At 49.5% G+C, this 60,914-nt stretch overlaps 1 protein-coding gene across 1 annotated transcript; it reads left to right on the forward strand.

The window, feature by feature from the left end:
- Nucleotides 1-17,288: 17,288 nt before the first annotated feature.
- LRRC38 (leucine rich repeat containing 38) lies at nt 17,289-52,677 on the forward strand. The gene is made up of 2 exons (XM_004272569.4): nt 17,289-17,931; nt 50,789-52,677. Exons 1-2 carry the CDS (start codon nt 17,289-17,291, stop codon nt 51,040-51,042), a joined length of 897 nt encoding a protein of 298 aa, XP_004272617.2. The 3' UTR covers nt 51,043-52,677.
- Nucleotides 52,678-60,914: the final 8,237 nt, after the last annotated feature.

Raw genomic sequence — 60,914 nt, forward strand, 5'->3', positions numbered from 1 at the left:
CAAAAATGGCTTCTCCTCTGTCCACAAAGCTGTGTCTGGTTCTCTTTCTCCAGGGACCACGCCCTCCACACTATCTGTTTACAGAACCCCAGGAAGGGATGTTAGGCATCATCTAGCCTAAGAGTGTCATTTCAGAGATGAGACGGAGGACAAGAGAGCTTCATGACTTGCTTAAGATAACAGTGCGGAAGAGGCTGCACTGACCCCAGAACACAGATCTGATGGCTCAAAGTTCAGAACTCTGTCTCCTGTCCAGAGCTAGGTGGAGAATGATAACCGGTGCCCCCCCCGGAACCAGCTCCTGCCTGCTCCCAAGAGCCAATCACCAAATGATCAGGAATTTTGCAAGCTGGTGGTAAACACAGCCATTATTAAAAATTAAATGCCATAAACTTACAATTAAATAAATTACATCAAAAATGAAGGCAATTGCAACTGTTCACAGCAGCACTATTCACAATAGCCAAAAGGCAGAAACAACCCATCCACAGATGCCCATCCCCAGATGAATGGGTATGTGAAATGTGGTCTATCCACACATGGAATGGAATATTATTCAGCCATGAAAAGGAATGAAGTAGTGACATACGATACCATATGGAAGAACTTTGAAAACATTATCCTGAGGGAAAGAAGCCAGACACAGAAGGCCACATATTGTATGATTCCCTTTATATGAAGTATCCAGGGCAAGAAAATCCAGAGAGACAGAAAGCAGATTAGCGGTTGCTGCAGTCTGGGGGTGGAGGTGGGGGAGTGGTGATGGGAAGTCCTGCCTGATGGGTGTGGGTTTTCAGTTGGGGTCCTGAAAACTTCTGGAACTAAATAGTGGTGATGGTGGCATAACACTGTGAATGTACTTCATGCTACTGAATTGAACACATTAAAATGATTTTTTTTAAAGGCAATAAATACTCAACACATCATTTTCTAATTATTTAACTACATTTTACTATTATCTATGCTTGGGAGGTTATTTCTCTCTCAGATGTCTGCATGGCAGAAAGTTTATTAAACAGTGTTCTACTTACTGTACATTTCTCCGCAGCTCCATGCTCAGTAATGTCATGCTGGTTGCTAGATGTTACCATGATTGGAGTATTTGCACCACAGAAATTGGAAAACACTTACAAATCAGGGCTTACTTGCCTGGGCTTTTGAAAAATGCATAGACTTAAGAAATTGATGGGAAAACACTAATAACGCAGATTCAACTGAAAAGGGTTTTGTGTCTATGGTTATGATATGGAGACCAGCCAGAAAAATTAAGGAAATATTCCAGTTTAGGAAAACAGTTACCTGATTCAGCAAAGAAGTTGCTCACATGATCGATGAAGTCTCAACATATACCTTCATGGTTTAACTTTTATTTTGGTTATTAATGCAAATGAAGAGATCAATGAATATCCATGCTAGAACTATAGCCAACAACCAACTACAGGAGTGACTGCTTTGCTGAGTCAGATAGTGATCAGGAAGTTATTTGTAGTCTGATTTTGCCAAATTATGGTTGAATTGCGACCAGAGGTTTGCTACAGCTCAAGAGTTCTATAAAAATCAGTGAAAACATGGGCTTCCCTGGTGGCACAGTGGTTGGGAGTCCGCCTGCCGATGCAGGGGATGCGGGTTCGTGCCCCGGTCCGGGAGGATCCCACATGCTGCGGAGCGGCTGGGCCCATGAGCCATGGCTGCTGAGCTTGCGCGTCCGGAGCCTGTGCTCCGCAACGGGAGAGGCCGCAGCAGTGGGAGGCCCGTGTACCGCAAAAAAAATTCTGTGAGAATTAGTTGGGTGTATGGAATTTACAAGAAAATGTATTGCATAATTTATTATTGGTTGTAAATTGTGTGCTCTACATCCTTTATGTCAGCAAAATTTTAACTTGTTTATGCATAAGTATATTTGGAATATATTTTTTCTGGAGAGGCAGATGGTTAAACACTTACCAACACATCACTGGCTACAGCACCTTTCTAACACGATAAGGCTCAATTTAAATGGGTTAAGCGCTTCAAAGAGTCCTTCAAATGTGATAATCCCATTAGAGCTATCATTAGTTATCATCAAGACCCAGAAACAGAATGTTGGCAGCGCTGAGAATAAGGGGGACTGGTATTTCTTGGAAAAAGTAGGATAAATTGAGTAAGAGACTTCTTGTTCAGAATTCGTTCCATTTATTTCCACCTGCCAGTTGAAATATCATTTTCTCCACTCAGAGAACCAATCTGCAGTATATTCTTTCAACCTTGCCTCCCAGAATTCAACTGGGAAACCAAGTTGTTTGATGTTTAAATGAATAAGCAAAATGACATTTGTTTAGAGTATGTTGCAAAAAATTTAGAACAAAATATTTTGGTATCCCCCAAACCTATGGGTTCCTTGTATGCTTGTCAAGAGAAATACACAGTCTTCTAGGTACGTAAGCTGGTAGGATTCCCACCAAAGGACCAGTACAAAGTGCTCCAAAGGACTCAGAACGCATCTGGTTTATCATGCCATCCAAGGAAGGGAACATTTTCGGTGAAAAACAGGTTTGTCCGACTTTTCTGCTCTTTCATACTTGAATGAACGATGGATGGATCACAGTTTCCAGGGGCTCAGGAAAGAGAGGACTCAATATTTGTGAAGCTTTTTAGAATCAATCAGGAGCTTCACAAATGTTACCCCGTCTAATCCTTGTGGCAAACTTGAAAGGGGGGTATTATTGAGATACTGCATGTGAGGTGAGAAAACTGGGGCTCAGAGAGAGGAAACTAATGGTCTAGCCTCAAACAACTTTAGGAAAAATCAGATTTGAGCTCAGCCAGGAGACAAGCAAGGCCCATCGGATAAAAAGGAGAGAGAAATAGCACTATGGATTTTCTATTGATTACTGATGCCTAGAGATGAAGAGGGTTGCTCTGGGCAGGAGTGGTTAAAACTAACTCCTGTATAGCTTAGAAAAGAAAGTAAGAAAACGTAGTCTGCACTGATTGGGCTGCTGGGAACAGATGGAAGGCTGAGCAGGGAGGTGGTGAGGTTCAGAGGGTCTTGATAAATACCATCCCTTGTCCCTACCTGAGTTCTATATCAACTGAGAAACGAGAGAGCTGTCAGTGGACAGAGGTCTGGAACATTCTCTTTATTACTAACTTTGGAGAAGGTGGCTTAAATCTGAGAGCAAGTGGACATCCCACAGTGGAAACAGGCAGACGAAGGTGCCACGTATACGCAGAGCTGGGCCAGTTTCGTGCTGCCTCTGTAAAGCCCCAGCTTGGAGGCGCACAGATCCCAGGGGAGAGCAAGGGGAGGGGCTGGGTTAGCCAGACTCAGTTTCTCCAAGCTGCTCTTCTTCCTCTGTGAGGGATGGGTGAACCCACTGAGGACAGCTCCCTCCAGGTCGCAGGAGACATTGCCCACCATCAGCCACCGAGGGCTGTGGCCACTATGGCCTTGGCTGGTCTGCGTGTTGCATGGCCCCTTTCTTAGCCAGCCATGAATCTGTGGCTCACCTGTCACGTGACAATGTGCATTCCAGCAGCTGGAACTGGAAAGGAGAAAGTCCCTTCCCACCTGCACAGCCCAGGAGCCGAGGAATGATTGTGTATTCACCTTCTCAGCACTTCCTCTCCATCTGCTTGGGAGGGTTCTGTCCTTTCTGTCTTTTCTGGGCTTTTGAGATATCAAATTGGGACCATGAGTAGAGAAAAGCAAGAGACAGGACGGGAAAGGACAGGAAAAGCGAGCGGGCCGAGGCTTCAGAGTGCGTGGAGAGTGAGGGATTTGGAGGGTGGAGCGTTCTGCAACAGCTGTGCGGATTTTTGCTTATATGTGGAATCTAAAAAAAAAAATGGTACAAGTGAACCTATTTACAAAACAGAAATAGAGTCACAGATGTAGAAAAGAAACTTATGGTTACCAAGGGGGAAAGGGGGGGAGGGGATAAATTGGGAGATTGGGATTGACCTATATACACTACTATATATAAAATAGTTAACTAATAAGAACCTACTGTATAGCACAGGGAAGTCTACTCAATACTATGTATTGACCTACATGGGAAAAGAATATAAAAAAGAGTGGATATATGTATATGTATAACTGATTCAACTTGCTGTACAGCAGAAACTAATACAACATTGTAAATCAACTATACTCCAATAAAAATTATTTTAAAAAAAAAAGAGAGAGAGAGTTGGGGAGAAGAGAACCAGGGAGAGTTTTCTAAAGAGTTGTCCTGGCTTGTTACTTAGATCCCCTTAGTGTCACTGGAGAAGCAGCAGCAAGGACTGAACCTGTACTGTAATTACTTTCAGGGACAGGATGGTGCTTCTTTGAATTTGACACCATAGAGACTCTTTACACGTATTCCTGGCTTATAACTAGGGTGCTCTAGATAGTAAAACGACAGGCCTCTACGTGCCAGGAGCTGATGGTTAGGATGAGTCTTGGAATCTCTCCTTACAAAGCTCATGGTTTCATGCGAGAGACAGACAGGTGAGCAAATAATAATTGTAACTCAGTGAGGCTAGAGTTGCATCTGAGGATTTACCAAGGACCAGGAGGACACAGGTGAGGGAAGGAGCCGTTCTATCCTGGGGAGCAGTGCAGGTCGAAGGGGGCCCTAGGAAGGAGGTGATACAGAGCAGGGAAGAGCATTCCGCATGGAGACAATAGCGGGATAGAGGCACAGAGGGCCAGTGACCAGTGTGTTTAGAAGCAGGAGGGAGGGTGGCTGGAGATTAGGGTGGAAAGACCCCCCAGGATGAGGTCACATCTGAACACTGAAAGCCTCGACATGTGCTCAGACTTTCTCTAAAGACAAATGTAAGCCATCAAAATTTTTATTTTGATTTCAATACCCTTTTCCTCATTATAAAATGCCAGTTAGAGATAAATGGTTTTATTTTATTCTTTTTTCTCTGTGTGCATGTCTGTAAAACAAAATTGGGACATAACGTTTTGTAAACTGCTATGTTCACTTAATATTTTCCATGTCACTGAACAGTCTTCTAAAATAAGATTTCTAAGAGCTGCATAGCATTTCGTTAGGTGGACATTTATGTAATGAATCTTCTATTGTTGGATATTTGCCATGGTCTGAATGGTTCCCCATCAAATCATATGTTGAAATCCTAATCTCCAAGGAGATGGCCTTAGGGAGTGGGACCACTGGGAGGTGATTGGGTCATGAGGGTGGAGCCCTCGTGAATAGGATTAGTGCCCTTATAAATTGTCCCACAGAGCTCCCAGCCGCTTCCACCATGTGAGGACATAGCGAGAAGAATGCCATTTATGAACCGGGAAGCTGGTCCTCCCCAGCTATGGAACTTGACCCTGTGGGCACCCTCATCTCAGACATTTCCTCCAGAAATGTGAGAAATAACTTTTGTTGTTTATAACACCGCCCTCCCACTGCCCACTGCCCCGGTCTCTTGTATTTTGTTATAGCATCCCAAATGGACTAAGACAATATTTCAGGTTGTTTCTAAAAAAATTATGTCATTATAAATAACAATGTAATGAACGTCTTTGTGCATATCTCTTGTCACCAGAATGCTATAGGCAAAAGTCAGCTCTCTTTTGAAAGATCACAGCGATAGGAATGTCAAGTGTGATTTAGGTTGTGGCAAAGCCTGGAGACAAGAAACCAGTTAGAAGAAGAAATGTTTTCCAACCACCGAGAATGTGAGGGCAACATTCCCAGACCAGGACTGTGGTCAGCTGGGAAGCAAAAGGATACAAGGAAAATATGAAGCAAATCTCCAGGACTTGGTGTTAATGGACATGGGATTGAGGGAGAAGCAGCAGCAGTCAGGGATATAATAGTGAAAATGGTGGAGACAATAATAATAATAATAGAACTCATACTTATCAAGGGTTGCTCTAAGCTTATGTTATTTCTTTCCATCCTCACACAACCCTCTGAGGGAGGTACTACGATTCCCATTTTACAAATGAGGAGAACGAGGCACAGACTGTTTAAATAATGAGCCAAGATCACACAGTTAGTTATCGACAGCCTGGGACTCAAATGCAGGCAGGGTGACCGCACAATCTACCAACCTAGCCCTGTGCTCACTGTCCCCACCCGGCCGTCCCAGCCTGGACCACACATGATGGAAGTGGTCCGGCTAGCACGAGAGAGGAGGCATGGGGAAGAGCAGGCCTGCAGGCATTTTACCCCAAAATGGAGCACAAAGTCTCCGTGGCCCTGAACCAGCTTATAAGATACCTGTTCACCCCACCAAGGGCAGAGCCTAGTACCTGGTTTGCAGAGCAGGTATTAGGTAAAGATTTTTCTGACGAGTGCATGGCCAAGTGACCAATGATGGGCTCTGCCCAGAAACCACGTGTTGCTGGAAGAAGACAACTCCTGACTGGGACCAGCTGGGCTGCGGGCTGGGTCTGCAGGGGTCCAAGTGTATCTGCAGAACCACATTCACAGAGCGCCACGGGACCAGAAGACTCAGGATGCAGCGGTGGGCAGCTGCCCCAGGGCTGTGGCTCTCACCGTGACGGCGGCCGGGATGAGATGCTGCAGATGGAAAATGCCATCAGCCAACAGTTGACAGGTAACTTCCAGCATCTCCCTGCATCTTTGTCTTCCTTTCCTGCCCCTACCTCCTGCCGGGGAGCGGGGGTCAGCCATAGGTACAGGTGAAGTAGGCAGTCACTGGAAATGCAGTGACCTCCAGGGACACCCAGGAGCTTCCAGTCCCCAATCCCCCCACCCCCTCATCACTGTTCCATCTTCATCTTCCACTGGCTCAGATTCTGCTCTTTCCAACTCCACTGGGCAGCTAGAGGACTGCTTCCCAAAGTTCCTGCTGTCCTTACCAGTGTCAATATTGGCCATTTCCTTCTATGTGCTTAACCGTTTTCCTTACGTAAACTCACAATTTTAAACCCGATTACCGACTTCTGCTTTGTGGTAAACAGTAAGATCTGTGAAATGCCTAACTTGCTTAACTAAGTTGTGGCGTGTGGGTTTTCTCTCTCTAGTTGTGGCGCGTGGGCTTAGTTGTCCCGCAGCATGTGGGATCTTAGTTCCCCGACCAGGGATCGAACCCGTGTGCCCTGCATTGGAAAGCGATTCTTTACCATTGGACCACCAGGGAAGTCCCCCCGTTTGCCTTTTTATCCCAGTTCCTTGGCACAAAGGAGTTCAATGTAGTATATTTTCTAACTGAACTCATCATTCTCAAGTCTCAATCTCCCCCATTGTCAAAGGGGGATGACAGTACCTGCTCTAAGTACCTTAAAGGCCTTTTAAAAAGAGAGTAAGATGACTGATAAAAAAAAAATACCTCAGTAAAAGGCATGAGGGACTCTATGAAGGTCAAATCCAGTCACCTCTTGCTTAGCCAGAGCCCCTGGTTTCTCAGCTGGACGTGAATTGACCTTGTTTGGTTCAGGGAGTGCTTGGAGCTCTCCTAAGCCTAACCCTCACTGCGAGCACGGGTGTTTGTTAGGGAGAGTGATGAAGAGCTCATGACGGTCTAAAAACATGACCCTCCATCCCCTTCCCCTGCTTTGTTTTTCTTCACTGTGCTCATCACTCTGTGACATTATCCGGTAGAGTCCTTTGCTTGGTGGGTGTGGTTCCGCGACAAAGGCGGACGGTTGCCCACCCAGATGCATCCTCTCCTCCTCCTTGGTCCCTGGCCAGACCCTGATCCCTAGCCCCTCTTGAAGTTGGATGTGGCCAGGGGCTAGGCTTTCACTCCCAGAGAGGAAACGGGAGCGATGGTTACCGTCCCCTCCCCCACCCCCAGCCTGGGCTTTAGCTGGGGTGGCCCCTGCACGTTCCCTTCCACCCTCCTTGACAGCTACACAGACGTGGCAGCAGCCCAGCTCCACTCAAGCAGGAGAGGACAGCATCGTAGGTGCTTGGCAGAGCAAGGACTTGGAAGGAACCTGGGCTCTCCCCAGTGACCAGGTGGAGCAGGGCTGCCCACCAGCCTGGGACACACATCTTAAATTACTACCGCTTGAGAGAGATTTACTTCTTTGTTCTTTAATTTTTTTCTTTTTTTAACTTTTTGGCTTGCAGGATCTTAGTTTCCCGGCCAGGAATTGAACCCAGGCCCCAGCAGTGAAAGCACCGAGTCCCAACCACTGGACTGCCAGGGAATTCCCTCTTTGTTCTTTAATTTAACGAACGTTGGGGTCTCTTTGTTCCGCAATCCAACCTCACCCTAACTAACATATCCTGATGCTTTCTAACAGCTGGGCTTTGTCTTCTTTGTTCACTGCAGTGTTCCCAGTGCCTAGAATAATACCTGGCTCGTAGGAGGTGCTCAAACTAGTATTTGCTACAGAAAGGAACGGAGCCAGACTGCCTGTGTTTGAGTCACTAACAAGACATTTGACCTTAACCCTATGGAATTCAGTCTCCTCACCTGTAAAATGGGGATAGTTATTGGACCTTTTTGATTACTGAGATTAATATATTTAGAGCTCATAGAGCCGTGCTTCAGACACAGTAAGCACTCAGTACGTGTTAGATATTGTTAGCATGATTATTGCATAAATGTTGTGTTTTCCTTTGAGGTCTTCAGTAATTCTGAAAACAACTTCATGTTAAATTAGAAGAAACTTCAGGGATAAAGAAGCCATGGCAGCTTGGATAGTAGATGTGTCCACATCTGCCATTGGCTGGCACAGATGAAGTGGATTTACCCATTAATTGTTCGTTTCATGAACTCCGTGTGATGGCTTTGGGAGATGCATGCAGGTATGTATGCAAATTACATGCAAATCCACATAAAAGTAGCCTGCTTTGTGCCTCTGCATTTACTAGCAAGAACGCTGGTGGCTTTATACTCTGTTCGGGTTATGTCACGTTCCGTTCCTCATGTGCACTCTCAGGAAGACACACATGGCTGGAAGGAGGGAGGCGTGTGCAGGTGGATGTATGCCTGTGGGGCTGTGTGCACGTCTGTGGGATGGAGGGCAGAGGTGGCTAGTGAGGGCAGCTGAAATACTGCTCTGCAATCAGATATATGTGGCTGGTCCAAACTAAACGTTAAAATGCCAGGCTCTGAGGCCCTGTATCCAATCAGTCAGCAGCCATCCTATCACCACCCATTATTATTAAACAGCTCCCTTTAGACCACAAGAGCTGCAAAAGGAGCACAGGAAACTTGTTCCCGGAGCGGGAATGTCAAATATCCTTGGAGTTCCCCAGCCGTGCAAGCTGAGTAATCAGTGAGCCATCTGAGGCTCGGTTTCTGTAAAATGGACACAATGACGCACGGCCTGCGTACCTGACAATTGCTTTGAGGATCAGCTGGGATTATGGGTGTAAAGGGGCTTTGCAGTCCTGTGAATGGTTAATGAGAGGGCTTGGGGTCACCATCATTGTTACTGGGGAAGGGGGAGGATTTGCAAGGAGCAGCTGCCACGGGGCCACAGAACAGCGTTTAGTATTTGTGGGGCTGAATGAACGGTTCTGTAGTATAATTCCAGAGACTCATACCTCTTGAGCTTTCCAAAGCAATTCAGACTTCAAACAGTCTTCGCCCGCTTATCATTCCACACGGCAGAGTCATTCATTCATACAGGCATGTACTCATTTGTTCATCTAGCAAAGACATTGAGCATCTGCCCTGGGCAGAGTCCTGTGCTGGGTTCCAAGATTAAAAGATGGAAAAGACACGATCTTTGCTCACAAGGACATTTTCCTGCTGTCCTTGCTCCTAAGGACCTTTTTTCTTACACCAGAGCTCACGAACCATCCAGCAGGGGAGACAAACATGTCATCGATAAATGCCACACCACATGCAAGGGACAGTGACAAAAGCCTGGGGAGCAAGAGAGGTGAAGGGGGCTGCACTTCAGAAGGTCAAGGCCACCTGGAGAAATGCATGGTGTCTTGAAGGGCAATCAGGCGCCTGCCAGGTGGACCAGCGGAGGGAACGCTGCATATGCCAGGGTACAGAGCATGAAGCCACATGGCCACATGCTCCGAAATCAGATTTGGAAAATATGGTTCATGGTGTCAAGAGGTACCTTTTCCAGTCACACCAGTCCAGGCATCCCTGACTCCTCCAAATGCCTGTGACATTTATAAACTCCTAAGTCTTGTTGGCAGTCATCGTACACAGTGAGTCCTTGAATTGTCTGCCCTCTGCTGCTGCTGTGTGTCCCATCTCTACAGAGAGATTGTGAGTCAGCTGACAATGAGACTTTCTATTCTATCTTTAGCTCCCAAGAACCCAGGTCAATGCCTTTCTTGTGAATATTAAGCAGGCAAAAGATGTTTGTTGCAGGAGGCAGCCGAACGGATGACAGCACCAGGATGCTGCTAGTTTTGAGCACCCACCTGGATGCTGTGCTACATGCTAATTTGTACACTATCTCATTTAATCCTCACAGTAACCCTAAGAGGTGGATACTATGAGTGTCTATTTTACAGATGAAGCAACTGAGGCTGTGAGAGATTACTTGCAGAAGAGATGCCGTCTAGAAGTGATGGAAGTAGGATTTGAATGCAGGCTGACTGGCCCAAGGGCTGATGCTTTTAGCTCTGACTCTAGCCAAATTTACTGCCCCTATTTCAGTGTGCTTAATAAAGCAGCGTGAATTGGAGTTTTCAGGCTGACGGGTAAGTCCTGAGCTCTAACCAAATTGGGATTACCTCTTCCTATGGCTGCCTCCTAAGCCAGGCGCTCCTTGAGCATGGGGCTGTGCTTGCTTCATCCTTGTACCCCCATACCTAGCATAGCACCTATTCTCCTGGGATGGATAATAAGGGGACCAGGAATTTGTTCAGAGCAACTCTGGAAGGCTCCCTGGAGGAGGCCAAGTTTCCTTGAGCCAAACTTGGAACATAGTGAGAGGCAAGCTGGAAAGAGAGTGCGTGTGAAGGCATGAAGGTGGATGTGTTAAAGCGATTTATGGGGTGCTGTGGGCTTTGATGGAGTAGAGAGAAGCTAGAAATATGTTGGTGGGAGCCCCAAACACCCAAGCTACTTCAAGGGTACAGCTGGCACACCTTGTCCTCCACACATGAATCCCTCCCCCTCCATGGGCCCAGAGCCAAGACCACCTTTGGAGGGATGAAGTTCCTTGCTCCCCCTAGGAGGTAGGTAGGCATCTCCAGGTGAGATACCACTGGAAGCTGTTGGGAAACTGGTGGCCTAGTTGAGAAGCATCATTTGTAGGCGGCAATTAATTAATTAAACATTTTTCAAATGCCTATTATATTTTTGGGGTGATTCTAGCAACTGGGACAATGTAATGGTTCTCACAGAAGTTCTATTTTAGTGCCAGGAAGTAAAGCAAGTAAGTAAACTAACAAGCAAGCTAGATAATATCAGGTGGTAACAAATGTTCTGAAGAAAATAAAACAAGGCGGTAGCACAGAAGTGATGGCAGGGAGAGGGAGGTCAGTGGAGGCCAGTCAGAGGAGGTGACATTTGGGCTGAGAAGACCCGAATGACCAAATGGCACCAACCATGCCAAAAACTGGGGGAGGTGGGGGCGGGAAGTATTCCAGCCAGAGGGCACAGCACAGGCAAAGGTCCTGGGGTTGGCACAAACGTGGTGAATTACATGTATGAAAAGACCAGAGCGGCTGGAGGGTGGTGAGCCAAGGGGAGAGGGGTCCAAAATGGGGTGAGAGAAGCATGTGGGGCCAGAGGGTGCAGGGTCTGGTGGGATGATTTTATTCCAAGTGCCGAGGTGTATTAGCTAGCTGTTGCTACGTAACAAATTCGCCAGAAATTTAGCAGCTTAAACAAAACACATTTTCAATCTCACAGTTTCTGTGGGCCAGGGGTCTGACTGGCCTTTGCTGGGTCCTCTGCTTAGGGTCTCTCACAGGTTGCAACCAAAATGTTTGCTGGTCTTATGTGGTTGTTGGCAGGACACAGTTTCTCATGGGCTATAGATTGGAGGCCACCTTCAGTTCCTCACCACGCAGGCCACTCCAACACGGCGGCTTGCTTCATCGAAGAACACAAGCCAAAGAGGCAGCAGAGTGAGTCTGATAGCAAGATGGAAGTCACCGTCTCTTGTAACCTAATCATAGAAATGGCATCTGTCACCTTCGCTAAATATGTTAGAAGCAAGTTATGGGTCCTGCCCTCACTCAGGGAATACCAAGAGGTGGGGATCATTGGGGGTCATCTTAGAAGTCTGCCTACCACTCACAGGAAGCCACTGGGGGTGTCTGAACTGGGAGGTAACATATTTTCAAAGGCTCACTTTGGCTTTCTTGAGTGTTGGGAGCGTGAGTGGGGAGCATGAGTGTTCCCTTGTTGGGAACAAGGCTGGAAGCAGGAAGGCCAGTGGGACTTCTGTAAAGGACGATGCCAGTTTGGACTAAGGAGATCCCAGTGGAGGCAGAGACATAGTACCAAAGGGCCTTGCTAGTGAACAGGAGGTGGGTGTGAGGGAAGAGGAAGCGGGGATGAGTCCCGAACTCGCTGGAGATCATGTGCCTCCTGCCTGTGGGATGGTGGTGCCCTTGACTGTTGGGACGTGTGCTCTGCGTTTTTCTCCTGGGAGAGACGGGGTGGCAGTATCCCCATCCTCCTTACCCAAGGTCACTCATTTGCTGGCTGGCTGGCCAGCACTAGGAGCACCGGCTGTGAGCAGAGAACAGATGTCTCCTTGTGCCAGGCTGAGGGACTGACCCCATGTCCTTGGTCTCATTGGTCTGCCCACGCTCAGGCCAACCAAGCCAGGATGCTGGAAGCTGTGCTCACAAAGTCAGCCAGAGCTGGAGGGGGCTAAAGGGGTGGGGATGTGTGTGTGTGTGTGTGTCTGAGAAATGCTACATTTAGAATAAGGTTCAGGGCAGAGAGAGTTACTAAACCCAATCCTAGAATGTAGGCCATCCCTAGAAAATACATTCCAGATAAACACTTTAATTATTTACCTAAAGAATACCACTTCCATTAAATATTTACCTGCTATATGTGAAAAAACAAAGAAATAAATAATTATGATGTCAAGACTCACTGCCAAGCACTTGATAGATCTCATTTAATCCTCATAACAACCCAGTGAAATAGGCACTAGTATTATCCCATTTCATTGATGGGAAAACTGAGGCTTAGAGAAATTAAGCAACTTGCTCAAGGTGACAGAGCCAAGGAACAAGAGAACCAGGTTTGTCCCAGGTCTGTCCGACTCCAAACCCATGTTCTTAAGCACGACTACCACCCTGCCTCCATTGAGGCTGGTTAAGGATTCGTTTCCTAGTACCAGGAGTGAAACAGGGGCAGGAGCTTTTCTTCTAAAAAGTGGGTCCAGCCTTGCCAGAGGAGAGCAAAACAAAAGCAAGTTTTATGGGAGGAGACAGAGCTGCTGCCTTGAGAGAGGAAGGGTTCAGCTCGCACCAGTACAAGCGGCGGATGGTGCCCCCTGGTGGTGGTGGTGGAGAAGGGCAGTGGGTGGGAACAAATTGGAGCTTGGGGTTTGCCAGTTAGTGAGGGGACAGATACAGAGCAGTGTCGTCCTCGGAGCAGAGAGCTGGTTCCACTGAGTCAGCCTGCCCCCAGGCAAAGGGCCAGAGCACGTCTCCCTTCCTGGGGCCCACGGGGTGCCAGGTCAGCCAGGCACTCATCACAGTTGACACAGGCCAGTAACCCAAATGACATCACCAAACGCCATCCACAGTCTTATCCTTCAAACCTAGCCTCTGCACCTAAATTCAGATTCCTGCACATACCATACTGGCATCATCTTGTTTACAATTTAGGGCCTAGGATTTGGGCTAATTTAGAGGCAACCAAAGGGGAAGCCCTCACGCCCGGTTTGCTTTTGCTTAGGGACCAGCCACCACATGGGGGATTTCCTGCGGACCCCAACCACGTAGCTCCCCAAGGCCCAACCTCAGGGGGAGTCAGACAGGGGCCACTTCCAAGATAAGATAGGAAGTGCTCTGTAGCTCGGGGAGCATAGAAGAGGGGTGAGGGATTCTGCTTGGTGATTTGGGGAAGGTTCTGAAAACATCAGGATACCTCCGGTATTTGTCCCACCCCTGTTTTGAACCTCTTGATCAGGCATCACAAAGTGTGTTGACTCTGGGAATAAATACAGAAATGGAGCCGATAAACTGAGTCTCTGAAGGTGTCTCTCCACATCACCTGCAGTGTTTTTCCTCAATCTGTAAGAGGCCCCCTTCCCAGGGAGGCAGCAGGGCGAGTGGGGCGGCAGGGGAGTCAGGATGCCTGCGTTCTATTTCCAGCAGCTACCACTGACTCACGGTGTGACCTTGCTGAGGTCACAGCTATGTTTTCCTTGCTGGGGGAAAATCAGAGGTGGCAAAGCTTGCATTTTCCCAAGGCATGGGAGTCTTGGAATATGGGGGGCCTGTCTGCTCCCCATGAGCCCCAGCCATGTCTGCTCCTTCTGCTATTCACGAAAAAAGCCTTTCGATTTGGATTCAAGGCACTTTGGGGGACACAAAACAAGAAGCAAGGCGTTCCTGCCATAGCAAGACTTACCGCCACTTTTACATGCAGTGTCTCTCCAAACACTTTTCAGCTCACGTTCCAAACCAATATTTCCCCACGTTGCCTTCACAGTGGCTGTGGAAGGGGAGAGGGAAGGTATTTTCCCTCTAGTTTCAGGATGAGGCAGTCAAGGCCCAGAGTGTCATTTCTCAACATTTTCATTACCGGGGACCCTTTGATTCTTTGACAACCGTGCAACCCCCTGTTTTGCAGGCCCTTGCTAAATGCTCTGAACTTATTAGGTAGAAATTCGTCTGTTTCCATGAATCAAAGTCACCAGTTTCTGCTCAACACAGAAGAACTAGGGCTATCACTGAGTTCATTGCCAAGAACTGCGGCATTTGCTCTGGGTGACCTCCTTACAGGAAAAGGCCCAATTTTCACCAGAGTTTTTGAAATTCTGAAAAGAGTTGATCCTCAGGGGGCCCAAGGATCCCCGACTGGGAAGTATTTCCCTAGAGAGGTCGAGTGGCCTGTGAAAGGTTCTGTGGCTCAGGGTAGGGCCTGGACCAGGTCCAGGGGCCTGACACTCCGGCCAGGGCTCCAGCCTACCAGACCACTTGGCAGGCAGGTAGGTGCTCTCAGACACACAGGCCCAGGGGGGCACGTGTGTAGGATGGCAGCCCAGCCAAACGCAGATGCCCCGAGCAACGATGTCAGGGGCTCAGACGGGTAAGGAATAGGTTCCCCTCAGTACTGGAGTGAGGGACCAGAGCCAAGCCTGAGGCTGGAGGGGTGGAGGGTGTAACCGATTGTTCCAGGGTGTTCCTGGAGAGTTGTAATGGGGGGACCCGTTTGTTCTGCCACCTGCCTTTGCCTTGACACGGCAATAATGCATTATTTATGCAGCCTGGGGTGTTCACCCACTCTGGGACAATTCAGACGTTTCCCCCAGACCTGCCTCATCAAAGGGATGAGACCAGAATGGGGGCTGAGCCCTTGCAGCGGGGGATGACCAAGACAAACTGGGGACCCTGGGAGAGTGGGGACACAGACAGGAGACTCAGGAGGTCTGGTGTGGAGGCCTGGGGTGTAGGCAGGCCCCCAAGTGCCTCAGAGCTTCCCTCAGGGCTCTGTACCCCTCCTCACCCAGGGCTCTGTTGAGCCCGTGGCTGTGTCCCAGAGGCTGAGGCTTTGATCCATCGGAAGGCGTCAAGCTGCGTGTACCTTTGGAGAAAGGCCAGGGCTTAGCTTTGTGGCTTCAGAATTCAAGGCTCCATCAGTCTGCATGGGGCCAGGGGCCAGGGCACGGGCTCTGGGGGCCTGCTGCCCAACAGCTGTTCCTGGGTTATTTTGGTCCAGGGGGAGCTTATCAATTCCAGGACACTTGGACCAAAATAGCCAACAGCAGGACAATCTCTTGGTGGCTCTGTGGGGACTTCTTAGAAAAGTTTCTAAATGGGGTTGGGAAGGGAAAGGAGTTTGACTTGGGGGCTGGTGAAGGCTCTGAGGCTACACATGCCATTCCTTGCTGTCCTTCCAGCCTTGGCACCGCCCTGACCACCTTCCTTGGGGACCAAAGCAGGGGGCTGGTTGAGGATGGAGTAGAAATTAAGAGGGAAAATATCATTTTTATTTCTTTTTTATTATTTATTTTTTTGCGGTACGCGGGCCTCTCACTGTTGTGGCCTCTCCCGTTGCGGAGCACAGGCTCCGGATGCGCACTCCCAACGGCCAAGGCTCACGGGCCCAGCCGCTCCGCGGCACGGGGGATATTCCCGGACCAGGGCACGAACCCGCGTCCCCCGCATCGGCAGGCGGATTCTCAACCACTGCGCCACCAGGGAAGCCCGAAAAGATCATTTTTAAACTCTGTTTCTTGACTCTGTGTTCCTCCCCCAAAGCTGGTGTCATGCATATTACCTTTTCCCATCTTACAGATGGGGCACATGGGGTCCAGAGTGTGGAAGCACTGGAACTGAGGCCACACAGCTGGGAACCCTGGCCTCTGAGGCCTCTGAGGGAGCCTCTCGGCTGGGCCTTGGTTAGATCAGCAGCAGATCCGCGCCCGGGTGGCTGCCAGTTCCCCGACAAACTCAGGGCCAGCGTGGAAACCGCTGACTGGCCCTTGGCTTTCCTTCGGGCCACAGCGGGGGCCCTGGCAGCGCCCACTGGTTGACCCCGCCTGTCTCACTGAGATGGGTTAAGTGCCGGTGGAGGAAAGGTGAAAGGAGGACCAGCCACCCTGGAGCTCCCTGGAGCCCTCTGGAGCCCCGCCCAACCCCGGATCAACAGCCCCTGGCGCGGCCCGCGAGAGCCCACCGGGAATGCCCTGGCGCAGAGCCAGAGGGACACAGGTCGCGCTCCCTTTTGCAAGGGGTGGCGCGCGGGGAGCGCGCTTTGGCACCAGGCGGGCGCGGGGGTGCGGGGCGCACGACCGTGACACGCCCTCTGAAATCCACTGGGGCTGGGGGCGCTTGGTCACTGAACTTGGTCGTCGAGTGTTCCGCCCCAAGTCCGCAAGACAGGTCTTATTGCCCGGTGTCGGAAATAAGCTGCCCGGGCGGGGCCGCGTTTGGGACGGCCACTCCGCCACCCCTGCCGCTCCCGCCTCTCTCCCGGGATTTTCCAGCGGGTTAATTTCCTGTTCGGGTAAATCTTTCGCGAGTCCCTCGGCCCTCCCTCCCCGGAGCTGCCCCCTCCGCCCGAGCCTCCCGGGCTCCCCTGGTCGGTCCGCGCTGCGCTCCATCGCCCCGCGCGCCCGGGCGCAAGCCCTCCCCGCCCCGGCAGCCCTCCGGCTCCCAGCGTCTGGCCGCCGGAACCCCGCGTGCCGCCCCGCGCCAGGGCTCGGCCCCAGAGCCGCGTCCGCGTCGCCGCCGCTCGCGCGGGTCCCGGCTATGCGCCCCCGCGCCGCGCCCCGCGCCCCCGCCGGCGCCGGCGCCGCGCTGGGGCTCTGCAGCCTCCTGCTGCTGCTCCCGCCAGGACCCGCGTGCCCCGCGGGCTGCGCCTGCACCGATCCGCACACCGTGGACTGCCGCGACCGCGGGCTGCCCAGCGTGCCCGACCCCTTCCCCCTGGACGTGCGCAAGCTTCTGGTGGCCGGTAACCGCATCCAGCACATCCCCGAGGGCTTCTTCATCTTCTACGGCGACCTGGTCTACCTGGACTTCAGGAACAACTCTCTGCGCTCTCTGGAGGAGGGCACGTTCAGCGGCTCGGCCAAGCTCGCCTTCCTCGACCTCAGCTACAACAACCTGACCCAGCTGGGCGCCGGCGCCTTCCGCTCGGCCGGGAGGCTGGTCAAGCTGAGCCTGGCCAACAACAACCTGGCAGGCGTGCACGAGGCCGCCTTCGAAACCCTGGAGTCGCTGCAGGTGCTGGAGCTCAACGACAACAACCTGCGCAGCCTCAACGTGGCCGCCCTGGCCGCGCTGCCTGCGCTGCGCACCCTGCGCCTGGACGGGAACCCCTGGCTCTGCGACTGCGACTTCGCCCACCTCTTCTCCTGGATCCAGGAGAACGTGTCCAAGCTGCCCAAAGGTGAGCCTGCCGGCCGGACCGGGAGGCGGGAAGGAGTGAGGCAGAGCGCGCGGGGAGAGCCTAGGGCAGCGGCCTCGCGTTGAGCCTGGAAGGGGAGGCCTGGGCGCCCACGGCCACTGTCCTGGATGAGAGTTGCTCCCGGTGTAACCCTCCCAGGTTCCCAGAACTTTCCCTGGGACTCTGCTAGGGAAGGGGAGTGGGGAGGGACACATCTGGGATTCTCTGGAGATTCTGGGCCCGGTTGCCCTGCTTTCCCCCCTGTTTCTCCAGTAGTGTTTGGGACCTGGATTTCCGAGATCATCCTGTGGAGCTTTGGGTCCTAGTACTGGTGGGTGTGGGTTATTTCTGGGCCCCTCCTAAGTGGAAGACACCCTACTCCGTGGGTAGCATTTCAGCACCCATCTCACTACACTGAACATGGGGAGGGAGCCCACCAGTTCTAAGAGCTCTCCAAGGGCTTCTGTAACCTGAGTAGGTCTTTGTTTCTCAGCTCCCAGTTTGCTCTTCTGTCTAAAAGGAGTGAGGAATATTCCTGGTGAGGAAAAGCAGCAGCTTGCTAAGAGCCAGTCATGCAGTAAAGATTGGCCGTTCAGTAGCTTTTCAGCCCAGACGTGAAATTGCTGAACAGTCTTGTGGGCTGGGGCACCCTTTGCTTGCCTCGTGCACTTTTCTGGCAGTGACACGGACATACGTCCCCACCTGGCAGACAGGAACATAAGGGCACAGCAGGTAAGAGAGCCTGTGAAGGCCAGTGGGAAGGAAGCAAAGGCAGAGCTGAGGAGAGGGGACCCCAGCATACATAAGAATGAGCCCCATGACAGGGAGCGGGTGAAATGCCCTTCTTTTCAGTGGATTCCAGGCTTCCCCTGGTGAGCATGTGAGCAGCGACCTCTCAGAGCCAGTCTCCACCTCCCACCTTGACCCCGAGGGTTTGTCAGAACAGGAACCAGAGCTGAAAGACCCACAGTATACAAGGTGACATAGATGTGGATTTATCATGGGTAAATATATATTTTTTCCATTTATTGAGAATTCAAAAATGCTGCTCATCTCTGTCCGGAATTCCTGTGCTCGCTTATTTATTCTGTACTGTCACTAGCACAAATCCCAGGTGTTAGGGGCCGTCACTTCTCTGCAGACACGGGCCCCTGAGCTGGAACTTTAAGCCCAGGCTGGCTCTCCCACATGAGCAAGTCCTAAAAAGATCTGACCTGCAAGGTACAGAGTCGCCCAACTTTAAACTTTGCCTTCACTCACTCCCCAGACCCTCCCCACCAGAAGACAGGAAGGTCCAGATGCAGACGTCACTGTTGAACGGCGGTTCCCCTTGGTTCTCATGGCATCTGCCTTTGCTTCTTGGTAGAGTTGGCATCATGAACCCCAGCTGTCAGTTGAGGTGCTGTCATTGGCTCCCACCATCATTCACTCGAGGGCTAGGGGTGATGGGTCAGGAGGTGTGGATTTCAGTCTCATTTGTGCCGTGGCTGGCTGTGACCTTGACCAGGACAGGTATCCTGTCTGGGCTTCGGTTTCGTCATCTTTACAGTACTTTGGTTGCCCTCTGAGGCCTCTACTGGAGTCCTGGCTTAAAAACTGGGTGACTCTGGGAAAGTTCTTTGAACCTCCTCTTCCTCCTGTGTGAAATTGGGACACAGTGGTGCTGACCAATCCATCTGACCAGTGATTGTCAAGATAAAGTGGGTAAATTAAAGAGCAAAGAATATAAAATGTTATCCTTCCTACTGTCTGTAATGTAGGAAAGCGAAGAGCCATCGGATGAGAATGTGTGGCTGGGGGTAAGGATGGACGGGTCCAGAGCAAGGAACAGTGTCCAGGCCCTGGGGAAGAGTTGGTCTCATTCAGGCGGGGAGAGGATGGAGACAGCAGCATGGCAGCATGGGGGCTTCCGGCACCTCCTGGGGTGGAGCACTGAGAGCAGCTCTGACCTCACTGCCCATGTTCTGTGGCCAGAGCAGCGTCCCGAGCTCTGTGAACCGGAAGTGGGGCGGTTGCGAAGCACCTAGCCCAGGCCTTGGCGTGGGAGAGCTGAGCTCCCACGTAGACTCAGATTATGACCCTAGACAAGTCCCTGACCTTCTTTGTGCCTCCGTTTCCCTGCCTCTGACTTCACACTGAAGATCAAAATCCCACAGCGTGTTTGCGGCGAGGGTTGCGCGAAGTCGGCTCTGTCGAGGGTGTGGTAATCTTAGCAAGGAGTAGATGATCTAGGTGATCGCTAGGTGTCAGTCACCCCCTTCCCTCCTCCTCCTGCATTTGGGCCTCTCATGTTTTCACCGGTGCAGCAGGCAAGGGGGCCAAGTGCCCAGACTCTGGCACAGAGCTGCTTAGTTCAAATCCTGCCTCTACTTCTCACTCGTTCGGAGGATTGAAAGGGTATTATCTATAAAGCACTTAGAGCAGTGCCTGACACACAGTATGTACTAATAAGCATTAGTGCTGTTACTATTACCCCATTTTTTCTGGAAGGCCCAGAGAGGTGATGTGAGTGACTTGCCCAAGGTCACACAGAGAGTTAGAAGCAGCTGGGAGTGCACCAGGGCCTCCTGGCTCCCCGCCCCCCGCCCCTGGCCACGCTGACTACCCACTTCCCACGAAGGAAAGCCAGGCACCATGGGGCACAAGCTCCAAGGCTTTCTAGGCAGGCACCCAGGGGAGGCAATTCAGAGGAAGGAGCAGAGGGGACCCACCCTCATTGTCTTTCCTTCACCTCCCCTGTCCCTCCTCCCCCAGAGAAGCAAATTGAACAAGTGACCTTGAGCAAGTGACCTTGACTAGCTCTGGCAGCACAAAAAATGTGATCGGGGCTTCCCTGGTGGCGCAGTGGCTGAGAGTCCGCCTGCCGATGCAGGGGACACGGGTTAGTGCCCCGGTCCGGGAAGATCCCACATGCTGCGGAGCGGCTGGGCCCGTGAGCCATGGCCGCTGAGCCTGCGCGTCCGGAGCCTGCGCTCCGCAACGGGAGAGGCCACAACAGTGAGAGACCCGCGTACCGCAAAAAAAAAAAAAAATGTGATCGTCTGCCAGTGAGCCTCCTTGCTGATGGGAGCGCTCAGCCACCCGTCGGGGGCAGCCGGTCCCCTCTGTGCAGGCTCCTCAGGGCTTGATGGGGAAGCGGGGCACGGAGGCATCTGGGTCTGAGGACTCGGGGAGCCGGCCTGCCGGTGCTGGGTCTGAAGGAAGAGAGCAAGGGGACGCCTGCCAGAATGCCCACTGGCCACCTTAGCCACAGCAAACAAGCAAACCAACCCCAAACAAGCAAACAAACGAGCAAAACTCCAGGATGCCCAATTCACTCTGAATTTCAGATCAACGCGGCACAATATTTTAGTATCAGTGTGTCCCGTGCCATGTTGGGATATTCTCACACACAGGATTACTTGCTGTTCTTCTGAAATTCACGTCACTGGCCGTCCTGTGTTTTGCCCGGTGGCCCTACCTTATGGCGGTGGTTTGTGGTTTATAAGTGCCGTCTCTTTTAATACAATACCTGCGCCTGGCAAGTACCTTTACCCACAACTTACCCAACAAGAAGCAAACGAGGTGCAAAGGTCACATCGTTAGTGACTGAGAAGAGCTTGCACTCAGGAGCGTCTGACCCCACTCCTGTCCAGCACTGTCCTACCATCCCCGACTCTCATGGGTGACAGCTGACCTTCCAGCCCCAGATTCTGCACCTGGTCTGGTGGTTCTCCCAGTAGATAGTAGGTCCTGGGCCAAGTGGGACAGTATACCGTCAACGGAACACTGACCATCCTTCTTTCAGTAGAAGGGCTCCAGACCTGGAAGCAAGAGACCTGGGAAATCGCTCAGGTGACCAGCAAGATAGAGAGGGAGAGATGGGCAAGGTGTGGGGAGACAGGGAAGCATGAGCACCTTCTCAGCAGACAGTGATCTTTAAGAAGCCCTCCAGCCCCTCCCATTGCCTTCCCATTACAGCAGTCCAGTGAGGTGGGTAGGGAATGAAAACACACGGGTGATGAGAAACCTGTGTGCTAATCACCTAGGGAGCTTGTTTGACATGCAGATTCCTGGGCCCCCAGACCTACTGGATGTGTGCCTGGGGGGTGAGGCCCGGGGATCTGCATTTTAATTCCCCCCACCCCCAGCCCCTGAAAGGGGCTTGCAGTGCACCCTCACTAAAGCTTGAAAACCGTGCTGGAGGGGGAAGTCATTTTGCTGCAGCTGTGGAAATGCTGTGTGACGTTATACGACTTTCCTGTCTCTCTGTGTCTCAGATTTTTCTTTGGTAAACAAAGGAGTATGGGTAGGAGGATTTTAAGGTTCCTTCCAACTCTAAAGTTCTATGGTTTCAAGGGAAGGGAAGACTGTCTGTGTCTTAATGGTTGGGAAGTTGAGGTCTGGGGAGACCAGGTCCCTCCAGAGACCCCTCTGTTGGAATCCAGGTGGCCGTAGTCTCTGTGCAGTGGGGAGGGGGCAGATCACTCAGGCAGCCCGGGGCTGTGGGCTCACAGGACATCTCACATGTCCCAGCCTTGAGCCTGGAGCCTCAGGCGGGAAAGGCCACTGGGTATGAGGAACCATAGCCGGCAGGCAAGGGGCTGTCTCTGTGCTCAGAGGTGCCTGGAGCCAGCAGGCTTCCCCTGGGACACAGACCACACGGAGCCCTGAGTGTGTATTATGGGAGAAGCCCAAGCAGGATCTGGGGCCTGGGGGTGAGGGGTGCCGAATAGTGAGGCACCTTCTGTCACCTCCCTTTGCAGCCGTGGCTTCGTGTGGCCTGCAGGACACAGCCCACAGCCCCAGGGGAGAGATCTGAGCTGCAACTGGGACCTTGACAAGGGAGGCTGTGGGGAGGCAAGGGCTGGGAGAAGTGGGGACTGGGGGGAAATTAAACACGGCTGCATGTCATGCCTTGAGTCTGTTCACCCTGGCCCCTTGGGTGGGTACAAGCCTCCGAGACAAGGTCCACTGTAGTGCCTGGAGCACCCGGGCATTCTGTGGTGTGGCTCAGCCCCTGCAGAGTGGACCCTGTAGGCAGAGTCCTGTCAAGGAGGGGGTTCATGGCGAGTGGGGTGCTCACCAGTTATATCACTAACCCTGCCTGCTTAGCGGGCCAGACTCGCGGCCTTCTGGGGCAGCCCGCCCCCCATCTCCCAGTAACTCCACCTCCCTTTCCTGATGTCAGATGCCGTGAGGGCCTCATTTGGTCAGATGAGTGGGGACTTGTTGTCATACTGACAGAAGAAACAGTAATTCAGCCAAAGGAGCACGAGCTGATGCTTGCCTGGAGGTCACACAGGTCCTTTTCGCCCAGGTGACTCCAAGGTGACTCGTTTTCTTTGAAAATAAAAGCATTTTATTTTTCTGATTATAAAATAACAGGTCCTTTGTAGACTTGGGAAATGTAGATAAATATCATGAAGAGAATAAAAACCACGCAGAATCCCACTGCTACGAAAGTTTTACTGTGTTTAGTTCTGGTTTTATTCTTATGCACATATATATATTTTAAACAAATTGATATTATACTATATATCTTATTACTGACTCTTTTCCTCTTACTGAGTTGTGAGAGTTACCTGTCATTATAGCTCTTTGAAAATTTAACATTTTACGGTCATGTAAGAGGTCATTTTATGTCTAGTCATTGAACCTGTCTCCTGTTGTTAGAAATGTGCATTGTTTTTTTTTTCTGTTTTGTATATACACGGTGCTGAACTGAACATCCTCATTCATGTAAATTCGTGGACATCTCCGCTTATTTCTCTGGGGTGGATTCTTTGAGGTGGAATCACCAGGTCAGAGTCTGTGGTTATGTTAAATCTCTGGATACCTTTTTGCCTAATTGCACCCCAGACAGCAGGCTCTGTTGGCAAATGGAAAGTACCTGTCTCACCGTGCCTCTCCCAGGTTTATGTATTATTATTATTTTTTTATTTTTTGCGGTACGCGGGCCTCTCACCGCCGTGGCCTCTCCCGTCGCGGAGCACAGGCTCCAGACGCGCAGGCCCAGCGGCCATGGCTCACGGGCCCAGCCCCTCCGCGGCATGTGGGATCTTCCCGGACCGGGGCACGAACCCGCATCCCCTGCATCAGCAGGCGGACTCCCAACCACTGCGCCACCAGGGAAGCCCTGTATTATTATTTTTAAACATGCTTTCGAATTTAATAGACAGAACAATGACATCCCCTTATTGCTATAATTTGCATGATTTGCTCGCCAGCGGAGTGGACCGCTCCCTTGTGTTTTACACTTAAGAGAACCACGTTGCTGGCAGGGGTTGACTGAGGTCTTGCTCGCTCTTGCAAGGGGCCTCCTCCTGCGGTTCACAGGCCTGTACATCTCCTGGTGTCATAGGCTCATGTGTTTTTAACTTATGTCTTAATTAGAGTTGATTCCCCGGCGTCACCTTTCTCACCATCCCCAGGGTCCCAGTCGGGTGTCAGCTTCTACAGACACCACGATCTGGAGTCCGGGGGAGAGTCAACTGCAAACATGACCTGAGACAGCCCTGCCCTGTCTCTCTTCTCCCTGGAGAGCCCCACCCGGTCCCGCTACTCTGTCCCAAACATTGGATCTTTCTGGAAATGTCACCTCCATCCTGCTGTTCTATCAATTAACTCAAAGGGCGACCTCATTGCCGGGCTAGCGGACAGAGGACCCGCCTTCCTTCCCAGCTAGGACAGCCCCGGGGGAGCACAGGCAGTTGGGGATTTGCTCTGGAGAGGTCAGTGTCACTGTTACCTGAAGCTGACAGGCTGCCATCTGACTCAGATACCCAAAGGCGTAGGCCTTTCAGCCAAGTGGCCGTCCAGTGCCCGCTGTCCCAGAACCCCGTGGTCTCCGAGGTAGCTGGGAGTGAGGTGCTTGGCAGGCCTTGTCCTTCGGGCTGGCAGTGTGATGATGGCCCAGAAGGGCCTCCTCGTGGGTGGGTTGTCGTGAGGACCGGAATTGGGTGTGTTCATGGTTATGTGAGCCAAACCGTATCCTGAACTTGGTCACTGTAGGAGAACAGCAGAGTGTGTCAGTCCAGTCCTGGGAGTGTCCTGGGCTCCTGCCCTCGGGTCTTTGCCCAAACAGTGCCAGCCAGGTCCCCGATTCTTCCCTCCTGCCCTTCCCCACCTCTGCTTCTCTGCCCTTCTGGTTTTGACTTGGCCTTCCAGCCTCCAACCCTCTGGGCCTCAAGGCCGGGTTGGGAGTCTGGCCTGTGTGACCTCATTGGATGCTGTGTTATCTCTATGGCCACTACTTGAGCTTGCCAGTTCACAGGTCTGGCCTGTTTTGAGGACACAAACCGCGTCTTTTTCTCCTTGAGTCCCCAGCAGCTGGTGCAGTATATGGCATGTTTGGAAACCTTTTGTTGGCTTCCATTGCACTTAGGACAAGCCAGCTCCCTCCTAGGTCCCACGAGGCTCCTCTGTCCCGTGAACACGCCAGGTGCCAGTGACCAACCAGGACCTCCTAACTTACGGCTCCCTCTCCTGCTAAGACGTTTCCCAACCCAAATGGCTGCGTCTTCCTCATCATCACGTCCCCAGGAGATGTCCCCTCCTCAGAGAGGCCTTCCCTGACCACCCCGCCCAAGCAGTCCTGTCGCCACCCTCTCCTCGTCATATCTGCTTGTTGTGTCTGTGGCGTCTCGCTCACTGAGTCCACATTATCTCGTTCACAAGTCTTGTCCCTCTAGAAACAGGAGCGCCAGATCAGCACGCTCCCTGCTGTGTCCCCAGCGCCTGGGGCCATGCCCAGCATAGAAGGGGCTCCGTGGGGCAGTAGGCATGTGTGAGTGAGTGGACGAATGCACACTCCCGAGGGCTGCGTCACAAGGGCCATTGGGGGGACAGGCCGACATCACTGGCCTTGGCTTTTGTCCCCACCAAATACCCCCTCTCCGACCTCGGTCGGCCAAGGATATCCAGATCACTCTTTAGCAAAGACAGAGCCCAGAGAGGGGTTCTCTAGCTCCTTCAGCAGATTCTGTGTGATCCTGGTCAAGTCCTGAGGCTCAGGCTCTCCACTGCGAAGGCAGGAGGGAGCTAGCTGTGCCCGCCCCATCTGTTGGAGCAGTGCTGGCAAGACGGCGGGGTGGCCATTCATTCTGGGAGTCTGTTAGCCTCTGCTCTGCGAGGTGCAGTGAGAATGGCTGGCGGGGGGAATTCAGGACACGGAGGCCGCCGATCTCAGTTTACCCCGATGGATGGGAAACCAGCTGCCTCTGACATAAGCAGACAGAAGTGTGTCTTGTAAGCTTGTGGGTGTCACCAGGAACCCAAGTCCTGAACAGTCAGGCCTCCGGGAGCTCGTGGCTGAGACCCGAGGGGCTGCAGGGAACACAGCGCCTCCTTTTTTCACCCTCTGTTTCTCACACTTTTTTTACCCCCCTTCATATACTGATGGACTTTCTGTATTTTTCCATCCATGTGGCCAAAAATACGCTGCTCCGTTCACGAGACCAGCTGAGGCTGGGCGAGACTGTGCTGTCTTGGTCCCAATTTCCAGGTCCGGGGAGAAGGCTCTGGCGGGCAGAGCTTAGGGATGGGGGCTGGGCAGGCCATGCACTAGACATCCAGCTAGGCAGCCGTGACCATGGCCGAGCTTCCAGTGAACTGTCTGACGGCAGAGAAATCCCCCGACATTCCTGGGCCCTGGTGTTCCCTCTGTCAAATGCAGGTGATAGCACCTGCCCTTTGACCTCGAGTGATGTCATGTGAAGATGCTCAGAGTGCAGCTTCCTCCAGCACTGCATGTAGAAGCTGTTCTTTTCTTCCTTATCCAATTCATAGAAATGTGCAAACAGGCTTACAAATCCCACCGGATTTAAGCCTTTCCTGTCAAATCCCAGATGTCTACAATCCTCAGAGACGGGCATTATCTGTGTGTTCACAGCCCATCCTCCCAGTGGCTCTCAGCCTGGCCCCTCTGCTTCAGAGGCTGCCCATCAAGGAGCCCCCGGGTGCCTCATCTCTTCCATCCTCTGGGCTGGTCATGGGATAAATGCCAAGGGCAGGAGTCAGGACCCTGAGGGAGCTGCGGGTCACTCGGGATCCAGAGAGCTAGGAATCGGGGTCCCTGTCCCCACTTCCTTGTTAGCCAGCAGTCGACCTGTGTCATGTCCTCTTTCTCAGTTGCTCTAGATCATGAGTGGTGACCCCAGACGCCCCTGGGGGCTGTAGGTGGGAGTCATCAGAGAGGGAGGGGCAGGAGGGGAACCACATGCACATGAGAAACAACCTAGGGCACCACGCTGGCCGGATCCCCCGGAACACGGTGGTAGCTACGTTCCTCTCCCCAGCCACACGCTTTAGACCCTGGGGCTAGATGACCTCGAAGGCCTCTTCTGTCTCTGACTTTGGCTTGGTCTGTGCCCTCCCCAGCCAGCCTCCTCCGGGTCGTGGGATGAGAGGGTCTGGAAGCCGCTCGCCCCCAGCTCCCAGCACAGGTTTCCTGGGTGGGTTCCCTTGGCATATAGGCCCCATCACCCCGGTATCTCTCTTTCAAATCAGCAGGTGCAAAAGTATGTTCCTCTCTTCTCCCTCGTCATGTGAAGAAAAGGCCCTCCCCTCACATTATTAGAAAGAATGCCATTGCTTTTGCACAAGACACCAACGAGATGATGTCCCTTTTTAAACATAACCAACATAAATGATCGTCTGCATCAGAAATGAAGATGCCACATGGTCCCGTTGAGGGGCTGAGAGCTTAGAGCTGACAGTCAGGACACCCTGGACCTGCTGCCACCTCCTTGACCTGGGCAGGTCACCTGACTTGTCTGGGCTGTGGTTCCCTCATCTGTTACCCGGAGGTTTATTTGAAAGATCAGGGAAATACTGATGTCAAAGAGTTTTAGAAGAAACTGGGGGCATGCAGAATAACTGTCTTTTTTTTTTAATATATATAAGCTTAATTTATCACAAGAATTTAATGCTTAGGGGAGATTTTTTTTTTAACTTATTTATTTATTTTTGGCTGTGTTGGGTCTTCGTTTCTGTGTGAGGGCTTTCTCTAGTTGCGGCAAGTAGGGTCCACTCTTAATCGTGGTGCGCGGGCCTCTCACTATCGCGGCCTGTCTTGTTGCGGAGCACAGGCTCCAGACACGCAGGCTCAGTAGTTGTGGCTCACGGGCCCAGCTGCTCCACGGCATGTGGGATCTTCCCAGACCAGGGCTGGAACCCGTGTCCCCTGCATCGGCAGGCAGATTCTCAACCACTGCGCCACCAGGGAAGCCCCAGAATAACTGTCTTGAAGGATGAAGTTTTCTACTCACAGATCTCTAGAAATAGGAAGAGTGGAAGCCATGCAGGGCCACACGGGGAAGCACTAGGGATGGTCAGGAGACAGAAGGAATGAAAGGCAAAACAGGTGAGAGTCTTTACTGTGGTTTTTGCAGGAAGGAATGGGCACGGCAGGGTAAGCAGAGGAGGCAGGTTAAGGGTTGGCTAGTTTGAATAATTTCAGGAGGCTCTGGCTAAAAGGGTGATCCTTAGCTGTCGTGTACCTGGCCCTGTGGTGATTTAGGGCAGGGGGATAGTGTCTCGGACTGCAAGAACCTGATAAAAGGAGGTGGGTGCGGTATGGACTTGGGTTGGTAGCTTTGCATGTCAAGGGTGTGCTCACTGGTGAGGGTTTACTGTCTCTAGGAACTGGCCAACCCCGGAAGGGACAGTCCATCCCCGGTGGCAAGGCCCCAAGATGCCAAAACTATATAAAATATAGAATGTAAAAGTCATGATTAATACAAGGGTCATTGCAGATATAATTGAGTAGGATGAGACCATTAGGGTGGGCCCTAATCCAGTATGACTGGTGTCCTTAGAAAAAAGAGGAGGTTTGAACACAGATGGGTGCAGAAAAAAACACCAGATGAAGGTGAAGGTTGAGCTCAGTGATGCCTCTACAAGCCAAGGAACGCCAAAAATTGCGAACAAACCACCAGATGCTAGGAGAGGGGAAGCAGCCTCTCTCACAGCGCTCAGCAGGAAGCAGCCCTGCCCACACCTCGGTCTCAGACCTCTAGACTTCAGAACTATAAGACAATACATTTCTGTTGTAAAGCCCCCAGTCTGTGGTGCTGTGTTACGGCAGCCCTGGGACGATACTGCAGGGGATAACGATAAACACCCTCCTTGCCGGAGGCAGGGGGATGGATTCGGTAGCCTCCAAAATGGCATCCAGCCCTTGGATTTTATGACGTCAAGAACCAGTTGCTTCACTTCCTTTGCATGTGGGAAAATAAGGTTCTAAAGGAACGAATCGGGCACTTGTTTATGTAGCTGAGGGCTGTCCCTGCTTCCTGCCCTGAGCAGGCTTCTCCCATTGGCTCCATTTATTGCGTGTCTACTATGTTCCAGGCACTGAGCTAAGCACTCTAGGGCAGCTCCACCCAGTAGGAATAGGATTCAAAGCACGTCTAGAATTTTAAATTTGCTAGTAGCCACATTTAAATAAATCAAACGAGTAGGTGAAATGCATTTCAGTATTTTATTTAATCCAGAGCATCCAAAATGCTATTCTTTCAACTTATCAATAGAAAACTCATTCATGAGATACTTTTCCATTCTTTGTTTCCTACAAAGTCTTCAAAATCTGGGTGTATTTTATACTCACAGCACATCTAAGTCCAGAATGGCCGTGATCAAGTTCTCAACATGTGGCTGGTGGCTACTGTAGTGGACAGTGTAGCTCTATGGGTGTCTTCCAAAGAGGTCAGTGCCAGGCGCACCCCATTTTACAGGTGAGAACTCCAAGGCACAGACAGGTTAATGTAACTTGGCCAAGGTCACCAGCCAAGAAGTGATAGAGGGAGGGATGAGCCAGGGTCTTTGTCACCAACCATTGCGTGGCTTCTTAAATATCATGTCAGAACCAGGTCCTTTATCAAGCCCACCCTCTCAGGTCCACAGCTCCTGCTTTAGGTGCAGAACGAAACTTAGTGAGTCTTGCCAACTCAGAACCTTGACTTGGAGGAAATCAAAGCTGACGAACATATTAGTGGAAACCAGAGTAGACTAAACACCTGTTGAAAGCAAGTTCAGCTCCTACTTTCTGCTCTTCTGAGAGCTTTATCTGGAACAATGACCCCTCCCTGCTTGCCAGAAAGATATCAAGTCACGTCCTTCCTCTGCTCAGAACTCTTCAGTAACTCCCATGTCACTGAGATTAGAAGCCAAGGTTCTTCCAGGGGCTTATAAGCAGCCCCCCACCCCCATGATCTGACCTCCTCCTTTCTTTCTGGCCTAATTTCCTACGACTCCCCTTTCATTCACTCTGATCCAGGCACCCAGACCCCTTATTGTTCCCCAAACACACCAGGCATATTTCAACCCCAGGGCCTTTGCACTTGCTGCTCCCTCACCTGGAGCACCCTTTCCTGATGTCGACATGACTTTCTGCCTCATTCCTTTTAGCCGCTTGCTCAAATACCATTTTCTCACCAAGCCTTTCCTCCCAGCCCCACTGAATCCTGTGACCCGCCGCTTCCAGCTCTCCTTCCCTCCGCACTTTGCTTCTCTTTCTCCATAACACCTGTCACCATCTGCTGCATAATACCTATTACTGATTTACTCGTGGTCTGTCTGGTTCCCCTCACTAAATTGTAGTCACAAATGATTTTTTCACTGTTTTTACCCCAGAGCTGGCCTATATTAGGTGCTCAATATGTATTTGTTGACTGAATGAATGACTCAGTGATGGATGCTAACACAAGGCAAAGGGGAGAAGGGCAGAGACGAGGTGGCCTCCAGAACCACCCCCCTTGCTTAGAGAAAACAGTTTGGTAAACTAACTCTCAGCAAAGTGGTAGTGACTTGAGGGCTAACCAGGAATAAATACAGTAAAGGCAGAAGGAGGGGACCACTGCTCACTGTGGAGGCACAGTCTGTGTAGAATTTCAGATGCGGGGAGGCCTGGAGGGAAGGCCGGAGCCCCCAGGCCTCACCAAACTGCAGCCTGTAAGCAGTTACCTGGGCTTCCTGTCTGTTGGAAATTGCCAGAGACTCTTTGTATTTGGAGAATAAGACCATATTGACATAGGAAAATGGATGCTTAACTAAGGACAGACGTGGAAGGACATAGCCCCTGTCTCCTGATGTCTGAGGAGCTGTCACTGAATGTGAGCAACTTGTTTTGGCCTCTGAAGATGGACCCATGGTTACGAACTACAAGGACACTGATTGTGACACTCTATGAGGAGGGACGACCAGCTGTTGGGCTCCGCAAATGGCCCCGAATTATTCTGATCTCTGTTTCCATCCTTACACCTCCTCTCTGACTCTGACCTTCCTCCCTCTTATAAGGACCCTTGTGACTACATTGGAGCCACCTGGACAGTCCATACCCTGAACTTAATCATATCTTCAAATGTAACATTTTCTCAGATTCCAGGAATTAGGACGTGGTCATTTGGGGGGCATTTTTCTGTCACCACGGGGAAGTAACTTCACTTCCCCAGGCCGGTTTCTCCACCTGTGAAAGGAGAGGGTCAGATAACGATGCATCCTCTCCACCTGCACACGTTGTTTCTAACGACCACCCCCCCCAAACGCCGTACCCTGAAGTCACTTCCCAACAGCCCACAACTCTGGCCCCAGTGACAGCAGTTGCCACAGTGGCAGGACCCGCTGAAAACTGCAGGGTGAAGGTGTCCGCCACTGGGATCCTGGGGCTCCCCCTGGTCCCCGCTGCCAGAGGAAGCGTAAATCTAAAAAAAAAAAAACCAGCCTGGTTCCTGACTTCCCAGAAAAATCAGAATTTCTGTGTTGGTAAATTGTTTCGGAGCCATCCGGGGCATAGAGAGAGCTTTATGGGTTGAGAGGGAAGTACCAGCACTCGTGGGAAGACGTCCTGGAGTGGTCGTCACGAGCAGCACAGATGGGGCAGCCACCAGGTCACTCCAGAGAGAGGAAGGTAAGTGAAGTCCAACCCATGACCCATATGTGAGTGAGCCTGACCAAGACTGAGGACACCGTGGTGTCGTGGCGAGAGGATGGGCTGTGATGACAGCCAGGCCTGCCCTTAAGTCCAGACCCTCCCAGACGACTTGTATGACTTCAGGTGAGTCACACGGCTTCTTAGAGCCCTGGTCTCTGCATCTAAAACCTACCCCACATTTGCACCCATGTTCGTAGCAGCACTATTCACAATAGCCAGAAGGTGAGAGCAACACAAGTGTCCATCGATGGATGAAGGATAAACAAAATGTGGTCCATGCATACAACAGAATATTATTTAGCCTGAAAAGGAGGGAAATTCTGACACACACTACAACATGGATGAACCTGAGAACGTGATGCTAAGTGAAAGGGGCCGGTCATAAAAGGACAAATACTGTATGATCCCACTTATCTGAGGCACCTTGGAAGAGGCAAATTTCATAGACACAGAACTGTGGTTGCCAGCGTCTGGGAGGACGGAAGAATGGAGGGTTAGTGTTTAACGGGAACAGGGATTTAGTTCTGCAGAATGAAAAGAGCTCTAGAGATGGACGGTGGTGATAGTGGCACAACAATGTGAATGTACTTTATGCCACAGAACTGCACGCTGAAAAATGGTTAAGATGGCAAATTCTACCACAAAATTTAAATTAGAAAAATGGGGCTACAAAAAAAATACTCCAAAGCAGGCATCCCAGCCTCGGCATCATGGGCAGTATGGGCTGGCTAATTCTTCGCCTTGGGGGTCACCCTGGCACCGTTGGGTGGTTAGTAACATCCCTTCTTCTACTCAGTAGATGCCAGTAGCACCCCACCTAGTGTGAGAACCAAAGATATCTCCGGACATCGTCAAATGCCCACTGAGGGGCAAAATCACCCCCAGATGAGAACCACTCTTCAAAAGGGCTGTGGAGAAAGAGGATTAAATGACACGGTAATGGGGAAGTACTTATCATAGTTCCTGGCAAATGATGAGTTTCAGTAAATATGACTTCCCCATAGAACGTCATCTCCACAGTGAAATCTGAGCGGGCCTGCTTAACACACACACCCCTCCTCACCCCCAGGACCGCTTCCTCCAGCTGGCCAGTGAGTCCACTGACAGAGATAAACTTGGGACACTGGGTGCTCAGCGGGGCAGGTCTAAGGAGGGAGGCCCAGTGGGGGACTCTGAGCAGTATAGAGCATCAATCACCATGAGTAGTGGGAGGTACCAGGCTCACGAGGCCAGTCTTAGACTTCCTCATGCTGGCCTTGCCAGAAGGTTCTAACCAGTTCATCAGTTATAATAACTAGACACAGGTTGGTATCCTCAGCCCAGGGCCCAACTTGTAACAAATGTCTATAATGGATGATGGAGGTGGCAGCCCTGGTGGTGATGGTGGTAGAAATACTGGAGGTGGGCATCAGGGTGGAGATGGCGGACGTGGGGAGGTGGGCATCAGGGTGGAGATGGTGGACATGGGGAGGTGGGCCTCAGGGTGGAGATGGCGGACATGGGGAGGTAGAGAAGGTGGACATGGGGAGGTGGACATCAGGGTGGAGATGGCGGACGTGGGGAGGTGGGCATCAGGGTGGACGTGGTGGACATGGGTGAGGTAGAGAAGGTGGACATGGGGAGGTGGTCCTCAGGGTGGAGGTGGAGGACATGGGGGAGTGGGCATCATTTTGGAAATGGTGGACTTGGCCAAAGTGGGCATCACGGCAGAGATGGTGGATATAGCAATGGTGGTGGTCAAGTTGATGGCAAGTGGTGGTGATAGTGGAAATGCTTGCAAGCTTCCCAGAGAATAAAAGTGTAAGCTGTCAGGATCATCTCTGCTCATTTCTTACCGGGGGAGGACAGTCTGGGCAAACCGCATTGTGAGTCAGTCAGTTTTCCATGCTTGTGTGTGTGACTGTCAGTGTCCTGAGGTTCGGGGTGGGAGTCAGGCTGGAGTGGAGGACAGCAGACACAAGTCTCAACCCTGGTGCAGGATCCACTCTTCCGTGCTGCCCCTTCTACAGGACATGCTCTGCGGAGCCAGAACCAAGCAGGAGCCCTTGACCCAAAACTGCAGCTGCGTCTTCCTCTAGTAGAAATCAGCTGATTACTTAATCAGATGAAGTGTCTGCCGGCTGATACGGTGAGAAGTGGGAATTTTCCCCTATGTGGTGATACTTAATGAAGGTGGTGGTAGGGAGCAAAGGTCAGCACTGTGAAACATGAGAGATGGTGTTCCCCAGCATCGTGCTCCCCAGAAGCATGAGCAAGCCCTGCCTGCCATCTGCAACGCCCCCTCGTGCAGTCTTCCCGTGTAACACGCAGTGGCTGCAGCAGGGGCCACAGCACATGCAACTCCAGGTGCTCGTAGTGAGCTAAGAACCTGATGCCTCAAAAGAGTACTAAATGGGGAGTCAGGAGACCTGGGTTCTGTCCAGGCTCCATGTGACCTTAGACAAGTTGCCTAACATCTCTGGGCCTCTCATCTGTAAAGTAAAGGAGAGAGGTTGGGGAGGGGCACCTTCAAGTCTAACTCTGTATGATGCTATGACGTCAGGAGGCTGAAAGTCCGGCTGTGCATGTAAAAGAACCAAAGCTGCTGCTTTTTCCTGGTCCTTTGGGTTTGGGTTCTGGAAGGCTGGCAGGGAGGGCCTGGCTGGGTGTTTCACCAGCCCAGGCCGAGCCCTCTTACTCCAATGAGCAGAAGAGGAGAGTGGAAGAGGCAGTGGATAACTCTGGCCAAGGCCAATGGGACCGACAGCAGTGGTCCTGGACAATGTCCTTCCTCCCGGGTGTGGGACAGGGAACCCCCTTCCCTGGGAGCTGTAGCGCCAGCAGTGAGCTGGGTGGAGGGGATCAGCCTGACTCTCTCGCCAGTGTTTCTTCTCATCAGGGCCGTCTCGTACCTTGGTAAGCCTTGCGAAGCTCTTAGCACAGGCCTTGGGCAGGCACTTTACAGAAAAACAGCTCCAAGTGGGTGGTGAGCACACCATACAATGGTCAGCTCTCCTGGTAATCAGAGAAATGCAAATTCAATCACCAGTGTGCACTTTTATGGCTTATCAGGTTGGCAAAGATGAAAAAGTGACAAAATCCATTGTGGGCGTGAGTTCGGGGACTCTCACACAACCTCCAACTTGGCAGAATGTGTCTTGGGGAAATAATTTAAAACGTGTACGTGGTACTCATAGCAGCTTTGCTTCTAGTAAGAAAAAAACTGGAAACATTCAGTGATTGGGCAAGTAAATCATGGCTCATCTGCACAGTAAAGTACGCTGTAGCCATTACAAATGATGTTTGATAATTATACTGGTGGAATGAAAGATGTTCCCAGAACGGTTATCCACCAGAGTGGCGGAGTGTATTTCTACTCTGGGGAGTACGTGCACACACAGAAGAAAAAAATCTAGCAAGGTGTAAGCCAGTGTGTTAAACATGTATTTGTGAGTTCTTTTATCCCGCTTCTTTTTGATTACTTCTATTGTTTCAGTGTATACAGAGGCTTTGCATAATAAGTGGAATTAGGAAAGCAAAAATATATTTTTAATGACAAAAAGCACTTAGTGGCAGTTCCCGAGAGGCCAGATCAGGGGAAAGGCCTGGCTGCAGGCCTGTTTGTTGGCATGGGCGAGAGATAAATCTTACTCTGCCTTCTGCTGTGTCACCATCTATTTCGGGAGAGTGGCAGCAATTCACGCTCTCCAGCTCAGGTGTCAGCTGCTGGGGAGATGTCATCAGTCAAGGGCAGAGGACCAGGAAGGGCGGCAGCAGGCAGGGAGCCAAGCCACCCTGCACGAGGAATGGCCCATCTCTTCGGAGTGTGCCTGGTGGAAAAGAAAGAGGTGGTTCTGAAGCAAAGGAGCAGTGAACCACATTCTGCCTGGGCCCAAACGAGCCAGAGCCCACTTTGCTTTAGTGGAAGGTCAGTCTGTGTTGGAGGAAGACCCCTAACAAGACAGAAGGTAGGAACTCAGCTTCCCATCAGTCGTGCCTATTCCCTGAGTTGTCTCCCTAGGAGGGGAGATGGGTTGCACAGAATCAATTGCACTTCCTCCAGAGCCTGGAACCGCCAAACACGTGGTTTTGTGGGACAGCAGGGCAGAGTAAGATGATTTGTGACTGTGGAACAGGGGCTTACCTGACTCTGTTTTCATATAATCCATTGGTTAATTGGGCCTCTTGACTGTAAACAACAGAAGCCAACTCTGGTTGATGTAAGCAAGAAAAGGACTCATTGCAGGTACGTCAGGTGATTCACAGAACTGAAGAGAAAGCTGGGGAAACAGGCTCAGAAAAGAATGAGGCAGCCCTGGGAGTCTGGAAAGGAAAAACCAGTTGAGGAGTTCTCCAGGGCGGGGCTGCTGGATTGAACGGGCTCTGGCCATACTTTTTGGTCAGTCCACTCAAGTTTCAGTGTATTGGGACAGAGAGACTCTGGTGCGGGGCCATGCGTTTGAAGAAAGTCTCACTAAGACGTACCCATGGGGTGAGAGGTGATTGCCCAAAATGAAATCTGGGAGCAGACTCCAAATGAGGAGAGATGGAGGTGAGAAGCTGAAGGATGACAAATGACTGTTACACGTAAGACACCTGGACTGGGTTGAATTGCATCCTTCAAAGGGATATGTCCAAGCCCTAATGCCTGGAACCTATGAAGGTGACCTTATTTGGAAAAAGAGTCTGTCCATATAACTGAGTTAAGGATCTCGAGGTGAGATCATCCTGGATTTAGGATGGGCCCTAAATCCAATGACAGGTGTCCTTGTAAGAGAAAGAGAGAGATGTGAAAGAGATACAGAGCAGAAAGCCACATGACGACAGAGGCAGAGATCGGAGTGATGCTCCCACAAGCCAAGGAATGCCACGAGCCACCAGGAGCTGGAAGAGGCCAGGAAGGATTCTCCCCTCGAGCCCTCAGAGGGAGCCTGGCCCTCGGGCACTTTAATTATGGACTTCCGGCCTCAGCAACTACGAGAGAACGAATTTGTCTCAAGCCACCTGGTTTGTGATAATTTGTTACCGCAGTCCTAGGAAATGTGACAACACCCAGACCCTTTAGAATGACCTCTCCCCGCGGAGTACTCTGGGCTTGGGCCACCACTGGAGGTGACGTGGGTTCCAAACTGGGTTTACAAGTTTCCTGTGCAGGTTTGGCTTAAGTCTGTGACTCACTGGGTCTCAGTATCCCCACAATAACTCGTGCAAGCATTTTTAAGACAATAGGGGAGGGTAATGGCTAACAGCATAGGCTCTGGAGTCAGACCGCCTGACTCCAAATCCTGGCTCCATCATCTCTCAGCTGGAGAACCGGAAGCAGGTAACAGAAGGAGCATTCAGCTTCTTTGTCTGCTGACCGGGGTCACTATAGTACTAGCCACAGAGCTTGTTTTATGGATTAGAGGAGTGTAGACAGTGCAATGCTTAGAAGACTACCCAGCATGTGGTAAGGCTGCAGGGGGTTATAGCTGATTTGCCCTCACTGTTTGCAGAGCTCTTTGTTCTGCTCCATCTATGTCCAAAGAGCAGTGAATGTTTCCACCTCCCAAGAGGGAAAAGCATGGGAGAAATACATACAGCTTCTTCTTTGTCCTAGTGAGCTGCAAGGTATATGGCAATGAATTTAGGGTAAAGGACTTCTGTCCTGCAAGGGAGGGACCTGTGCTTGTCCAGCACCATCAGCCATTAGGTGGGATGGACTGTCTGTTTGGGGAGGTGGTCTAGGAACCCCTCTGTGGCCATGCAACTAAGCCCCACTCTCCAATCCTGTCTTTATTCATACATCATTCAAAAATACTTTTGAAAGTTCTAGGTACTGGGAATACAGCAGGGAACAAAACCAAAAGCCCGACCTCCCAGAGCTGACAATTGAGTGGAGAGGGGCAGGGAAGCAGGAAATAAACAGATAGATACACATATACCATGTCAGGTGGTCTCATAGAGAAAAATAAAGCCAGGTACAGGGGATGGGGAGTGATCGTGGGGCTGGGGAGAGCATCTCTGATAAAGTGACATCATCACTGATAAAGTGACATCTGAACAGAGACCTTAAGGAAGTGGAGTGAGCCAGGCAGAGGGAACAGGTGCAAAGGCCCTGAGGTAGGCCTGTGCATAGGGTGTCTGAGGAATGGCGAGCAAGGTGGAGTGAGGGGTTTGCGGGAACAGTGGTAGGGATCGTGGATTTCACTTTGGGAAACATGAGGAGCCTTAGTGGCGGTGGTGGTGGGAGGTGTTGAGCAGGAGAATGATGGGATATAAGTTTTTCTGTAAAAGTCTCATTCTGGCTGCTGAAGGGAGAATTGGGGCAGCCAGTAGGGTAGACACAGGAAGACAGCATAGACTCCTGCAGTTTTATCAGTGACAAAACTGATGTTCTCACCTATTTCCCCTGAGTCCTGTGTCTCTCAATCATTCAGTCCTAAACTCAGGGCGGGAACTGAGTTATCTATTGAACCCACCAGCTATTACTAGTATTATTTCAGAAATCATGTGTAATAAATAGGAAGAGGTCTCCGCATCTTGGATGCACTTCACTGAAGAAGACAGAGAAATCACAAAAGTTGATAGCTCCCAGCATTTTTGCCAGTAAAGAACCTATTGTATTAATGTTTCCAGACCCTGAGTTTGAAAGATTTTGTCTACCAAATTGCATGTTCGAGTAAATAGCCCCTGAGGCCTTCTCACAAACAAGTGACTGATTGGCCTTTTGACAACTAGTCCTTGCTTACAGAACCCCAGCCCACCTGCAGGACCCCGGCTGGGAACCATGCACGAGGATCCTTCTCACTCAGATATTTCTGAGTTGTTTTAGATTTTCCCAGTTTTCCTGATGTTCGTGTGCTCTGTGCCAGGCCCTGAGCTGGCAGCTGTGTCTGCAGACGTGAGAGACACAGGCCGCCCCGTGGAAGAGTTGACTTTTGTGGAGGAGGTGTGGGGGGCCAGGAAGGGAGGGGTCTGATTCAGGGGAAGGGGGAACACAGGAAGCATTCAGGGCACTTCCCAGAGGAGGTGTTTACTGGGTTGAGTTTTGAACAGGAGTTGGCAAACTTTCTATTAAGGGCTGGATAGTAAATATTTTAGGCCTCGTGAGCCATAGAATCTCTTGCAACTACTCAAACTTGCCATTGTAGCTCGAAAGCAGCCTTAGCTAATGTGTAAACCGGGGGTCTGGCTGTGTTCCAGTAAGACTTTATTTACAAATACATGTGGGAGAGGGAAGGAAGGGCGATTTGGGCCTGGAGCTGTAGTTTGCAGGTGTACCTCTGGTCTTGAAGAATAAGGAAGTGGTCCCCAGGCTCTTGTTCCAGGTGGGATAGAGAGTACGGAATATGACGATGCTTCCCAAATGTGGCCTTTTATCAGTGGTCATTTTTTTCCAGGCAAAATGAGAGCAATGAGGGCACTGTGGTGAGTGTTTTTTAAGGCCAGTGTATTAACTGATTTGCCGTTATCCTCCCTTTCTTAACTTTAATGGTGTACCAATGTTCTCTCTTTTATAAGATGATGATGGCATGTGTGTGTTTAATGTCCTGAGAAGAATTATCAGCTGCAGCCCTGTGTCAGTCTCCTCTATTTCTTATTTTTATTTATTTATTTATTTATTTATTTATTTATTATTTTTTGCGGTACGTGGGCCTCTCACTGTTGTGGCCTCTCCCGCTGCGGAGCACAGGCTCCGGACGCGCAGGCTCAGTGGCCATGGCTCACGGGCCCAGCTGCTCTGTGGCATGTGGGATCTTCCCGGACCCAGGCACGAACCTGTGTCTCCTGCATCGGCAGGTGGACTCTCAACCACTGCGCCACCAGGGAAGCCCTATTTCTTATTTTAAAAAAATTTTGTACCATTATGTAAAAGTCAAAAGCCGGAGGATCATAGCTGTAGACTCTAGGCTTCTGAGAGATCTTAGTCACAGGCGGGTGGTCTTACCCTAAACTTATGCCCATGCCTTGCAGTCCCTGGCTGCCTCTGGGATGCAGGACAGGCAGAAACCCACTGCCCCAGGGGGGTACAAACGCACATGCCTGCACAGGGGCCAGCAGGTGACATGAATGAGTGAGCAGGCTCACAGCATGTGTCCTGTCGCATTAGGGCAGCCTGACAGTGGTCTCCATGTGACAACATTGCCTTATCTGCTGATTTGAATGTTTTTTTAGATTCTTAAGATAAAAGACCACTATTGTTGCTTTGACAAAAAAAAAAAATCTTTTGCAATCTGAGCCTGGCTCAGCATTGCCATCCTTTAATCTCTGAATCCAGATTCTCAGATCCTGGCCATGACGCGCTCCATCGACTCCACACGCAGCCACTGGACATCAGCCAGTGGCAGCCATTTGGGAAGATATTGTATTTGGGGGTCGCTATTCTAGCCCAGGAGGGCGCCTCTAATGTCATTCTCACCCACACTTCCAGATTCCATCCGGGCCTCTTGCCTGCAATGCCTTTCTCATTCCTCCCCAGGAATCCCCTGAACTCAAAGGTATGTGTTCATTCCATAAATACAGATGAGTATTACCAGACCTTCCACACACCCTGGCTCTTCATTCTCTGAATCTGTAAAGCCCAAAGTCGAGTCTCAATCATATATTGTCTTCCTTCCCCATTGCTTGATGTATTTTAGTTTGGGCTCCTCTGTCAGATTATAAACTTCCTGAGGCTGGGGATGTCACTTTCTTCAGCGTTACAGACAACATAGAGTGACGGGAAAAACACAGGCTTTGGAGTAAAACAAAGTGAGAGGATAGTTTGAATTTGGGCTTCCCTATTTAACAGTACGTGAATTGCCAAAGATTTCTGAGACCCGCTTCCTCAGCTATGAATTGATGCCGCTCACCTCCCAGTAGGAGGTCAACTGTAAATGACGTGTGTTAAGGGGTGTGCACTGCATCAGAACATAACAGGTGCTCAATAAATGCTACCCACCCCCTGCACACACATTCTTCCCAGTTTAGGGCATGGATGAAGGCGCAGGAAGTAGTTGGTGAATGATACTGGATTGAGAGATATGCCTAGTCTTCCTTTTCAGAAATCTGCCCAGTGTGCCTCTGGGTCCCCCCCCAGGGTTTCTCAGCCCTGTTTTCTACCCAGGTTTGACTTACCTGGGACCAACCTTTTGCAACATGGCTGCTAATCCTTGATGAAATGCCCCATGCAGGCTGTTTAGGAGACTATGGCCTTCATTTAAAAAGAAGGAGCAGGCCAATAAACACATGAAAGGATGCTGGATATCACTAGTCAGTAGAGAAATGCAAATCAAAACCACCAGGAAAATGAATACTACTTCACTTCCATTAGGATGGCCATTTTTTTAAGTGTAAAATAACACGTGTGGGCAAGGATATAGAGAAATTGGAACCCTTGTGCACTGTTTTTGTTTTTTTTAAATATTTATTTATTTATTTTTATTTATTTGGTTGTGCTGGGTCTTAGTTGTGGCAGGCGGGCTCCCTAGTTGCAGCTCCAGGGCTCCTTAGTTGCGGCTCACCAGCTCCTTAGTTGCAGCACATGGGCTCCTTAGTTGCGGCAGGTGGGCTACTTAACTGCAGCTCATGGGCTCCTTAGATGCGGCTCCCCAGCTCCTTAGTTGTGACATGCAAACTCTTAGTTGCGGCATACATATGGGATCTAGTTCCCTGACCAGGGATCGAACCCGGGCCCCCTGCATTGGGAGTGCAGAGTCTCATCCACTGTGCCACCACGGAAGGCCCCCCCCTTGTGCACTGTTTATGGGAGTATAAACTGTGTAGCCATAGCGGAAATCACTATGGTGGTTCATCAAAAAATTAAATGTAGAATTACAATCTGATCTCTCAATTCCACTTCTCAGTTATATACCTAAAAGAATTGAAAGCAGAGACTTCAACAAGTCTACTGTATGTCAAGGTTTATAGCAACATTATTTACAATAGCCAAAAGGTGGAGACAACCCAAGTGCCCATCAGTAATGAATGGATAAACAAAATGTGGTGTCGCCATACAATGGAATATTATTCAGCCTTAAAAAAGAAGGAACTTCTGGGGCTTCCCTGGTGGCGCAGTGGTTGAGAGTCCGCCTGCCGATGCAGGGGACACGGGTTCGTGCCCCGGTCCGGGAAGATCCCACATGCCGCGGAGCGGCTGGGCCCGTGAGCCATGGCCGCTGAGCCTGCGCGTCCGGAGCCTGTGCTCCGCAACGGGAGAGGCCGCAACAGTGAGAGGCCCGCGTACCGCAAAAAAAAAAAAAAAGAAGGAACTTCTGATACATGCTATAACATGGCTGGACCTCGCAGACATTATGCTAGGTGAAATAAGCCAGGCACAAAAGGACAAATATTGTATGATTCCACTTACATGAGTAGGCAATTCATGGAGACAGAAAGTAGGGAGCGGTTGCCAGGGGCTGGGAATGAGGCAAGGGGAGTTACGGTTTAATGGGTACAGAGTTTGGGGGATGACAAAGTTTTGGAAATAAATAGTGGTGATGGTCGTACATCATGGTATATGTACTTAATGCCAATGAATTTATACACTTAAAAATAGTTAAAATGATAACCGCTATGTTATGCATATTTTACCAAAATTTTAAAAATACAAAGAATAAGACAGAGAAGGAAAGGAAAGGGAGGAGGAGGAGGGAGGAGACAGAGGAAGAGCAGAGAAGGAGGCTCCACCGGCTCTGTAGTCAGGATGACTCTGGACATGCAGATCTTTCTGGCATTAAGGATCCTTAACGAGTTCCACCTCCCTATCTCAGATGTCTTGAGCAAGTAGAGGAAAGGAGAGTTTCATTTAAATTTCTGCCTCATTCTAATGTAATTAGAGAAGCATCTCTCCTGCTGCTGCTGGAAGTGTAGAGAGCACTGTGATGGCTGATTTTATGTGTCAACTTGACTGGGTCGTGGGTGCCCTGATGTTTGGTCAGACATTATTCTGGGTGTGTCTGTGAGGGTGTTTGGGGATGAAATTAACACTTGAATCAGTAGACTGAGTAAAGCAGATGACCCTTCCTAATGTGGGTGGACCTCATCCAATCAGTTAAAGGCCTGATTACAGCAAAAAGGCTGACCCTCCTTCGAGTAGGGGGAACCCCTCCTGCATGACTGCCTAGGGCTGGGACATCAGTTCCTTCTTGCCTTCGGATAGAACGGTAACACTGGCCCTCCCTGGGTCCTGAGCCAGTGGGCATTCGTACTGTAACTAAACCACCAGCTTTCCTGGGTCTCCAGCTTCCCGACTGCAGATCTTGGGACTTGTCAGCTCCATAGTTCCATGAGCCAATTCCTTATAATAAGTATCTCCGTGTATACTCATCCTATTGGTTCTGTTTCTGTGGAGAACCCTGACTAACAAAGCCACCCTCATCAGATACCGGGAGTCAGGCCTGCTCACAATTTGAAACCTTGAAAATCTGAATGATACTAACAGTGGCTTTTTCAAGCTTGAATGGTGGCCAGGCACCCTGGTAAGAGCTTTTCAGATATCCCCTCATTACATGCTCAGAGCATCATCACAAGGCAGTGCTTGGGGAGACAGGGCCTGGGCCAGGATCATAGGATATCAAGAGGTAGAGCCAGGGCCCCCCCGGGGGTCTGTTCAAACACTCACAGGATGGTTTCCCTCCACATCTGCACTTCACAGTACCCACGGAGCACTTCCCCTGACCAGGGAGAGGCTATGCCAGCACCTTGACCTTTCCAGGTCAGGGCCTGGGGACCAGGAGGGTTGCTGGAGAGTTCCAGAACATCTCTTTAAAAGACGATTGCAACAAAAAGAATAAAATACCTAGGAATAAACCTACCTAAGGAGACAAAAATCTGTATACAGAAAAGTATAAGACACTGATGAAAGAAATTAAAAATGATACAAACAGATGGAGAGATATACCATGTTCTTGGATTGGAAGAATCAACATTGTGAAAATGACTATACTACCCAAAGCAATCTACAGATTCAGTGCAATCCCTATCAAACTACCAATGGCATTTTTCACAGAACTAGAACAAAAAATTGCACAATTTGTATGGAAACACAAAAGATCCCAAATAGCCAAAGAAATCTTGAGAAAGAAAAACGGAGCTGGAGGAATCAGGCTCCTGGACTTCAGAATATACTACAAAGCTACAGTAATCGAGACAGTATGGTACTGGCACAAAAACAGAACGATAGATCAATGGAATAGGATAGAAAGCTCAGAGGTAAACCCATGCACATATGGTCACCTTATTTTGATAAAGGAGGCAAGAATATACAATGGAGAAAAGACAGCCTCTTCAATAAGTGGTGCTGGGAAAATTGGACAGCTACATGTAAAAGAATGAAAATAGAATGCTCCCTAACATCATACACAAAAATAAACTCCAAATGGATTAAAGACCTAAATATAAGGCCAGACACTATAAAACTCTTAGAGGAGAACATAGGCAGAACACTCTATGACATAAATCACACCAAGATCCTTTTTGACCCACCTCCTAAAGAAATGGAAATAAAAACAAAAATAAACAAATGGGACCTAATGAAACTTAAAAGCTTTTGCACAGCCAAGGAAACCATAAACAAGACGAAAAGACAACCCTCAGAATGGGAGAAAATATTTGCAAATGAAGCAACTGACAAAGGATTAATCTCCAAAACTTATAAGCAGCTCATGCAGCTCAATATCAAAAAAACAAACAACCCAATCCAAAAATGGGCAGAAGACCTAAATAGGCATTTCTCCAAAGAAGATATACAGATTGCCTACAAACACATGAAAGGTTGCTCAACATCCCTAATCATTAGAGAAATGCAAGTCAAAACTACAGTGAGGTATCACCTCACACCCATCAGAGTTGCCATCATGAAAAAATCTACAAACAATAAATGCTGGAGAGGGTGTGGAGAAAAGGGAACCCCTTGCACTGTTGGTGGGAATGTAAACTGATACAGCCACTATGGAGAACAGTATGGAGGTTCCTTAAAAAACTAAAAATAGAACTACCATACGACCCAGCAATCCCACTTCTGGGCATATACACTGAGAAAACCATAATTCAAAAAGAGTCATGCACGATGTTCATTGCAGCTCTATTTACAATAGCCGGGACATGGAAGCAACCTAAGTGTCCATCGACAGATGAATGGATAAAGAAGATGTGGCACATATATACAGTGGAATATTACTCAGCCATAAAAAGAAACGAAATTGAGTTATTTGTAGTGAGGTGGATGGACCTAGAGTCTGTCATACAGAGTGAAGTAAGTCAGAAAGAGAAAAACAAATACCATATGCTAACACATATATATGGAATCTAAAAAAAAAAAAAATGGTCATGAAGAACCTAGGGGCAGGACAGGAATAAAGACGTAGACCTACTAGAGAATGGACTTGAGGACACGCGAGGGGGAAGGGTAAGCTGGGACAAAGTGAGAGAGTGGCATGGACATACATACACTACCAAATGTAAAATAGACAGCTATTGGGAAGCAGCCAGATAGCACAGGGCGATCAGCTCAGAGCTTTGTGACCACCTAGAGGGGTGGGATAGGGAGGGTGTGAGGGAGACGCAAGGGGGAGGAGATATGGGAATATATGTATATGTATAGCTGATTCACTTTGTTATAAAGCAGAAACTAACACACCATTGTAAAGCAATTATACTCCAATAAAGATGTTAAAAAAAAAAAAAGAAAGAAAGAAAGGAATGCTCTACACCATAACAAAAAAAAAACAAAAATAGACGCTGCCTGGAGGAGGGAACTTGTTCTGAGGCCCTGGGAGCGGCTGGTGCAGCCTTAGGTCTCCCTGCCTGGGAAAGTGGGTGGGACCGCATAGTGGCTGGTGTCAGTCTAGGCTCTGTCTGTTTCCTGGCGGTGTGGCCTTGGGCAAGTCACTTGACTTCTCTGTGTCTCACTTTGAACACCTGTAAAGTGGGGATGACTAGAGGCTCCTCTTTGGGTTGGCCTGAGGATTCAGTGAGCTAATGTGTATAAAGCCCTAAGAGCAGGGCCTGGCACACATGAAGTGCCCCATAAATACTAGTTCTTGTTTACTATTCTTAACTCAGACAGCTGAGGAGGTGGACTCAGAAAAGGAGGGAGGGGCTTCCCTGGTGGCGCAGTGGTTGAGAGTCCGCCTGCTGATGCAGGGGACGCGGGTTCGTGCCCCGGTCCGGGAAGATCCCACATGCCGCGGAGCGGCTGGGCATGTGAGCCATGGCCGCTGAGCCTGCGCGTCCGGAGCCTGTGCTCTGCAACGGTAGAGGCCACAACAGTGAGAGGCCCGCGTACCTCAAAAAAAAAAAAAAAAAAGAAAAGAAAAGAAAAGAAAAGGAGGGAGAACATTCCAAATCAAGTAGGGACATCACATGGACTCCCCTCCTCCCCTCCACGGCTCATGACCAGCCATCCTCCCTCTGTCCCTCCGGGCCTCCCCCCCAGAGACCCCTACCCCGCACTCTCCTCGCAACTTCTCTCCAGCTTTCACTGGACCTCTTGGGCGACTTCTCACTCTCTCTCCTAAAATATCACTATTTATGCTTGTGTCCTGCTGCCCCTATTAGACCTAAGTTCCTTGAGGCCAGGACTGCGTCTTCCTCTTTTTTTCTCCTCCCTCTTTCCCTCCCTCCCTCCCTCCCCCCCTTTCCTGCCTTCTTTCTTTTGTCCTTTCTTTCTCTCTCTCCTTTCTTTTCTTTTCTTTTTTTGGTATCTAACATTAAGCTTTACCCATTTTGTTTAATGCATGAATTAAAAAGCCATTTAACAACTAAATGTCTGCCTAGTAGCCAAGAGCAGCCCTGCCTTAGAAGCTTACCTACTTAGCTGAGCATTTCAGTCTAAAGCAGCGGTTCTCAACCAGGGGATTCTCTCTCCTTCCCCGACCTCCTCCTGGGGACATGTGGCACTGTCTGGAGACATTATTGATTGTCACACTGGGTGGGGATGCTACTGGCATCTCGTGGGTAGAGGACAGGGATAATGATAAACATCCTGCAGTATATAGGACAGCCTCCTACCTCAAAGAATTATCCAGGCCCGAATGTTGGTAGCGCGGAGGTTGAGAAACCCTGGTCTAGAGTAGCTCCGGCAGGAGAGAAGAGGGCACCCCAAAGTCAGATTACTCCAACTCCTGAGTTCTGCAGTTGGCCTTGACTGTGTCCTTACAGCAGCCGGCAGTGGTGCCCTGCCCCCCTCTGCTGGGTCCTGCTGACTCTCTTTTCTCTGCCCTTTGTGAGCTACGGAAACCCATTAAGTCAGTGTATCTTGTGATGGCTCCATTGAGCGTGGGTCCAGAGCCTCCCACTCCTGGTGGGCTTGTGTGGGGGGTTTTTCAAGCAAGCCTGCTTCCTCTAGCCACAGAGAAATGTGATATGACAGTTTGTAAAAGTGTCGCTTTGTAAAAATGCCAGGCGTAATCTCAAGGCACAAAGAACACCGTAGAAATCAGAATCGACTTGAGGAGTCGTGGCCAGCAAAGGTTGGAATTAAATGGCAGGCTCTGTGGGCTCGTGTTGTTTTGTTGGGGTGTTTGCCAGTTAATACAGCTCATTGAAAAAATGACTTCTAGACCTTTTCTCTCTTTAATAATGACCTGTTACGGGTTTGAAAATGGCAAATATTATCTTCGTTTTAGAAACTGCCTGAGCTTCATGTGGTCCAATGGTGTCCATCTTTTTTATTTTTGTAACATCTTTGGCTGGTGGGGAGGGGTGGGGTGGATGTTAAGAAGAGGCAGGTCAATTGATTTTCCTGCTTTTCCATTGAAAAAAATAATGTCTGCAAGGGAACCCCACAATAACTCTTCATAAAGCTCTCCTGTTCTGTTCAAATGCATTTAAAATGCTCAGAAGTAAACAAAAGCTTGGCTTAAGAAAAGAAATAGTCAAAAACGTAGTCAAGTGTAAACTGGAGAAACCTGCAGAGCTTTGGTCCAGCTAATTCCTTGGATATCTAAGGTAGGCATCCATTCAGGGAGAGGAGGGAACGTGAGTATGGTTGCTGAGCAACAGTTCCCATGGGGAGAAGAGCATCAGTGGGTTGGCTATAGACTGCATAAAAGATGGGTCAGGACAGAAGGAAGGAGGAAGCTCAGTCATTCTTCCTCCACCTTCTGTTTCTGAGCTAGAAGGGAAGATACACAATAAAGACCCAAAGGGTGGTGGCAGGATTGCTGTGCAATTAGCAGGGCTGCTCTTTGCAGAACAGAAACCAGCTAATTATTGAGGTGTGAGGAATCATTCTGACTTTCAGATTATGCTAGATATGGGTTGAAGGCAGCTTTCTGAAACCAGGAAGCACTGAAAAAGAGAATAATTGAAGGTTTCCTGAGAACTGAAAGGATGCCAAAGATACACAGAAATTGCAGGCAGGTGAGCTTAATGTCAAAACGGTGTCTTCACATCCCTGTGAAGCTGTGTTGCTGAAGGCAAGGTGTGTAAATTCTCTGTGCTTCAGTTTTCTCATTCATAAAATGGGTGTAATAATAGTTGTGAGAATTAAGAGTTAATATAGAACTTAGAACAGTGTTTGCATGTAGTAAGTGCAATATGAATATTAGGTACTATTACTTTATTTTTCTCTCCTCTTCCAGAACAAAGACAGGTCTGACCTTTTTATGCATTTTAATATCATGCATTTTCTTATATTCGAAGTTCGTGAAATTATGACAGTAACTTGACTTTGTATGTAGTTCATATTGTATATCCATCAGGATGTGCAGATTATGCTTGATAACGAACAGTCTTTAGAGCTTAATACTAACACAAGTCTGTATCTTTTGTTCTTGTCCAGTGAGGATTGTTTTTAGTCTACTAGGGTTGCCATAACAAAATACCACAGATTGGGTGGCTTAAACAACAGAAATTTATTTTATCACAGTTCCAGAGGCTAGAAGTCCAAGACCAAGGTGTGTGCAGGCTTGGTTTCTGCTGAGGCCTGTTTTCCTGGCTTGCAGATGGCCACCTTCTCGCTGTTTCTTCACATGGCCCTTCCTCTGTGCACACACAGAGAGAAAGAGAGAGCTCTCTGTTATCTCTTCCTCTTCTTATAAAGACACCAATCCTATTGATCAGGGCCCCACCCTTATGACCCCATTTAACCTTAATTACCTCCCTAGAGACCCTATGTCCATAGTCACATTGGAGGTTAGGGCTTCAACATATGAATTTGGGGTGGGGGGAGATACAATCTAGTCCATAACAGGATTGGGGGTGGAGGTGGGCCTTTCTTCATAGTATTTATTTGAAGACCCCGGTTCTCAGGGGCTTCATCTCAGCACATGCCCATCTCTCCCGCCCCAGCTCATGCTGAATGAACTCACTCTGATGCCCCAGCTGCACAGTTCCCTGAACTCCGAGTTCTTTGCCAGCTTCCTTCTTCTCTACCTGGACTGTTCTTCCATAACTGCTTCCATCTCATCCTTTAGACCTTAGTCGACACCCTATCTACAGATGGTCCTTTGTCCCAGGCAAGCCTCAGCTTTAGGCTCCTACGAGTAAGTAGAAGGGGTAAAATTCACCAGCCTGCAGTTCTTGTAGCTGCCCTACCATTTCACTTGATGGTAGATGGGGTACCCCGAGGGGAACCGCTAACTGATAGAGGAGCAGTCATACAGCGGTATCTCTAAAATGCCATGAATCCATTACACTAGGAACATGTCCCTCACCCCCAGGTGACCGACAACTGCTGTCACCACTACTCCTCTTGGTGGCAGCCATGAGAAGACAGTGTTGGCTTCCTGTGCCCCGGCCCCTCTCTTCCTGGCTTTCCTCTCCAGCCCCACACCTGCTTTCTGTTCCTTTTGGAGGCACAGTGGCTGCAGGCCAGGTCTCTGGAGGCAATGGTTTGAGTTAGAGTCCAAGCTAGGCCACTTACTAGCTGTGCCACTTTGGACAAGTTTCTTTACCTCTCTGAGCCTGTTTCCTCATCTGTAAAATGGGGATGATGGCAGGACTTATCTCACAGAGTTGTGAGGATTAAACTATTTATTATGTGTGAAGTGCTTAGAACAGCGCCTGGCCCATGGTAAGCTCTAGATTGCATTTATTGCTGTTGCTATGAAGCACTGTCTCAGCACATACCCAGATGTAACATTTTTTTTGACCTGTGGATTTGAAACTTCTTTTTAAATTAGCCAGACACTTTTCACATGAGATCTTAAAGGGAACCCCAATATATAAAACAGAGTTTACAAGGGCTCTTCTGGTTGTAGCGGGGTGGGTGTCCCAGGAACTCTCTCTCAAACCCCTCAGTCTCTCTCACCAACTAGAAGATAATGTTTCTCACGTGTGCCTCGTGGACCAGCGGCATCAGAATCACCTGGATTTTAAAAATGCAGAGGCTGGGGTCCCAGTGCAGCCTGCTGAATTGGATTCTCCAGGGGGCGGAGCCTGGGAATCTGGATTTCGGTATAGTCTTCAGGTGATTCTGAAGCACAGAGGAGCTCATGCAAGCATCATAACTACATATTTATTTTCCCCACTCCTGCCAAGGGAAAACCCTTCTAGGGTAGTGAGTGGAGTTTCTACAGCGCTACACTGATCCTCTGTTCAGTTTCTCCTGGGTGGCAGTGGAAAGGAGGCTGGCGTTCTTCTTGGGAAGCTGCCTTACACACTGGAGGGTACTGCCATTGGTTGGCACCGCCCCTCCGCATCCCACAGCCTTGCCCTGCCCTCTGCCCCGAGGCCGCTGGGTATTACCAGATCTGGATTACGGTCTACAGAGCTTCTAAACTCTAAAAAGATTATGCTCCCTTCCATCACTACCTTGAGTGATTCAAAATCAAGAGTGCCACACCTTAAAGTAAGGGAGACCAGCACATTCTGGTTTCTTCCATGTGATTCCCCTGAGGCTTTTTGAAAACGTTTAAATTGCATTCAAGTCAACTTTTTCCCCCTTTTGTGTTTGGGGGCACGCGCCTGCTTTGCACCTGGTAAGCACTCACCTTGCTAACTTGTAGGCAATCCTGGGCTGCAGCCTAAACCTCTCTCTCGTTCTGCCTGCCTTTCTCACAGGCCTTGACGAAATCCAATGCTCCCTGCCCATGGAGAACAGGAGGATATTCCTGCAAGAGCTGTCGGAGGCCAGCTTCAGCGAGTGCAAGTTCAGCCTCTCGCTCACAGACCTGTTCATCATCATCTTCTCTGGCGTGGCTGTGTCCATCGCCGCCATCATCTCCAGCTTTTTTCTGGCCACCGTGGTGCAGTGCTTCCAGAGGTGCGCCCCCAACAAAGACACTGAGGACGAAGATGAGGATGAGGACGACTGAACCACCTGCACCCCCTCCTCGCTCTCCAGACCCCCAGCAGGTGGCGCTCCTCCGAGGGAAATGCTGAAAACGGAGAAGAATTGACCATCAGTGACCAGAGCAGCACCTGCTCTGAGCCTTGCCCCCGGGGCGCACCCGCTGAGACCGCTGATCTCAGAGTTTAGAATCCGCAGAGCGAAGGAGCCCAGGAAGGATTCCCCGAGGAGAGCCTGCCTCTCGGCTTGAGGTGCGTGTGGGCAGAAGATGACCGAGTCAGGTTTCAGAGGTGACAGCTGAAAACAGCACGGGGGATGTGAAGACTGGCAGCTCTCACCTGCAAAGGTGACTTTGTGCCGTCCATTTCTCTGACCTGGACCGCAGAACCAGGCAGCTTCTCCTTCCTGCTGAGAGGCAGCAGCCTAGACAGTGGGGATTGGAGTTCAGGTCCGTCTCCACGGGAGTGGGACTTCTGCCCCTTCTGGAATGGGCTTCGGCCGCCTTAGGGTGTTATGCAGAGAACAACCCCACATCTGGCTAAAGTGGCACCGAGGAAAAAGCTAAGACCTGACCGAAGGGTGTTTGTTGTTGTATTTTGGTGAGCAGGTCAGAAAAAACATTTGTTGACAGAACTCAAACCCCGATCCTTATCCTAAGAGGTAGCAACTGGTAAAGGAAGAACAGTCGTTTCTGTACACTTGTGATGGCCTCTGCTGAGAGTCACTCTTCCCCCTGAAGCACAGCAGTTGTTTCCATCTTGCCCCACCACCTCCTTCAGCCTCGAGTCCCACCTCAACTGAATAACGCCTGTTCATTCTCTGTGCTGGCACCGTTCCAGACTTGTCATCTCCAGAACTTGCGATAAACTTTCCTGGAGGCCAGGATTCCAAAAAGCAGGTTATATCGGACCAATAAAATGTTAAAAAAAAAAACCAAAAAACCTGGGACTTGGCTTCTGTAGAACCTCCATCAGTGGCCTTAGGGTGTGTGTGACATTCTTTGGAGCATAGGCTGTGACAGGCAGTGTTTTCCAGGATGCGGACTGCAGCACTTTGGTTCAGAGACAGTAGGAAACAATGCCATGCACCCAGCAGGTTGATGCAAGATGATGGGTATCGGCAGCGTTGGACCTTGCTGGGGACTGACACTTAGACGAGGGGCTGGTGAGAAGCTCCTGGGATATTTGGGGAAGCATCTTTCCATTGTTTCCCATAATATATTCCTTATGTTTCTTCCTCATTGCTCTCTTGCATCTTTGCCTCCACAAAGAATTACTGAGTGCTTGCTAAGTGCCCTGGTCCAGGAATTGTGGGTACACCTTCCAGAAGGAAGGTGGGGCCCCAGCTCCCTTGGGCCTCAATAATCTTATGGGTAGAATATAAAACAAACAAGTAAACAAAACTATAATTGTAGGTAGTGATAAGCGCCATGAAGGAAAGAAATGAGACCTTGTGACAGAGAGTAAGTGGGAGGAACCGGTCAAGAGTGGATGGATGGGTGTATTAGGCAGGGCTCTCTAGAGAAACACGATCAATAGGAGCTCTGTCTGTCTATCCATCTATCTGCATTACAAGGAATTGGCTCAGGCAGTTATGGGAACTGAGAAGTCCCACAGTCTGCAGCCAGCCAGCTGGAGACCCAAGGAATGCTGGTGGTGCAGTTCTGGTCTGAGTCCAAAGGCCTGATAGCCAGGAGAGGCAATGGTTAAGTTCTAGTTTGAGGGCAGGAGAAAACTCAGGTCAAGTAGTCAGGCAGAGGGAGAGGAAGGGGGGAGGGAGAGGGAGGGAGAGATGGAGAGGGAGATGGAGATGGAGAGAGAGAGAGCGAGAGAGGGAGAGAGAGAGGAGGGGGAGAGAGAGGAGGGGGAGAGAGAGAGAGAGAGAGAGAGAGAGAGAGAGAGAGAGAGAAATTCCTCCTTTCTCCGCCTTTTTGTTCTATTCAGGTCCCGATGGATTCGGTGCTGCCCACCCACTTTGGGAAGGGGCATCTGCTTTACTCAGTCTACAGATTCAAATCCTAATCTCATCCAGAAACACCCTCACAGACACACCCAGAAAGAATGTTTAACCAAATAACTGGGCACCCTATGACCCAGTCAAATTGATGCATAAAATCAGGGGGCCTCTGATTGGGTCGTTTTGAGCTGAATCCTGCCTGCTTCTCCCACCTCCTTGCTTCCCTCTCCCCTTCTCTCCTTTCCTCCTCTTCCACTCTGTCTCTACTCTTCTTTCTCCTCTTCACCCTTGAGGAGACTCCCGGTCACCTTTCTAGCCCCCAGCATTGCTGGCTCCAGTGGAGGAGACCCCTGGCTCAGAGGGGCTGTCTTCTCAGAGTCGCTGGGCAAATGGAGAAGTGGGCCAGCATCTTCCCAGACTCCATGGCAACCTCCGTGGGCCCCACCCTCAGTGCAGGTAATGCTTCCATTGAGGAAACAATATAGGCAAACAAAATGGTCATCACGAACCGTTAGGTGCTGCTCAAATTCCTGTCGAAATGTTCCAGCCATCATTTGTACCTTATTGTGTATGAAGGTTCCTGGAGACAGTTTTCAGTCAGGAGAGAGAACTGCACTGATGGGCCGTCATAGGGGAGATAGAAAAGACCATGGAGTAGGGGGCCGAGGGCTCAGAGGACACGAAACAATCTAACACCAGCACCTCCCCAGCCTGGCCACAGACTCAGCTGAGACTTGTGTGGGGTTGGACTTACGGTCTGTCATCACAGTCTCCAATCGCCATTCCCGGGAGCATCCTACCAGGGACACAACTAAAGGCCCTGGATCCAACTGGGCCCCCACCGAAGGCACACTGTGTTTTTCCCAGAATCCTAGGGAGGTGATACCCCAAGTTGTGGAAACTGCACTAGACCCTTGTTATGATAGGTTCTGATAGATGAATTCCCTCTTAATAAGTCTATTTTAATCCTTCGGTCCACTTCAAGTGGTTCATTGTGGTCAGCAGGCTCAGCTCTTTGCTCGGAAGACACACACCCTGCAGAGTGTAGGGGCCGGTGGTCATTTACTGAATGAATGAGTGAGCAAGGGAGGGGCCCCAAGGCTTGCTGGGTGCCAATTAACCATCATTTCTGCGAACTGCAACCTAGAGTTTTGAAAAGAACATGATTTGGGGGAAGAAGAAGAGTTTTCAAGTATTGGCAGTTGAAACAGTCATCTCCTGGATATAAAGTTCCCGTGAAACACTGGGGACATGGGGACATTAGGGACATCTGTGGTCAAATCCAAGGAAATATACTGACCAGGAGCCACAGCTCAACTGGGGAAACGCCTTTGAGAAGTGACATTGCACAAGCAGCAGGTGATGATTTAGCGCTCTCTCAAGTTATCATTAACAACAGTGGTAATGCTGCATACCAGTTGAGGGCCTCCTCTGCGCCGGACATCCCCTTTTCCCAGATCTCCACTAGTGTCATTTGGGTCTCAAGTGTCACCTCCTCAGAGCCACTCTCATCACGCCATCCTGTATTACCTTTTGCACAGCGTGTACCATGGTGTGAAGTTATCCCACCTGTTTGTTCACATGTTTATTGTCTACCTTTTCTGAACTAGAACATGAGCTCCCCAAGGGCAGGAACTCAGGCCCTTTGTGTCTCCAGCATTTGAACAGTAGTGGCACAACCAGTATGCATGTGGGGTGAAAAAGCAAACAAACGAATTCCAGGCACAGTACTAGAAACTCTAAAAACCTGAGCTCTACTTAAGCATACTCACAACTCAGGTGGAGAGCTGCTATCATCCTCATTTTGTCGACTGAAAAAAACTGCACAACCTAAAAACTGAGAGTTATGTTTTATGCGGTGGGAAGTTTTAGGACTTCAAGCCGGGGAGGGAGCATCTCCAGTAGCCCTGAGAACTGCTCCAAGGAGGCAACAGTGGGCAGCTAGGATATATAGGAATTTTGCAACAAAGGGTAGGTAGTCTGAACATCAAAATATTATTGTTAATTAAAGAAAACCAGACCTCTGAAGGAATTTAGTGCTTTTCTATATATGGGAAGGTGCAAGAGTCTGGGCTTACTGAAATTATTCCTTTGATATGCACCTCACCTATCTGGGGCCAGTATCCTGTGTTTTCATATCCTGAGTTTCCTCGGGGCTCACCGAGGGGGAGTGGCTGCAGTCTGATGGCTGCTAGATAGCAGGTATTCTTTTCCTTCTTGAGTTCCCTCAGGGCTCACCGGATCGCCATGGCCGTGGCTACAATCACCGATGACTGTGCATCCTTTGTTTACTGACATGGCAGGCAATATTCCATTTCTCAGTTCCATAGGTGAGCAAACCAAAGCTCAGAGAAGGTGGTGGATGACAGGACACGACAGAGCCAGAACAGATTTGTGGCTGTAGGACTCCAAAGCTGTGCTCTCGGTTATAATAGTTCATGTGTATCGAGAGCACTGTCCATGCTAGGTGCTGAACCAAGCCCTTTGTACAACTCACCCCTGTAAAGGCAGTATATTTGTCAGGGTTCTCCAATAGGATGTGTGTGTGTATATATATATATATATATATATATATATATATATATGATTTATTTTAAGGAATTCGCTCATGTGATGTGGAGGCTCACAAGTCCACAATCTGCAGGACGGGCCAGCAGGCTGGAGACCCAGGGAAGAGCCAATGTAGCAGTTCAAGTCTGGAGGCATCTGCTGCACACACCCTCTTGCCCAGGGGCGGTCAGTCTTTTATTCTATTAAGGCCTTCAACTTATTAGATGAGGCCCACCCACATTATGGAGGGCAATCTGCTTTACTCAAAGTCCACTGATTGCAATGTTAATTTAATCTAAAAACACCCTCATAGAAACATCCGGAATAATGTTTGACCTCACGTCTGGGCACCGTGGCCCAGCCAACTTGACATGTAAAATAAACCATTACAGGCAGGTACCATTATTGTCTCACCTTTATGGATCCATCACCTCCATGTGGTCATTGAGAGATCTGATTTGGTCTTGGGAATAACTTACCTGGTGGGACAAATCTAGTTAGTGTTGGAGTAGGCTTTGTGCTCTGACCACTGCATGCCCTCTCTACGCCCAACTGCATATTCCCTTCTCAGGTCAGCAGAAGCTGGCCTGGCAGGAACAGCACAGAATGGCACATTTCCTGAGGTTGTATGCTAGACTCCAGGAAAGCAACCTGCACTTGCTAGGTGCACCCAGAATGAGTTTATTTTAAGCCTCAAGTTCAACATCTCAGACCCATTCAGGAGAATCAAAACCACCAAAGTATCTTGTCTTACCATCTTGCTCTCCTTAAGATCTGATGACCAGAAGGTTCTGGCAGCATCACAAATGAATTCCTCTCATCGTGAACACAGCAGGAGCCACCAGTGCGGCCCTTGGACCTGGGCAATGGGCCCCTATTTGGGCCCAGTGCTTTAGGGGGCCCTGTTCCAGCTCTCCTCCAGTTGTCCTCTTCCTCTGGGGTAAAGAATCTGTGAGGCCAAGGGCACACTCCCACCCAGTACCAGTGCCCTATTTTAGCACATCCTCAGGATCCCAGAATTCTCTGCACAAATGACCCCAAGCTCGGGGGTGGGCCCCTTCCAAGCATCCCTCCTCCAGGGTGAACTGAGCGGCCAGGCAGTGCATGTTGGCTGGGCATGTGAACAGAGGCTGGATGTGTAGGCTGAGGTATCCACATATGGGTACCCAAGACCCTTAGAGGCTCAGGATGGAGCCAGGGCTGGGAAGAGAAAGGGGAAGGTCTTATACGGCTCAACTCTCCCCACACTGCCATATTCTGGTGCAGATTTCCAGGAATTCAAGAATCATCATTTAAACCTGGTCTTCCAAGTCATTAGGAAGGTATTTTTGTCAAGGTAGCTGGGTGGAACGTTTTCTTAGCAGTTTATCTTTATGACTTATGAATGTTTAGATATGGGTGTGTGGAGGGTATTTGTACTCTGGTTCTGGCTTCACAGATGGTACAGGTAGGCCTGGGTACCACAGTAGAGACCAAAGGGTGGCCACACACCCTGGCTCTGGCCCTAGAACTGAATATTGCTTCTTCCCTATGGGGCTGGTCCACAGGAACCTTTATACAGAAAGGCTGAAAAATGCATGCACACTGATTGCTTTCCCCAGTGATGGAGAGATTTGCACTGAACATCCATGCGTCCCCCTCCCCATCCGCCAATCCTCCTCCTTCTCCCCCTCTCCCTCCCCCCTCTCCTTTCCTTCTCCTCCGCCCACCAATGCTATAGGCTTGAACTCTAGGTGCAGTCAGTGGCTGGAGACAGGTGGGTTTTATACCCTTATTACACTTAACTGGACCCTGGAACACATCAAGGCTCTATTTCCTTAACATCTCACCACCACCGACTGAGCCAGCTGCAGGCCCTGGGCCTTGGCCATAAAATTCTTTTTAGTGGTCTCTAATGACCTTGAAGGTTAAGTGATTTATTATTTGCAAAGTGGTCTACTCTCACCGAACCTCCCCAAAGCAGACCCCTGTGGATTTCATTTGCCTGCAACCAACAAGGTAGCCTTGTTCTTTAAGACTCCAGGCTAATGAACACACATCCAAACTTATTATTTTTCCACGTAAAAGAATTTTTCAAAACAGAAAGGAACATTGTTCTCTGTTGTTTGCAAACGTGATCCATTTTCTGAAAATATGTCTTTCCAGGGTATAAGTGAGACAGGCTTGGAAAACATACAATGTGCTTTTCTGGTAAAACGTCACATGCATGCTCAGGACGTTAGTCATGAACTCAATTGCTCTCTGGAGATCTTTGGTACCAGCGCTGGGAGTGCTTTTCCAGTACAGATCCACAATCCCCAAGTGAGCCCCTGACTGTGAATAATCAGAGTGGGGCAACCGCACATCAACCAGCCTCAAAAGGAGCCCTCGGGGGTGGAGGGTCAGTCTCCAGTGGAATGTCCACCTATCCTCATACCTGATGCCCTGGGCTGTGCCAGGGACCCTCTGGGAGCCTCAAGCCCTCCCCTGTGAGCAGAGAAACACTGACTTGTTGGCAGAGTTGATGAGAATACAGTGGAACGGTGGGAGGGACACCTTCCCTCCTCTTCCAGAATCTTCCTCCAGAATCCTTAAGCATTCATAGAAGAGGGTGCTGTCTAAAGAGAACAGTAGGATCAGAGCTCGAATCCCAGCATCAGATAACAGGAGCCGAGTTCCAGCAGTCTGAAGACCTCAGCAGGTATCACAGGAGCTCAGTTCTCATTTCTACATGTTGTAATCAGCCCCCAGCCCCGCTGCCAGTGACCTAACAGTCCCAGCTGCATCTGGGGCTCACGAGCCTGCATAAATGTCAGAGGCCACTTTTGCTCACATGTCCCCAGGGTCCACTCACCAGGAATACACATGAGGCCACATCAATACTCAGATTATGTTGTCCTGGTGGATCCTGCCAGCCTGACTGCAAGTCAGCAGAAGTACCATCACCCCAGGCTATCCCCCAGCCCACAGACACTATGTATTTATGGGAATGGAGAGCCTCTCTCAGGCTCGAAATCCAGCATGAACTGGCATCCGCCAAGCATCCATCACGTCTGCTGAGGGTTGATACTTGCGTTGGGCAGTGTGGCCTCCACCAGCCATGCGGTGGCTCCTTGGGGGGCCCCTCCCCACACCATCCCTGCCCTGTCCAGGTTTTTAATCCCAGACTTCCATCCCTCACTCACCCTGCAGAACCACATTGTATTACCCATGGAAATGGGGACAATGCCCCAGGTGTGGGGTCAGACTAGACCATAGGCCAGGCTTAGAACCAGACCCCTAAGAGCCTCCCAGTTTCCCCATCTCTCCAGCCTCCTCCCTCAGGTTTCCACTCAGGTTTATCAACATAAGCAAATAGATTCCCTGGGAAGGGCTGCCACCACCTGCAGCCACGGCAACCAGCCAGCTTCCAAACCAGAGAAGGCTCAGGTAGGACGGGGATATGGACATCAAAGCCAATCAGCACCTGCGTTCCTTCCTGATTGATGGGGGAGGCTGCAGATTCTGCTGAGACTGGGGGAAGCGCTGGGCTCTCCACACCCTAAGAGCTGCCTGAGAAGGTAAGAAATGCAGGGGCAGTTTAAGAAAATTGAAATTGTATCAAGTATCTTTTCTGACCACAACGCTATGAGACTAGATATCAATTACTGGAAAAATCTGTAAAAACTACAAACACCTGGAGGCTAAACAATACACTACTTAATAACGAAGAGATCACTGAAGAAATCAAAGAGGAAATCAAAAAATACCAAGAAAAAATGACAGTGAAAACACAATGACCCAAAACCTATGGGATGCAGAAAAAGCAGTTCTAAGAGGGAAGTTTATAGCAATACAATCCTACCTCAAGAAACAAGAAACATCTCAAATAAACACCTAACCTTACACCTAAAGCAATTAGAGAAAGAGGAACAAAAATACCTCAAAGTTAGCAGAAGGAAAGAAATCATAAAGATCAGATCAGAAATAAATGAAAAAGAAATGAAGGAAACAATAGCAAAGATCAATAAAAATAAAAGCTGATTCTTTGAGAAGATAAACAAATTGGTAAACCATTAGCCAGACTCATCAAGAAAAAAAGGGAGAAGACTCAAATCAACAGGATTAGAAATGAAAAAGGAGAAGTAACAACTGACACAGCAGAAATACAAAGGATCATGAGAGATTACTACAAGCAACTCTATGCCAATAAAATGGACAACCTGGAAGAAATGGACACATTCTTAGAAAAGCACAACCTTCTGAGACTGAACGAGGAAGAAATAGAAAATATAAACAGAAAAAAAACAAGCACTGAAATTGATACTGTGATTAAAAATCTTCCAACAAACAGAAGCCCAGGACCAGATGACTTCACAGGCAAATTCTATCAAATATTTAGGGACGAGCTAACACCTATCCTTCTCAAACTCTTCCAAAATATAGCAGAGGGAGGAACTCTCCCCAACTTATCCTACAAGGCCACCATCACCCTGATACGAAAACCAGACCAAGATGTCACAAAGAAAGAAAACTACAGGCCAATATCACTGATGAACATAGATGCAAAAATTCTCAACAAAATACTAGCAAACAGAATCCAACAGCACATTAAAAGGATCATACACATGATCAAGTGGGATTATACCAGGAACGCAAGGATTCTTCAATATATGCAAACCAATCAATGTGATAAACCATATTAACAAATTGAAGGAGAAAAATAATATGATCACCTCAATAGATGCTGAAAAAACTTTCGACAAAATTCAACACTGATTTATGATAAAAACCCTCCAGAAAGTAGACATAGAGGGAAACTTACCTCAACATAATAAAGGCCATATATGACAAACCCACAGCCAACATCGTCCTCAATGGTGAAAAACTGAAACCATTTCCACTAAGATCAGGAACAAGACAAGGTTGCCCACTCTCACCTCTATTATGCAACATAGTTTTGGAAGTTTTAGCCACAGCGCTCAGAAAAGAAAAATAAATAAAAGGAATCCAAATTGGAAAAGAAGAAGTAAAATTGTCACTGTTTGCAGATGACATGATACTATACGTAGAGAATCCTAAAGACACTACCAGAAAACTACTAGAGCTAATCAATGAATTTGGTAAAGTAGCAGGATACAAAATTAATGCACAGAAATCTCTTGCATTCCTATACACTAATCATGAAAAATCTGAAAGAGAAATTAAGGAAACACTCCCATTTACCACTGCAACATAAATAATAAAATACCTAGGAATAAACCTATGTAAGGAGACAAAAGACCTGTATGCAGAAAACTATAAGACACTGATGAAAGAAACTAAAGATGATACAAACAGATGGAGAGATATACCATGTTCTTGGATTGGAAGAATCAGCATTGTGAAAATGACTATACTACCCAAAGCAACTACAGATTCAATGCAATCCCT

This window comes from Orcinus orca, chromosome 1, assembly GCF_937001465.1.
Source record: "Orcinus orca chromosome 1, mOrcOrc1.1, whole genome shotgun sequence".
Lineage (NCBI taxonomy): Eukaryota > Metazoa > Chordata > Mammalia > Artiodactyla > Delphinidae > Orcinus > Orcinus orca.

Excerpts from the sequence above, each read along its gene's own strand:
- LRRC38 (XM_004272569.4), top strand. The coding sequence starts at position 17,289 with ATGCGCCCCCGCGCCGCGCCCCGCGCCCCCGCCGGCGCCGGCGCCGCG. Across the intron at positions 17,932-50,788 it reads CGTGTCCAAGCTGCCCAAAG|GCCTTGACGAAATCCAATGC; the intron begins GTGAGCCTGCCG and ends CCTTTCTCACAG.